General features: G+C 39.5%; 1 long non-coding RNA gene across 1 annotated transcript; it reads right to left on the reverse strand.

Annotated features, from left to right (window-relative positions):
- Window positions 1–31085: 31085 nt before the first annotated feature.
- Window positions 31086–59688, reverse strand: LOC147016040 (uncharacterized). The gene is made up of 3 exons (XR_015049982.1): window positions 53334–59688; window positions 35683–35774; window positions 31086–32688 (listed from the first exon to the last, which is right to left on the reverse strand). It is a non-coding gene; the product is annotated as an uncharacterized LOC147016040 (long non-coding RNA).
- Between the last annotated feature and the right edge of the window lie 5748 nt (window positions 59689–65436).

Consider the following 65436-nt stretch of genomic DNA (forward strand, 5'->3'; position numbering starts at 1 on the left):
TATCTCTTAAAGAGGCTGCACGGATGTTGTTTTCACAACACAGAAGCAAATGACCCAATATCGGCCAGAACGTGGCTGGCAGCTTTAGTGCCAATAACTACATCGTCAGAGGCCGATAATAGAAAAACAACAACCACATCATGTTGTGCAGGACATAAGTGTGCAAGATACGGGCAGCGCATTCTTTCCAACCAATTTCTGGATTTAGTTATATCGACATCCTCTTTTAACTCCATACTGCTATCTAATTATTATATCCGATCGTTCCCCTCAATTCCCGACAGATCGGGGTTGGCCCCGCGCACAGGAGAACAGAATCGGGTGAACACACGCCCTTATTGTCATTATTGTTATTAATTTTGCGCCAAGTCTGCTCTGTGTCTGCTTTTGTAAGTTGCTTGTGTTTTTGTTGCCCCTCACGCTTCTTTCGAACCCTGCTTTACACACATCAACAAAACTATTCACTGTACCACATAACTTTCCTCGCCTGCTTGTAAATAAATTATTATTAGAAATGTTCCCAGCTCGTTTTTGTCTGTTCTTTCATTGATCCAGCATGGTCCGAATCCAATCTTGGCCAGGACTTTATTCCCAACAATCCGTTCCTTTGAGCCGGTACGTCCTTGGCAGTGTCGCTCGGCTGCATCCGGTCTGGTAAAGTGATCCGGTTCCGACAAGGTGTACCGAGGGCGTGTTCCCGGTAATTAAATCACGTGATTAATTAGGTAACCCGGTTAACCCATAGACAGGAGGACCCTAGGTCACGCGGTTGAGTTATTGGCGTTCACAGTCGGTTAGCGACCAACCGCATCACGGAATTATCCGTGTGTGACGGCCTGCAATTCCGGGGAGTCTGGTGGGAAACCGAGATATCTCCACCCCCCCCCCCCCCGGTGGTCTTCTCGCCCGACTCCCGGCCCGCAAAAAGATATATATGTGTGTGTACATATATATATATGTGTATATATATATATATATATATATATATATATATATATATATATATATATATATATATATGTATACATGTCGAAAGATTTGCAGCTCAGGATTCATATTGGAAAAATAAAGAAGTAGCACACTGAGCAAAAAAATAATTCAGATTTAAATTCTTTATTTAAAGCCTGACGTTTCAAGAATAAACTAGTTTTCTAACTTCTTCCGGGGTCCTGCAGGATGGTCAAGAGGTACACAATCACCTCTAAGCTGTCTAGCCTGGGTTTGAAATCAGACACAGCTATAAACTTTCACCCCGGTGATTCACAGGCAGGGTGATTATTCAATGTGTGTGCCTTCCCTTGGATGGATGTTAGACTGGCCATCCCATCGGCCAGCATTAAATAGTAGGCGTTAAACCCACCATGTCCTTTGTGTCGAGTAGGCAATCTTTCCCCAGCGCCAAAAACAAATTCCAAATTCCTGCCCTAACTACTGCTTCGAAGGCAATGGCAAACCACCCAGTAAAAACCCTTGCCAAGAAACTGCTTTGTCAGAACCAACGCTCTGTAACAGAGTATGGCACATCAGAATCAGAATATATTCTTCCATTGGCTCTTTCAACTCGCTGTAGAAAGCTGCAGTGAAGCAATGAGATCGCAAAAGCTATCCAGATGAATGAAAAAAACGACTTAAAAAATATTTTCAACAAAATCAAGGTTCCTGCAAGAGCATGGTAACAGAAGGTGGAAGGCAAGGCATTGACAGTGGCGGCAGTGAGACGACAAATGAATGCAAGAAGAAAATGGACGGATAAGATTATGTAAAATGTGACGTGACATCGAGGAGAGAAGGGAAAGGGAAGGAAGCATAACAACTTGCAAATTTTGGCGAGTTAATACATATAGAAACTGGGTCGGGTCTGAGGCCTGAGCATGATCTGACATGGTGTTATCCTGCCAACTTGAAGGCCCTCCGAGGAAAGATGTTTGCTCCTTATTGGCTTAAACTCATATGGTGAAAGAACAGCTTCATTTTAGAAGTAATGAAAAGTATTAGGGGTTGGAATATAATTATCATGCGCAGGAATGGATTGGGAACAGTTTTCAAGTCGTGTGGAGGAATGAAGAGATTGTAGAAGTGAACTGACAGAGACAGACAGGAATTACACCAGAGACAGACATGTCACTCATACCCAACTCCTAAAGGAAGATGGATCATCGGGCTCAGATTTAAGATTACGTCATATTTGACAAGTGTGACAGACTGCTCTTGTTGTGACATTGCCCGACTGACCCAAAGGAAACTCAATTCAGAGCTGTCTTGTTCCGAGTTCAATCCTTGGTAGAGTTTATAATCCAACTAGACTGCCGTTCTGGTGCGTCGTCAGCAGTCGGCACAACATTGTGACCCCTCGTAATATTGCGCACTGGAGTAGCAGTTTGAAATTGAATGTGGTGGATGTTGTCCAGTTGAGATTAAGCTGGCTGTCACATGCACAGTCACATATAGATAATTTGTTTTAATCTCATGGTACTGTATGTTGCAATTAACTTTTAGGTCAGTACCAACTGTCTGTAGATAAAGTGTCATGTGTGTTTTGTGAAATGCACGTCATGTACATATATTATGTAAAATGTGACATGTAGTCCGCGTTTATCCCAAGATTATGTAGATCTTTGTAAATACGGAAATCTGTCGTGTCGATGTTAAACTGATATGTTGTGGAACCCCGACATTCACGGATTCGACATTCGCGGACCCCGCGTAATCGCGGATTCGACATTTGCAGACCCCGTGTAATCACGCTTTATAAAGTGTGACCTGACTATACATTCATGCCTCACATATTCGGTGGAGGGGGGGGGGGTTGTTTTGTTTTTAATACACTTCATGACGAGTCTCCTTTCTCCACCGCCATGATATTAATTCATCCTGGGAATTCTTCTACAGAAACCTGGTCTCTCTCTTATGCACAGATTAATCCCACCGAGTCTTCAATAATTATCTTACCCATCCAGCTGGTCTTTGTACTCTGAATCCTATGGCGAGGCAGTCACTTCAAAACAACTTGCATTCTGTGAAGACGATGGTCGTTTGGACGGAAGAACTTGTTAGCCGGTGTCTGTGACTTGTGGACACACCACAGCGAACACAACGATACTTACAGAAATTAAACAATGAAACTGCATTGAAACAAACAGCCAACAGGTACAACGCCGAATGTATATATATATGACATATTCACCGTTATATCCGGTCAGTCCGATCTGCACACGATGGTCCTTCGATGTTCATGATCCTGGCGTTCCTGGAATGTCCAATGACGCTTGTTGCTCTTCTGTACAGTTCGGCAGTCACTCCAAACTCCTGAATCCACAGTACGGTGTGCCCTGGATCCTGATCCGAATCTAGTCGTGAGAGGAATCCACCATACAGGCCTCTTCAGTACCATACAGGATAAATACAGTGCTCAACAGCATTCTCAGCTCTACCAGGGACATAAATATTCCCACCAGACACAGTCCTTGTGAGGTACAATTTATCGAAACAACTACTACACCCAACGAAACCTGAAACTATAGTAGTGTCACTTTTAAACCCATGTTACGACGCAACGTGACAACTGGGCTCTCTCCCTTCCTTCTCGCCTTTTTTATCCAATCAGCAAGCGCCACGGAACCATGTCGACATCTCGCGAGCATTGGTAAACATCCTTTGGACATCCTGGTTCCTGCGTTTTCAAACAAATCCTACTAACCCCCCTGAGGAACTTCCGCATACTACTATACTTACGCAATTACTTGGACACCGTTGAAACGATCGAGTTTCCTGCTTATTGACCGACGATCAGTGGAACCTGCACATCACCACATTTTACATGTCAGTAAACCAATTCATCATGACACTGAAAAGGATATAACCATTTGTTGCTCTGCCTCTGTCATGGAATATCTACAGATAGCCCACACATACATGCACCATCTCTTCTCTCTCTCTCTCTTCTCTCTCTTCTCTCTCTTCTCTCTCTTCTCTCTCTTCTCTCTCTTCTCTCTCTTCTCTCTCTTCTCTCTCTTCTCTCTCTTCTCTCTCTTCTCTCTCTCTCTCTCTCTCTCTCTCTCTCTCTCTCTCTCTCTCTCTCTCTCTCTCTCTCTCTCTCTCTCTCTCTCTCTCTCTCTCTCTCTCTCTCTCTCTCTCTCTCTCTCTCTCTCTCTCTCTCTCTATATATATATATATATATATATATATATATATATATATATATATATATATATATACACCACGATAGAGGTTTTAACTGACACATTCTCCTCCTCCATGGCAAATCTGACTATCAGCAACCTCAGATCATTCCACAAAGCCCACAACAAGTGTGTGTCGAACTCTCAGGAGAACCAGAAAGTAATATCTGTCCAATCTCAAGAATGAGCTTTCAAACTTGTCTCCCTCCTCTAAAAACTGGTGGTGCCTTGTTAAGTCCGTCTCTGGAGTTTGCTCCCCTTCCATCCCTTCCCTCGCTTCAAATGGCACCGCAGCCGACTTCACCGTGAGAAGGCCAAATGTCTCAATTCTGTGTTTGCTTCAAAATCTTGTGAACCTCAACACTCCCTCTCTGTAGCCACCCTTCCCAGTCATACCCAGCAATTGTCTCACCACAGGATTCAGAATACCAAGAGCGGGAGGACGGTTAAGATAATTGAAGACGAGGGAGAATGAAGAAGAGAGAGCAGGTTTCTGTGGAAGGATTCCCAGGCTGAATTAATATAAGTGGTGGTGGATATTGGGGACCAGTCATGAAGGATAGAGGAGACCAAAAACAAAATAAATAAATAAATAAATAAATAAATAAATAAACCGAACCCTATTTTCCCCATTGAAGCAATGCCCCGACATTCCTGGCATTTTCCAGGAACGTATTCCCCGCAAATGTTGAGGTCTCACAGTACATGAGAAAGGTGAGAGCTAGCTGTTGGCATGGTTGTCATACAAACTTTCTAAGACCCTTTGCTGCTTTTGAAATGTGACGATATTAAGACCCTTCCTAGGAAATTATTGAAATGTTTGAGAAAAAAAAAAAACATTTTTGTCCACCCAGGTCAAGTAGAATAGTACAAGATAACTACTGATTGACAGGACTTACTCGCACTTTTAGATTAGCATGTTGAATGGAAAGATTGGAAAGCTCCCCGATTACATTTTGTGACACGGAAGGCCAGCAGTCACGGCAATGCCTACAAAATGGCTTTTCAAAGCCAAATGTCGGTGTATAAATCCTGAATACTTGGTGACATTGAGCACCAACAACCAAAAACCAATTTATTGATCTCCCATCTGAAGCAATGTAATGTTTTGGACTTTCAAATCTCATTGACATCACTTGCCACTGTGTGTAACCACAGGATCTATTGCTGGCTCACAGCAAGCGGTTTTGGCATCCTCATGGTTATATTTCCCCTTTTTGAAAGAAATTTTCACAGGCCACTTCCAAGAATCACCATGAAAAAGGGCATTGTGGAATGGTCACATAATTTTCAAACATTTCCATCAACATCAGGGGAGCAATGGAAGAGGAGGCAGAGCTTGAACCTTATTTTTAAAAAAAATGCTTCTATCTCCATGTATAAACTATCAATTCATCTTTCATCTATGTGGAATTGTGGTCCAAATAATTTTAAACAATGCTTTCCCAATGTAAAATAAATTATAATTGATTATAAAACAGGGCTCCTTATATTAGATAAGAAAAGATGACTGCAAATGTATGACAGATCTGCTGCCTTTGCTTATATTCTCTGCCTGTGCTCTTTCGCCAGCCCTTCTCCTTTGTCTGCCTCCTGTGTGCCGGTAATCAATGGTTGGATGGAAAGAGGAATGAATGGGATGGAAGAAAGGGATGGATGGATGGGGTGGAGCAAAGGGATTGCTGGAGGGAAGGGATGGATGGATAGATGGACCAAACTGATATTTGTAAGCCATTATGAGACAGTAGATGGCAATGTAAATGACTTTTCATCACAACTGTTGTCATTTTTGAAAACAAAATTACAAATTGACATTCAGGACAATATTAGGTGATAAAGTAAATGAAGTAGCTACATAAATGTGTGTTCCATTGTCTTAGTTAAATCTGATAAAAGTTTTAAATGTGACCTTCACCTTGGAGCGGTCATGTTGAGCACCGCCAGGAGATGCTCAGAGACACACCCCCTGGTAGAGTACTTTAGAGGTGACTAGACGACCAGTGAACCTGTTGGGTTCCCGTTGTGACAGCGGTTGATGGTGGTGGTGGTGGTCGTATCGCAGCTTAGTTGCCAGGGTAGCTATCATTTCTTGAGGCGCGACTGTGTCACTGATGCAGTGCCCCTCTACCAGTACACACACTGGAACTGGTACTCATTTCGCCGACCTCGGAAGGATGACAGGCTGAGTCAAACCCCCTGGTGTATTAATTCAGCGGCCGACGGGGTTTGAACTCAGAACCCGAGGATCCCAAGCCACCACCTGAACCACTGAGCCAACACCAGGCTCACAACGGTTGATAAAAAAACATCATTTCAAAAAAAAAAAAAGATAGCTCCAGCGAACTATACCGCTGAGGTTGTTTGCATTGATCAAATTCTCCCGAAGACTACTTGACTGAATCTTGACTTGACTTTTTAATAACTTTTTCTTCGCCTAATTTGAACGAAACTTGGTACTGCACACCGCACGAGAATGGTGAGTAAGGTGGGCCGAAAATTTTTGCGCTATCGTGTACCGTTTTGGCTGTATTTCAGGAACATACATACATACATACATACATACATACATGCATACATATATACAAGATGAGAGTTTTATTAATATACCAATAGATTAGGGGAGAGTTCTTTCCAAAAACGAAGCTCATTGCAGGTGCCACAGGGAATGTAATGGCAGACAAAGGAACTCATCATTCATCATTCAGTCCTTACACCTCGTGTTCACACGATGACATTGCAGTATCTTGTTTTCATGAACAACTGGGGAACTTGCTGTGAATCCACTTTCCATCCATCCCTTCCATCCATCCCTTCTTTCCATCCATCCCTTCCTCCCATCTCCGTTTGTCTTCACTCCCCAACCACTACATCTCTCTCCTCCCTCTCTCACTATTCTATCAACTTTCATGAAGTGATAAACAATTGGTGGTTGTGATGAGCTCCCACAGATTTTTTTGTGCTATGGTGTTTGTGTTGTGTTTTGAGCTGGGAGTGTGGGGGTGGGTGGATGGGCACTTTTTTGATAATGTTTTCACCCCTTTTGCTGCGTTCAATTCCATGGTTTGGATTTTTGGATTTGGCTCGGGTTGAGAGATTCTGGGGCTTATCGCAATTTGGTTTTAAAAAGTGTGATGAAACTAAATAAAGGCATGAAACACTGGTGTCTCCGGGCATTTTTAGCACTAGTGCGGGCCCGTAGGGGTGTGCCCATAGGTGCGTGCCAGTATGTGCAGCTTCGTGCCTGCAGTATCAGGTCCCCAACATCAATTGTGACGTCATATCAAACGACGAAGAATTGTGACACCCTCTCTCTCTCTCGCCCCTCCTCTCTAGCCCCCCTCTCTCCCTCGCCTCTCTCGCGACCCCCTCTCTCGCCCCTCTCTCTGTAAATGTATTCACAAATGTCTACCAAGCACAACAATTAATTCCAACCTTGGGAAAAAACAGCTTTCACACCCTTGGGAAACAGCTGTTTCCCTTGGGAAAATTCAAACCTTGGGATTAATGAATAATTTGAACAATTAATTCAAAGCTTGGGAAAAAACAGCTTTCAAACCTTGGGAGACACTTGGGAAACAGCTGAAACGGATGAGGAAGAACGATATCAAACTTTGAAAAGGCACATACCCAGGTCCCCAGTGTCGATTGTGACGTCATACCAAACGAAGAAGAAGAAGAAATGTGACGTCAATCGTGATATCAAAGCACCGTGTCCTGCCATTGGTTGACATATAAATGGCCGTAACTTGGGAACCGCTCGTCCGATTGATATCAAACCTCGAAAAGGCACATCCGCGGGTCCCCGGCAATATTCCTGGCAAGTTTCAATTCGATCGGACTGGTGGTCGTCTGGTTATTAATAATTTGGGGGAAAATGGCATAAGGTGAGAAGGTGGAACGACAACTTCAGCTGCCATATATACACCTTTTCAACACTGAAAAAGCAATAAAATTGCCGTAACTTGGGAACCGCTCGTCCGATCGATATCAAACCTCGAAAAGGCACATCCGGGGGTCCCCGGCGATATTGCTGGCAAGTTTCAATGAGATCGGACTGGCGGTCGTCGAGAAACGGCGACCGCAGACAAACAAACAGACAGACAGACACACAGAGATTGCTGGAATTATAGATAGATTACAGCTAGTGTGCGATGGGCTCGAGGGTCTCTTGGCTGGAGACAGGTTTCATGGTTTGAACTGTGGGGTTTGGCTAGGTGTTAGGCCCGGCTGCTGAAGGGGTGCAGGTTTTCGGTTCGCATGTTCTTTGGCACTCTGCGAATCCCCAGCAGTGTGTGACCCCCTGAAGAGATCCAATTCCAGAGTGGGTAAACAGGGTGGCAGCAGTAGTTCAAGTCACATGCCTCAAGGGAAGCCCGTGTTATAATCCCTTCAAAAATGGTACGTGCTGTTTGAAAGTGAAGGGTGGTTTTGCTATTGTCTGAACGTGCTGTTTTAACGTACCCAATTTTGCGAAATCCTGTACTAATGCTGGCAGATGGGATCATTCTCCCCCCTCCCCCCCCACTCCCCGCTTCCCCCTTCCCCTCAAGTCAAGTCTCCCTCCAAAATGAAAGTCAAACACCTACCCTCCCTTCAGGCAGTGCCGGATTAAGCCTCGGCTGGCCCTAAGGCACATTTTGAAATTTTAGAGAATGGCCTGAAAATTTTAAATTAGATCTCGGGGCTCATGGAAATGGACCCCAGACAAAAGATGAACTGATTCAAGAACAAAATATTTAATACAAAAAAAGACAAATATTTAATGTGAAAAGAAAATAGTTTATTTCATCCCTTTTTCCTAAATTTTTGTGGCCCGAATTTTTGGCTGGTCCTAAGGCACATGCCTCGTCTGCCTAATGGTTAATCCAGCACCGCCTTCAGGTCCCACTACCAAATACAAATCCAGAACACCCCCTTCTCCTCCCCACTTTCCCTCCTTGCGCTCCCATCCACTTCCCTCTTCCCTCCCTCCTCTTTCTTTCCCCCCAACCTCTTAATATTTTCGTCAGGGAAGGAATGGGTTTTATTTGCAGGTCTTCAATGAGATCAGGCTCATAAACCTGGACATGTCTCAGCCATTCAACACAGTCCTGTGTCCTCCTTTGCTTGCCCAGTTCTTTGCCTGCGGCATAGAAGGCCACTCTCATTGCTGGATTTCTGACTTCCTCTATTCGTGCAGTCAATGCATTGCCATCAATTGAACCCTCTCCTCTCCCAGTGTGGAGACTAGTGTTTTCCAAGACAGTGCCTTGGGTCCAGTCTTGTTCATAATTAATCCACCTAACGACTAATATGATGTATTTAAAAACCCATTTAATCAGGGATTAGATAGACAAATAGAAGTTACAAGAAGAGATGTGTACATGTGGACGGTTGAGATTAATCTTCACCTCATCTCTGCTTTTCACAAAAATAAATAAGCATGCACCATTCTGTAAGGATGCCAAGAGTGGTTGGGTGGTTTTTCTTTCTGTACTGCTTCATGACCACACTCCACGTAGTCATTATATTATTACCTCCGCCACCGAAGGTGAATGAGGTTATGTTTTCACCCCTTTCTGTCTGTCTGTTTGTCTGTGTACAGGCTATCTAAAAAAGTTGTGGACGGATTCGGACGAAACTTGGTGGACAGGTTGGATGTGTGACCACGACGAATTGTTTCGATTTTGGTGAAGATCCCAATCTGGACCTGGATACGATAATTATTTAATTTATATAGTGATTCTTCACAATTGAGAGATGGGGCTAAAAACTATATATATATATATATATATATATATATATATATATATATATATATATATATATATATATATATATATATATATATATATATACATCACGACATTTTAAAAATGTATTGGGCCAGATATGTTCTCATGGATCAGGTATTACGTGGTGGAAGTATGCACTCTGTCGAGGGCACTTCTAGTTTCAAGTGTATTGTTGTGACCTGGTACTGGGGTAGAAATACATGCACATCGTATTCCGTTTGAGACATGCAGCGGAATGGTCTTTTTCTGCAACTGTCTTGCCTTCCATTTCCTGCATTTGCATAAAATTCTCATATTTATCCATCCAGCTCAACAACTAATAATATAAAAGATGAAAACCAGAAAGCTGGAACAACGAAAGTAGGAAAAAAAATTCTGAAATAATGACATCATTACAAGCCTCATCATTGTTAACGGATGATGTCATAAAATATTTTGCAGAGGGGAAGAGCAAGAGCCAACATTATATCAATGGGGAACTAAAGGATGCAATCAGAGCAGCTGCTTTTAGCATAGTTAGATAAGCAAATTATCTCGCTTGAATTGGGATGTCAATTACCTTATAAATATGGATAGACCTTCTTCAGGGAAAAATACCGATTCTTCATTTCAACTTCAATGACTCCAACTTTTTGTAGTGGGTGGGAGATGCCACCTGCTGGTCTTGTGGTGAAATCGGAATTTATATTTCAGAAAAGGGAGTTCAAAAGACCTTCATCATCTTACTAGAACGTGTTCATATTCAAAGTTGAGCGTGTCATAAGATGATGGAGGAGGTGATAAGGAGTTATGGTTTTTCTTTTCAGTGTTCTCAATGTGATCCACCCATACTTTGGTACAATTATAGCACCATTTCCAAGGACTCGAGCATCCACAGATGCTTCTAATAAATTAGCAGAAATAAGATTATGCTCATCCGTTGCTGTCTGTATAACTGCTTCATTGTCTCTTCTACAATAATTTTAAGTCTCCTTCCTGATTTACATGCTCCAAAATATTAAATAATAATCTGCAGAACCTTTTATTTTTCAAACCTCCATTACTTGATTCTTCAAAAACGTTGTATTGCATCTCCCACTCGTTAGATAATATATTGTTATGGATTTGGAAGCTTTTTGCACACAGACAGTCAGAGTCCCCACAGTTCAGTTATTTCGATAAGTATGTGTTTATAGCTAGGGTCCCGTCCTTCGGTCTAATGGGTTAATTTCATGTGTGCGCTGCGGGTTTCTTTTATAGTCAGGGTTTTTTTTACATCTTTAAATCTTCCTCCCAAGGAAATCAAACCTTCGCGCATGGACTCCATCATCCACGTGTTTTTGGCTGAAGGCGTGGGCCGAGCCTCCATCGCCTCAGATTGAGGAACTGCTCCATCTGGCGGTCGTCCTCGCTACTGAACCTGGCACCACAACAAATTGGTGATCAGGAGTGCGATACAGCCGCTCCGCCTCCATAGATAAATTTACGGGATTCGGATCAGGGGTGTGCGGTGCAAACCCCCCTCCCCCACTCCCCGTTCCCTCCAAGTTGAGAGCACTTAAATTGTTCTCACACGCACCATGGCGGGCCAAGACGGGCTGGAGCAGGTGGGTTCAGACCTAAGTTTAAAGGAATCCATGGTCCAGGATGACACCCCCATGCAGGAAGACATTTCCATGCAGCCAAACCCAGAGGATGTAATGGATGCGGGACGGCGGCGCATGAGCTCCCCCTACTTCAAAATCCACTCCCAGTCTCTGGCGGACCCGTGCCCGACCGAGGCGAATCGGCTTCGTCAGGGCCACTTGACATGAGCCAGCTGTTGGAAATTTTGATGCAAAAGATGGATGCGAATGCGCAAATAACGGATGCAAACATGCAGGATCTGCAAGACAAAATGGAAGCGAGCGCACAAAACATAAGGGGTGAAATGCAGAGCATGGGGTTAAGCCTGCAGGCGAGTCTGGAGGAGGTGAAATGCGGGCAATGGATTGGAAAATGGCACCTGCACGTGGGGAAACGACCGAGTCAGGGGGAGTGCAATGGTTGTTCAGACCGCAATGGAGATGGGTAAGGTCGAGGGGACGAGTGACATCACGACGGTTAAAGGAGAAACCTGTAAACTCGGGCAGCTAGAGACGAAGAGCCAGGAATTGGGCATCCTAAACGAGTGGGACAAATTGCCCGAACCGGAAATTAAAGAGCACGCACACATAGGATTAATAGGGGACAATGGGGTTGAACTCGTGGAATGTCTCGTGACCCGGTTCAAGCTTCAGGTTAACCTCCCTCAGGAACAGAGGGAGATGGTAAGCTCCCTCGAAGCAGATCGCGACCAGATGCATCCGGTAGAGCCATACGAGGATGAGTGGGTGAATGATGCGAATGCGTCCATGCAGAGTTTGGGGAGGGGAGGGGGGGTAGAGACCCCAGGACCTCTTGAGTTAACACGAATCCCCGATGTGATTGTACCGGAGTGCATGTCGAGGTGTGCGAATGGTGGTGTCATGGCATGCGTGAGTGCGTGCATGGAAATAGACGACGGATGGATTCGGACGGGAGATGGGAATGGCGAGCCTAAAGGGCCACACTGAGTTATTTTGGAAGCCGCGCCAGCTCCGCAGGGACGTTGCGTGCGAGGTCCATTCTGTGTTTCGCGAACGGTCCAAGCACGCACGTTTGCGCGATCGGAAGGCGGTGCCGAAACGTTTCGTGCATGGAACAAAACCGACACATGCACAGTTAAAAGGAAGGTTGCGTGAATTTGGAAAGCACGGGTCCCCATGTGAGCACGTATGCGGGGCATCACGTGCTGCACGCCGCGTGTTCTGTTTGCATAACGCGCGGAGCGAGTTCCCAGGATGACATGCTCGGGCGGGCCTGTACGGCAAGCCACGCAGGTTCCGTGAGCGAGTGACGTCACCAGGGATCCCCCAGCGTGGACTGCGGGTGAGTGGCACATGTTGGCTCACATGGCGGACCCCTCGAAAACGAGCGCCGATTGTGATGTGCAGGGCGACGACAAGGCCTCGATTATCGGCCAACGGAAGGGGACGTGCTAGTCAGAAACCGCCGCCCGGGTGATGCAAAGAAGGCTCGTGGAGCCTTGCTACGAGTACACGATACCCCGGCCAGGATGTGGCAAGCATCCTCGCCCGGGCAAAGGAGCATTAGTTAGTGGGAAGGGTTTAGCGATAGATAGACCGGCCTCATGGGGCAGGAACAGTTCCTCATGGGGCCCGTGGAATGAGTTAGAGGGAATGTTAGGTTAGATTTCGAATTGAAAATGGATTTTGGGAAACATGGACGGACATGGACTTTATAGTGGGAACGTAGCTTAGTAGTAGAGTTAAATGGAATGTACACTAGTGCAAGGGATGATGAGGGGCACGAGCTCGTTCGGGGAATGTAGGTAGAGTGTCAGTGTGATGTAAAAAAAAAAAAGATGAAGAGAAAGAAGTACAATGAATGAGTGTGGGTCAGCGGGTCCGAGTGTGTGACAGGAGTGAATGTGTAATGCATGGTGTGAATGAATGATGAGGGGGGGGAGGAGTGCACCCCACGCAAGAAAACCCGGGGTCAGTGTAATGATAGTTAGTGGGTTCGTTAAATTTACCAAAAGGAGGTCGTTTTGTTGTTGGTGTTGAGTGAAGGCTCGAAACCTTTTTGAAGGGTGCAGAAGTCCATTGACCGGCTGGGAGCGTGGCTGTGGAAAGGTGAGTACTGAGTAGAGGGCCCCCTGGGCACCGGAGTTGTCGGCCAGAGTAGGCCATGTGGGACCAAGGGACCGAGTAGTGTAATGGGCACGGGCGACCCTCGTAAAGGGACCCGGAGCACCAGAAATGCCACGTGGGCATATACGGGGGAGTAGCTGGGAAGGGCATCCCCCACGTTCCTACGGAGAAGGTAGGCTCGGAGACTGCCTCAGCGACCCGGGGGTGCCATAGTTAGAGTTCGGCAGACGGGAATCCCTGCCAAGTGAGCCACGCTGCCCAGCTACAAAATTGTGCAAGGGCACGAGAGAAAATTTGAGGACCAGTCCCAAATTTATAAGGAACACCAACACAGGCGACGGGAATCATGGTTTCTAGAACTGATAGTTTAAAGAGACAGGCATGTTGAAAAGCCCCAGTGATAGTTTAACGTTTAATAAAGGATAGAAGCCTGGTGTTGGCTTAGTGGTTATGGTGGCGGCTTGGGATCCTAGGGTCCTGAGTTCAAGCCCCGTTGACCGCTGAATTAAAATACACCAGGAGGTTGACTCAGCCTGTCATCCTTCCGAGGTCGGCAAAATGAGCACCAGTGAACTGGTAAAGAGGACACTACGTCAGCGGCATAGCCGCGTCCCAACCAATGATGCAACCAGCAGCAACAGGCTGCTGAGATGGAGAAGAGAGAGAGAGAATAAAGGATAGGACAGATCGCGGGTTGAGAGACATAATGTTGTAATTGCATTTCTGGCGAAACCGAATAAAATGGCTCTCATATCTTTCAACACCATATTTATCTTTCATTAGTGATTTGCAGGAAATGGGAAATTTTCAGTTACATTATGTCTCTCAACCCACGAAATATGGTGTTGAAAGACATGAGAGCCATTTTATTCAACCCCGCCAAAAATGCAGTTACAACATTATGTCTCTCAACCCGCGAGATCGGAAATGTGACCCCCTTTGCACCATCCATCCCTTCACTGCCTGTAGGCCGCTGGACCCACCATGGGAGATTGCTGAAATCTGTGGAGGTTATTCTGAGGCTCCATTGGGCCTCGAGACAGATCCACCAGTCTCTTCCTTATTCCCCTCAAGAAGGATCTTAGGGGTTGGGAGTAGGCAGGTAGGATAGGTTAGCCGGACAAACACAGTTAGGGGGTTAGGGACAAGCAATTATAAAGAAAAAAAATTAATAATAATGAAATGAAAGGAAAGAAAAAAAGGGGGGGGAGTCAAAATTTCGTTGTTGCAAACGAAGGGAGTGGGTATGGACAAAGACAGGCAAAGGCGATAGGTTGGGGGGAGACAGGGTAGGTCCGAGCCCGTTTTTGGAGCGGCCGGCACCACCGCACTCCCTCCAGGACCTCACGGACCAGATCAGAGGCCGGCCAGCTTCATATGCCGGCCTGTTTGCTGGTCCGCATTTGCCATGCTTCACTTGCCTGCCTTTGCCTTGACCCCATCCATGCCTGCTTGCCCTTGTTGCATTTCCCCTGTGTCAATCATCTCCACCATGTGCGCCAGGACCATCTTCAAGTGTGTTCGCAAAGACTGCCCTGCAGGCAGCCACACCATGGGGACTGCATTGGTGCAGCCCATGCATCCATCATCCATCTTGTGTTTTGCATCCAGTCCATTCTCCATTCAAATGAGCCAGGGACTGCATTGAGCAGTCCGGCTACCTCCTTGTCTTCTTGCATAAAGGCCAGTTCAAATGGCCTGTGGGACGGTGCATGGCCTGCCGTGTTCGGGTGAGTTGCCTCCAGCAGCCAGGAATGGAACAGGAAGGTTCAGTGACAAACGAGGGACCTTTTGAGCAGGCCCTGAAGACGTCTGACCTTCAGGCTGCTGTGCACTCACCCACACAAACTGTTGACTTTGCCATGCCTTTTTCCCCACAGATAACAGGTCCTGGGCCATGGTTAGTGTAAATAGTAGGTAAAAATGTAAATACTTTTTAAAAACCCACCTGTGTGTCTGTCTAGCGCCGGCAATTTAGTTAAGTTGTACGTGTGAGTGTGATAATTAGTTATGCAGTGCACTAGGTTATTTATTTTTGGGACACGTATAGAAATGTCGCACTCAGGGGTCCGTAGGTAAAATGTACTAGGGGAAAAAACCTACACCTGTATGGCACACGAAAATTTACGACTCGGGACAAGTCTATAGAAAGAGGGGGGGGAGGTAGTGTTACGGATTTGGAAGCCTTTTGCACAAAGACAATCAGAGTCCCCGCAGTTCAGTTATTTCGATAAGTATGTGTTTATAGTTAGGGTCCCGTCCTTCTGTCTAATGGGTTAATTTCATGTGTGTGCTGCGGGTTTCTTTTATAGTCAGGTTTTTTCTTTTTTACATCTTTAAATCTTCCTCCCAAACATATCAAACCTTCGAGCACCGACTCCATCATCCACGTGTTTTTGGCTGAAGGCGTGGGTGGAGCCTCCATCGCCTCACATCGAAGCTCTGCTCTGAAGAAGGGCATGGAGCGTTTCCTCCAGCCAATGGACGGAGAGCAAGAAAAGCCGAGGCGCTCCAGCCAATGAGAGGCCAGAAGGCCAGAAACTACGACAGAGCCTCTTGGGGGGGGGGGGGGCACCGAGATGCCCCGATACACCTCCGACATACCCCCGTCCAATGAGGAGGTGAGTTACCTCAGGACGGACCCCTCCCACCTGATGTGAGAAATGAATAATAGAGTGGCGACCCGACCAGGAGTGTACCATATAGCCGAAGAAGAAGCCTCATTGCCTGGTTTATTCTCGTCTTGCCCGCAAGTGCTCATCTCGTCTGGTCCGTTGTCATGCTGGCTGGAGTCTGTTGCGTCATTCCCCGTCCCTGGAGCTTGGTGTGGCGACGAAGGTGTGGGTTCGAGTCCCCCTCCCCCCCCCCCGAACCAGCTCGTCTCGACCAGACCGCACGAGGTGGGAAGGTGCCCGACCGAACTCTTACCTTCAGCTCGCCTTCTCTCCCGAGCTGAAGGGTCCAATAAAGACCCGACGAGGTCCATTTCGTGTGTGTGTGTGTGTGTGTGTGTGTGTGTGTGTGTGTGTGTGTGTGTGTGTGTGTGTGTGTGTGTGTGTGTGTGTGTGGCACCAGTCTGTTAAGTAGAATTAAGTGCTTTTTGCTCATTGTACATTACATTTTATTCGTGATTAAGTCTGCACTGTCTTATTATTAAAAATAAATATCTGTTAAATGTTCCAGTTTGTTGCCTGTCGTTTCTACCGTTCACCCAGCATGGAGCGTATTGTGAATTAGGGAGGCCTTGTTGCTGTAATTGTTCATTTGGACCGACGGATCTTGGTAATCCCCACTCGGTTTACACCCGGATAGGGCTCGGTAAACAGTCCATTCCGCCCGAGGTCCGTCGAGGGCGTGGTTTTCCCCGGTAGTTAGACGACGTGGGTACTTAGGTATATTGAAATTAGGCAATTAACCCTTCCACACGCCATCAAAAATATTGGCGACCACGGTCCTTTAAGTGACCCGTCGGCTCCGGAGTTATCCGGGGTGATGACCTTTCAATTCCGGTGTTCGGTAGGAGACGGCCCAACTGCTCCCTCTGGTGGTAGTCCTCACTACCGAAGCCGGCACCACGACAATATTATATATTATACAAGAATTAAAAAACAAATTTTTTTAAAATGTAAAAGGAAGTCGGGGGATGGTGAAAATAAATTATCATGTGAATAATGATAATAATTTGAATAATGTTTGTTGCCTGACCATCCCTGCATCCATTTGCAATGAAAGTGTTTGTTGATTGTTTCTATGTTTGAATTTGAGTAGTGATACATCAAACAGGACACACACACACACACACACACACACACACACACACACACACACACACACACACACACACACACACAGTGAGATGCATCGTGTCAATTACAGACACAGCTTTACGCAATAATTTATTGTGACCATCCCTACATCCTTCTGCATTTTACCCACTTGCGAAGTGAAAAGTGAGGCTAAGCAATTGGTTCAGAAGAACGATTGTAGAAGAAACAAATTGCGGCTCATAGGAAATATAGATTGTGTTCGGGAATGCAAAGCAAGAATTTAAAAGACCCTTCCCACGTGCTTTTGCTGAAGACTGCACAGGTGTTCTATGAACTCTCGAGTGTGTTTTTGCTCAAGACCTCCACCACCGAAGGTGAAGGTGGTTATGTTTCTGTGTGTTTGTTTGTCTGTCTGTGTGTAGGATATCTCAAAAAGTTGTGGACGGATGGAGACGAAATTTTGTGGACATATTGGGTGTGTGACAAGGACGAACTGATTAGATTTTGGTGAAGATGCGGATCCGTATCTGGCTACTCGAATTTTTTAAGTGAATCTTTACCATTGAGAGATAGGGCTAAACTAATATATATCATGATATCTCAAAAAGTTGTTGACCGATTCGGATGAAACTTGGTGGACAGATTGAGTGTGCGACAAGAACAAATTGATTAGATTTTAATGAAGATCCGAATCCGGATACAATAATTATTTAATTTGTAATGTAGATTCTTCACCATTGAGAGATAGGGCCAAAAACGATAAACAGCATGATATTTACCCTCACAGAAGGATTCGGAGAGGATATTGCATTTGAGTCGGTTTGTTACTTGGCAAAAAAAAAAAAAAAAAAATTGACAAATATGTTGATCGCTTCCATTTATTTGTCTGTCTGCTCACCTTTAATTGCCTACAGGTCACAATATTAAACCGATCTTCACGAAACTTCACCAAATAGTAGTGTTGGTCGTCCGACAGAATCCTATTTATTTTTGAGGTCAAAAGTGGAAACGAGTAAAAATCATAGGCCAAAGGGAAACATGGTCCAAATTTCTAAAAAAAAAAAAAAAAAAATTGTATACCTTGTCAAAGCTCGTATGAGAGCGAACACACAACGCACAGCAAGGAGGGCATGAGACAAGAGAGGTGGGAGTGAGAAGGACAAAAGAGTGGCGAACAGAGACATGAGGAGATCTGTGGAAGGGAGAGGGATGGGGTGGGGAACATGGGGAATACAAGATGGACATTACAGGGACTTTCAGGAATAGTATTGGCTCTGGGGGTGGGGGGGGGTGTTTGTGTACATGACTCATTTAGAGCGTCACCCTATTCTTTTTGTTCTCTATGCCAAGACCTTCAAAAAAAGTTTGGGTAACACCTCCAGATCAAGTACATTTTCTCTGTAGGGTCCATCTTGGATTCGCAGTTGGCTACCAGCAAACTATAATTGAACCAAAATGCCCATATTGGGTTTAGATGGAATAAATCATTGGTGAACATGCATAAATTATTAATTTTGATTTACTTCAATTACTTATGCATTGCTTAACACATTTTAGCATGATTTTTTCTCTTAAAACTTGGTTCACAGAAGAAAATGACCATATTTTATGTAATTATAGTCAAAAATAGCTTTCAACTTGAAAGTAGATCAAAGTTTGATGGTCTCTGAATGACTTGATATTGTAAGTAGAGCTATAAAATTTGGCCAAAAGTTTCGTTATTAAGTTCTCTGAGCAATTCAATTTTCATATTATCACAATGGTGGTTATGTGTGATGACCACAGAGCTCATTGTAAACCAAAGTCACCCCGAACCCCCAAATGGCCACTTTGACGGCATTTCATCAAATGATATCTCCTCAACTAAATGGCATGGGAAGTTGATTTTTTTGTACTAAATATAGGTTATTGACCCCAAGGAATTCATTGATAAAATTTTTGGAGTTTTTGTAGTTGATCTATTTTGCATAATTCCAAAATTGCTGCCAAAATATTGAAAAAAGCTCATTGTAAACCAAAGTCACCCCTACCCCCAAATGGCCACTTTTACGGTATTTCATCAAATGATGATATCGACTCAACTAAATGGCATGGGAAGTTGATTTTTTGATACAAAAAATAGGTTTTTGACCACAAGAAATTCATTGATAACATTTTTTGGAGTTTTTGGAGTTGATCTACTTATTAATCATTCCAAAATTGCTGCCAAAATATTGAAAATTCGGAATGCAGAATAATATTCAAGATGAAACTCTAACTCAATATCCTTCCCACTCTCTCAAGCCTATCTATTAAAACAAGTCAAAAGCAATATTAATTTAAGAATTTTAATGTTTACACAATGAAATAAGTTCTGGTTTATGCACAACCATTAATACAGTGGTGCACATACATCAATACTATTAGTTACATACACATTGCTGCCAAATAGTTCCTTGTTATTGTTCCAAATAGTTCAATATGTTCCTGACTTGTTGATATATTTTCTTGAATTATCACTCATCGAGCATTCAAGATAACTTGTTCTAAATGCTACATTACATATGTTACATACCGCTAGTACTAATATTATTACACACACTACATAATTTACTACATACATGCATGTACCTGGATAGTTTTCTGGAAAACTACAGTAAACACACTGCATTCTAATACTAGTTACATGTACATTACTACAAACTCGCTTATAAAGTCCAGGTAAAGTTGTTCTAATGTGTTGTTGATATATTTTCTTGAATCATCACTCATCCAACATTCAAGATTTATAACATGTTCTCAGTAATACACTACCTACACTACATACTGCTAGAACTAATATTGCTACATTCACTACATAATACACATAAATCAACTGTACGAATATAATACAAAGCTCAAACAGTCATCTCCACATAAAGTTGCAGAATTCCCGAGAATCACATTAAGCAATTGGATTTTTGCAGGAGGGTGATGTTTTTTTGCACCGACAGAATCTGAAACATCTGACCCAAGCCATCCTGCAAGAGCATGTTGATCTAGCACACTTATCACAAGTACAGAATAGAGACCAATGGGCAGGAAGGATTTTCCACAATGTTGCAGGTATTAGCTGACCCTGCTCATACTCATAGCCACAATGCTCTGGCTTCAGTGCCTCAACAGTTTACCTCACTTAGGTATCCCCAAAAATGACATCATACACTTTCATATCCCTGTTATTTACTTAAAAATGGTCTGAGGGCTTAGGTATGTATTATACACTAATAGAAAATCACATATGGGGAATCATTTGGTCACCTGATATTTGACTTTGAGTGAAGGATTCAAGGTAAAATAGACCCTCAACAGTGTTCCCTTTGTAAAAAAAAAAATGTCCTTATCTTTCTAAAACAAATGGTCTGATGGCTCAGTTACATACGTGTTATGAATAAATGGGAAATAACATATGGAATATTTTGGTTACATGGTGGTTGGCCTCGAACAATGGGGTCAAGGTCAAATGGACCCTAACATCATTGTCATCACAGTATTACCTTTATCGAGGAAAAGCCCATATCATTCAAAACATGGTGTGATGGCTAGAAATAAAATATGGAAATCTTTTGGGACTTGACCTTGCCCTGGTATGTGGTTATGCCCCAAGTTCCCCTACATCTAATTAAGATGAGTGTCTCAATATAGTCTCTGTAGGATTGAAGCATATGCACATCACTGTTTTAGACAATTAATTAAAGCTTCAATGTTAAATCATGTCTACTTTTCCTTATTTTGGCAGTCATTTTGAGGAAAATCTTGGGATTATGCCAATTAGATCAGCTAAAAAAATGCAAAAATGTTACCAATGAATTCCTTGGGGTAAATAACCTATATTTAGTATAAAAAAAATCAACTTTCCATGGCATTTAATTAAGGAGATATCATCATTTGATGAAATACCACAAAAGTGGTCATTTGGGGGAAGGGGTGACTTTGGTTTACAATGAGCTCTGTGGTCATCACACATAGTAGTGGAGCAGCAGGGGCCAGAAAAGAGGCTTATTTAGTGAGATACCCACACCAGCAGTACCACATTTTCTAATGTGGTTATTATTGACCACCTACTATCCCTGTACATGAGAACCAATGATGCCAGTCTGGGAAATGGTGGAATTCTGAGAAATAGGTCAATTAAGGTCGTTGACCCCTGAATTTGGCAACATTTACTAAAATGGCTATGGTTTATATAATTTTCATGTTACAATACCTTGATATACATCAAACTGATCCTAAGACAATAGGCTATAACATGCAATAACAAAAAAAACATGTGACTGATAATTGTAAGTGCAGAACCAACTTTATTACAAATTTTGCCCCCAAAATCCAAATTTTCGCATTTTTCAAATACTTTTAGCATCACTCAGCACATGCATAATATAAAAGTATCAAATATTAAGCATTGAAAAGTTTATCTAGGGTCTGCTGCAATTATTCATATATAATATATTCTATTATCTTAAAGGTAAATCATATTTTCATCACATTTTGTCCAAGATGTCTGAAAATACCTGAAAATGGTATTATTCAATACTCATGGCAAATTACCATTAATTTCATCTGAAATGTCTTTGAAATAATATATTGTTGTAAGGAATTATAATTGTTGATGAGTATATCAATAACACACAGGTATAGATCCAGAATTTTTGTAAGGGGTGGGGGAGGGGGTTACAAATACCTATGTACTAACACCCCCTCCCCCTTCCTCAATATCACTAAATACATATGCACTAAAAAAAGTGCTCCCCCTAAACCCTGAACCAACCCTAAAATAATGCCCCTGACAAAGAATATTGGATTATATAAGATGATCCCATATGCCACAATAATCCTGAGATGACCCCCACATTCCTGAGATGGTCCTCACATGTGGCACTGCTATAAATAGCACTCTCATCAGCCATGTGTTTACAATGTATATGAAATTAGGTCAGTCACACTTGAACAGATGCGATAGACTACACATACTGCAGCATGTTTTATGTGACACCCTCTTCTCTGTTAAAATGTAAGAATGAAAATATTTGTTTCTAGTTTTTTTTTAATTATGAATAGTCTTGTGATGAAGATATATTACCATGTAGCAAAGTTTCTGATGGAAAAACATGTGGTATACTGAATGTTTTGCCTACAGGCTGTTGAGCTGGGGTTAAATGGTACTGTCATGAGAATGTGTCTCAAATGGAAGTCATTACTGCATACATTTTATGTAAGGTACATGGTGTTGTGAAAAATAACCCCCCTAAAAGAATAAAGTCCTACGAATAGGGTTTATCCCTAGGTCTAAAATACTTATGAATTTACATTGAATTATTTTCAATTTAGTGGATTAAATAGACTTATTCTGCCAAACTATTGGTGACCAATATTTTTTACGATTGCAGGCAAATCCACATTTTGTCTTGGTGTACTCAATATTACTTCAACAGCACTGAACAGTCTATTATTACAATATGGATGCAGAATTTGACACTACTCCCATTGCCAAGAAAGCTAAGGGAGAAGATACCATTGACATTGATAAGTGTCTTTTCTGCACAAAATCCTTTTCATCAAAGGAACAGCCAGTCACTCCAGTTCTTAACAAACTACGGTCCTTATTCTCAGCATGCAGACAACGGAATGACTCAGTTAGTCAGAAACTTTTGGCCCATGAATCTGATATAATTTCTGGAACAGTGGTGTTCAGGTATCACAGACAATGCAGATCAACATATGAAAGCCAACATCACATCAGAAGAGCTATTAAAACAGTTGATAACTCTGATGTAGTTTTGGATGACGGTGGTAATTCTAGTGGTGGTAATGGTGATGGTGCAAGTGGTGGGTGTGCCAACCGCTTTACAAGATCCAAGGCATCAGTTGTGAAGTTTGACTGGAAATCTCGCTGTTTCATCTGTAGTGATCCTTGCAGCTCAAAGCACCGATTATCTTGGTCCATGGTAGAGTCATCTGTGAAAGATGACCCTGAGCATCCCAAGATGTACACCCGAGTTCTTCAAGCTGCAAAGGCTAAGCAAGATGAAGACATGATAACCAGACTTCAGGGTGTACCCAATGGTGATCTGGTTGCCATTGAGGCTCGTTATCACAGATAAAAGTCATGCTACATCAACAATGTCAGTGGTCTCTCTATCACTGCAAGTCAGAACAGAAAGCAACAATTTGCTGCACACAGTACATCAGTGAGGAGACTGATCAGTGAGTTTACATCACCCATCATTGAACACAGACAAATATTCTTCCTGAGCACCTTGAGAAAGCGGTTCTTGGAGATCCTTGCTGAAGAGGGAGTGGACCATCCAGGTTCATACACATCCTATACAGTAATCTCAAAAGACAACTTATAAAAGAGTGGCCAGATGTTGCATTCATGCCACAACCAGGCAAGTCAGATCTTGTTTGTTCTTCAAAGACAACAGCAGGAGATGCTTTGCAAAAGGCAGATGAGATGTCAAAAGTTTTGAGGGAAGTAGCTGAGGATGAAGAGACAAGTTTGAAGACAGATTTGACATCATCAATGGTCGATGAAAGCATTGTTCCAGCCTCTTGGTCTGCTAGGATTTGATGAGCAAAACATTTCAAAGGAGATAGAAATGGCAGCCACAAAGTTTGTTGGCTACATGTATGGCAAGACAAACTGCATGTCATTGAATGGCCTGAGGTGTCAGAAGACTGGACAGAGGAACATCCAGGGAAAGAAACTACCACCAACAGAAGACGCTTTCAGTCTGCATCTACTTTGCTCTGCTTATCAGCTGTTAATGTGGAGACAAGCTGCTTACCCTTCTCCAACCTTCCCTGATGCAACAGCATATGGCTTCGAACACAGCCCAGGTGGCACTGGTCTCCAGCCTCAAATGATGAGTCAATCGCCAGCTGCTCCAGAGTTGTTAAATGACCTTGTGTGTGACTGTCAACCCGATACCTGTGCAGTGGAGTGTTCTTGCTTGGAGAGTGACCAACCATGTACAGCAGCATGCAACTGTGAAGCCTTGGTGGATGGAGGGGACAAATCATGTTCAAATCCCTTTACTCTCTCTGCATTTTAGAGTGATAATTCAGACTCAGATGCAGACTAGATATCAACATAATATGTAACAGTAATGTTGACAGTTTCCTGGCATTTATCTTCGTAACTGATAATTTTGTTAGAAAGATTGCATTTGATGCCAGAAGTGGAGAGTTTGTACAAACAGCCATTATTGTCCTCAATATTTCTTTGAAATTTATTTTCAACAAAGTACATTGAAAAATTACCATTTAAAAAATATTTATAGTATATGAGAATTTCTCCCCCCCATTTACATAAATCCTGGATCCATCCTTGTGTGTTGTTGATATACTCATCAACAAATATAATTCCTTGTGACAATATAATATTTGAAACAAATTTTTCTCTTAATAAATATGAAATTAATCAAGTTAATGGTTATATGCCATGAGTACTGAATAATACCATTTTCAGGTATTTCCATGCATCTTGGACAAAATGTGATGAAAATGTGATTTACACTTAAGATAATACAATGTATTATATATGAATAATTGCAGCAGACTCTAGAGAAACTTTTTAATGCTTAATATTTGATACTTTTATATTATGCATCTGATGAGTGATGCTAAAAGTATATGAAAAATATGAAAATTTGGATTTTTGGGGCAAAATTTGTCATAAAATTGGTTCTGTACTTACTATTTTCAGGCACATGTTATTTTTTGTTATTGCATGTAAAACCTATTATCTTAGGATCAGTTTGATGTATATCAAGGTATTGTAACATGAAAATTATAATAAAAAAAAACTATAGCCGTTTTAGGAAATATTGCCAAATTCAGGGGTCGACCTTAATTGACCTATTTCTCAGAATGCCACCATTTCCCAGACTTGCATCATTGGTTTTTATGTACAGGGATAGTAGGTGGTCAATAATAACCAAATTAGAAAATGTGGTACTGCTGGTGTGGGTATCTCCCTCTTTTGGTGGCCCCTGCTGCTCCACTATAGCCCCATTGTGAGAGTATGAAAATTGAATTGCTCAGAGAAGTTAATAATAAAACTTTTGGCCAAATTTTATAGCTCTACTTACAATATTAAGTCATTCAGAGACCATCAAACTTTGAGTTACTTTCAAGATGAAAGCTATTTTTGACTAAAATTACGTAAAATATGGTCATTTTCTACTGTGAACCAAGTTTTAAGAGAATAAATCATGCTAAAATGTGTTAAGCAATGCATAAATAATTGAAGTAAATCAAAATTAATAATTTTTGGATGCCAAATAATTCTTTATTCCATCTAAGCCCAATACGGGCATTTGGTTCAATTATGGTTTGCTGATAGCCAACTGTGAATCCAAGATGGACCCTACAGAGAAAACGTACTTGATCTGCAGGTGTTACCCAAACTTTTTTTGAAGGTCTTGGCATATAGAACAAAAAAAATTAGGGTAACACTCTAAAAGAGTCATGTACACAAGCACCCCCCCCCCAGAGCCAGGAGGAGAAGGAAAGCAGGGAATTTGAAGGAGGTGGGCTTGGCGTCGATTCTTCGTGGTGTCAATTTCCAAAATTGTCAATTTCCATCTGATTCACTTGACATTTAAAGAGGATTTGCATAACAGCTCACTGAATTCAACAACCTATTATTTTTGAAGTCAACATAGGCCAAAAGGTAAACTTAGGTCAAAGGTCAACAACTGAGGTGCAGTTTCTAAAATCCTAAATTTTCATCCGATTGACTTAAATTGAAGAGGTTGCATGCATATCACCTCACTGAATTCAACCTCCAATTATTTTTGTGGTCAACGCAGGCCAAAAGGTGAACATAGGCCAAAGGTCAACAACTTAGGTGTTATTTCTAAAATCCTCAATTTTGACTCAATAAAATCCTCAATCCGATTGACTTGAAATTTGAACAGGATTTGCACATCATGTCAATTAATTCAACCACGAATTATTTTTAAGGTCAAAAGGTCAACATAGGCCTGATTTCTAAAATTTGGGCCATCAGGCCAAAAACTATATGCATGATATCTCAAAAAGTTGTTGACGAGTTATGACAAAATTAGGTGGATGAGTTGGTTAGGTGATAAGAACAAAGCCGATTACATTTTGGTTCAGATCCAGCCCATCAGTGGGATACAAAACGTAAACTGTTCAGCCTGGTAGAGGTATATGCTCTACCGAGTGCTGTTCTACTTTGTTCTGTTTGGCCAAGTGTCACGCTATGAGTGATTTTTCATTTGTTTGTCTGTCTGTCTGTCTGTTTGTCCGCACAGAACTTTTGTTTTTCTCCGCAACTGCTTATTGGATTGAGACGAAATTTTCACCATTGGTGCAACTACTCATGTAAAATGTTTCAATCATAATTATGACGGCATAGATCACATGGTGTGGCAGCCATATTTGAAAAACGGAAAAACTTTGTACCTCTGTATCCCTGAAACCGAACCAAGGAAAAAAAATTGAAACTTGGCACACGGCAATTACTCTGCACGAAGAATGAGTGATTTTTATGACGTCATAGGTGCCCTCATTATAATGTCATAATTGCACATGTAGAATGCCACATCCGATCAGTATGAAAATTTTTGAGGGTCATCAAGGGATTAAATGGTCCACAGAAAAAAAATTTCATGACATCATCTGTCATGTGATTCGGTAGACATAGTTTGTTTTTTTTAACCTTCAAAAACTTCTCTGAAGTGGCTGAACAGATCGAAGTGAAACTTTACATGAATGACCGCCTGTCCATGAGGAACAAAAGGTTCACACATATGATGTCATTGGTCACATAATTTGGCAGCCATATTGGAGTTACCCTAAAACCGATAAAAAATCTTCTCCAGAACAGCTGGACAAATCGAGGGGAAACTTCACACAAGTGTTCCCCAAGCCATGGGTGTACAAGTGGAACATAGCAAGTACTCATGGGGAATGAGTGTGGTATTATGACATCATAGGTGCCTTCGTTATGATGTCATAATTGCATATGTATAACACTACATCTGATCAGTATAAAAAAATTTGAGGGTAATCTAGGGATAAAATGGTCCACAAATTTTTTTTTGATGATGTCACCGGTCACGTGATTCAGCAGCCATATTGTTTTGTTTTTTTTACACCTTCAAAAATCTTCTCTGAAATGGCTGAACAGATCGAGGCAAAACTTTACACATATGACCACTTATCCATGAGGAACAAAAGGGTCACATATGACATCATAGGTCACATGGTTTTGCAGCCATATTGGATTTGCCCTAAAACCTATAAAAATACACCACTCAAAAGAAGTCCTGGTGAGGGTTTGCAAACACCGATTGCTCTTTTTCTTGTTCAAAAATGTATTGGGCCCGATATGTTCTTGTGGATCATCAGGCATTATGTGGCGGAGGTATGCACTCTACCAAGTGCCCTTCTTGTTCAAAATGTTTTTTTAATGACTTGTTTCTGTACTTTTTAAAGGTGTATTTACATGCTGCAGAATTATATTTTGATTGCACTATACATTATCTTGTCATTAAAACTGTCAGTTGAACACAAACCGAGGAGCACAAAAAGTGTGAAAACTGAACAGTAATCAGACTTTAAAATGGTTTTCTGTTCTAGGACTGCACTCGTATTCCCCCGTTAACCACACACATATAGAGTGATTGGCCCTCGGCCAATTATGTCCCTGTGAGCCACCCGCACCTGGTTGATTGACAGGCATTGTCTCACACCACCTTGTTTCTTTCTACAAGGCAAATGTTGATTCAAGAACTCTCTTCAAAATACTTAACATCTATTATATCCATTTATCATCACTTTCCAACTTTGTACTATGTTAACGTGGCCTAACATCCTATTTTTACTTGTACCTGTATAGCTTTTCTTTAAGAAGAATATTCCATGCTGGATATTCATCTTTTCACATGCCTGTCATTTTTTTTCTGGAATTTCTCAACTGCCTTGTGTTTTATCCCATAGCTTTCTCAATCTGTGTCAGACAGAGCTGTTTAAATTGCTGTTCTCAAATTCAATGATTTATTTTAGTTAGCTTAACTTGAAGGATTTTGTTTTGTTACATTATTTCTGAAATTATTAAATACAAACCATTAATAATAATAATAATAATAATAATAATACCATTCCTTTCGCAACGTAAATGCACATAGGGCTGCCAAGGCAGTTTCATTAGCAAGGAGTACAGTCCTGGATGGGTCACCACTCCGACGCAGGTTACCCAAAATGGTTATTACCCCAGTACAATGGTACTCATTTCACCAAACTCAAAAGGATGACAGCTGAGTCAACCCCATCTGGTGTTAATTCAATGGCTGACAGGGGCTCAAACTCAGAACCGTTAGATCCAAAGCCAGCCACCCTAACTGCTAAGCCAACACCAGGCTTGCAACTCATTTTTGACTGATGTAATGTTCCTCTGAGAAGCTACAGAACTACAATCTATCTTAGTGCCTTTCTTTCCCTCAAAATTAACTTTCTCAAATAGAACTGTCCTTGGAACCATCTGTCAACAGAAGCTTATCTCTATCTTATGATCACTTGTTCCTCGATATTCTCCCATGTTCAGCTGTACCGCTATGTTTGAATCATTTTCCAGAATCAGATGTAAATTTGTATTACCTTGTGCATTGTCTGCCAGTGTTAAGCAAAACTCCTTATTTATTAATATCCCCATCTTTTGCTTACACCTCGGAACAATGCTGGAAATTCAGTCTCCTCTAATTAGCAATCCACCTTTCTGTTGTCCTTTTCACTTCTTGTGCTGCTTTTCTCCTTGCCCAAGTGATCTATAACTTTGTACACTAATCGTGTTTACGTTCGGTTCCCATTTCTACTTCCATACTCAATAATTAGATCGTTTGTTCGACATCCTCCCTTTCATCAGAAACAATATTTTTTCTCTCTTATCGAAACAACTGTACCTCATTGAAATATGTCTGTCCTGCCCCTTGTACCGCTGTTAGACCTGCCTCCAATGCTCTGTTCCGTGCCTATATCCTATTCCTCACATTCTTACCTGCCCCTAGTTTTGACATTTAATTTGTGCAAAATAAGTTTAATTCATCCTTTCCTTTACTTTTCTGTACTGTGCATCTGGACAATATCATTTCCTTTCATCCTGCCTTTCATCAACCCCAAACAAGCACTTGAGACTCTGCAATTGGGTGAAACCAAGGATCGTCCAGAAACATGTGCTCCCTCAACAGAACCACCAAAATGCATTCTTCATAAAAATACAATACCAGTTAAATGTAGTTTAAATGTCCATTTCAAAAAAAAAATGCAATGGACAACGCAATACTTATTCAATAAAAAGATAAAGATAGGACTTCAAACGTTCATCCTACACTGTTGATTGAAATGTCCTTTGAGCATGGTTTTCAAAAAGCAAACTGTAGTCCCTTTTTGCTCTTAATTATACCTGAAAACCACTGTGACCATGTATCATACTTTTCCTTCTTTCCTGGTATTTGAACATGGAAGTCGCCTTTCATTCTGGTTGGGTGCACCAAATTGACAATTTTTACCATTTTTCGTTGTTCTTTGACATTTGTTCATGTATACGGAGAAGAAAATAGCATCTTTTGCCACAAATAAGATGACCATGAGTGGCCCAACCAGTGGACATGCATCAACGAAACAGCATTGCAACAAATGCAGTTGCTAAACAACATTATGAGTTAACTATGGAATTGCTCAAGATGCAAACATGATATTGAATAAGTATGCATTGAAGTGGTCGACAATGGGGATCCTTCAAAAACCAGTTGTTTGCAAGGTACCAGAAGATCTGGATGTTTTACCAAGGTGCACAGAAAATCAGGCGAACTCCTTTAAACCCAGGAGCATTTACACCCATGATTTAATCTTTCCTCAACTCCCACTGCAGACATTCTTGCAACCTCATATGGATTAAGTTTAGAACCACCCTGCTGAAACTCTAACCCCAGACCCCAACCCCACCCCCACCTCTTCTGGTAAGGATTGCTTCCCATTCCCTAAAAGTCCTTTCCGCTTACACTTTGTTTAGCCAATTATTCAGTCGTTGAACTGAGAGCACAAACACAGAGTGCTTCACAGGCTGGATAGTGAGATGTGCATGCCTGAGGTTACCTGAGCGTGCCCATGAGTGACTGGGCTTGAGTATGATCAGCATATGCCAGTTCAGATTTGTGATCCTGGGAACCACAGAGCACAACCCGCACATTTCAGTGGGAACCAACTGCACTTTTACAATCTGCCCGAAAAGCCAGCTCAGGCAGATAGATATCTTGAGACACAAACTCGCATGAGCACAAACAAAGAACCGTGCAGGCTGGAGAGTGAGGCACGTGGCTGAGAGTGTCTGCGAATGATGGTGAGACAGCATGAACTGTGTATGCCAGGCCGATTACACCACGTGGATAAAGGCCGAGCTCAAACTGCGTTTAACACAATCAACAATGCATCACCTTCCCACTTTACAGTCACCATATAGGACGGCAAGCTACAATGGGGCCATGGCATCTTGAGCATGGACTGTGGACCAAAGGTATGACGACAGCTTGAAGAGGGGGCTGAGGCACTTGGAAAACCTTCCTGCTCCACTCTACCCACATGTCAAGTTTTACCGAAGGTCATCAGTCATCGAATTGTTAAACTTAACAAAGTAAGATGAGAGAAAAAAAGCAAAAATTATAGTTCTCCAAACAGAAGTTACACTAGCATATCAATAACAGGTTATTACACAACATATAGTGACATAGTTTTGACATGTTGTGCTAACACAAAAATGGCAGGTATTAATGTTAGGTTATTTGTGACATGGTAATGGAATGGTGTACTCATACAATTATGACAGCAGGTTTTACCCATGGTAGTAATCTCAGGTTATAATTAAACAGTAGCCACAAGATATAGTAACATGGTATAACATGCTTTATTGACAAAGCAAAACAGTTGATACCAAAATGATAATTACAGGTTGTAGCAACATGGGTATCGACACGTACAGACACAGTAATGACAGGTTCTATTAGCTTGGGATTAAAATGCTGTACTGGCAGGTTATAGTAAAGTGGTAATCGCAGGTTATGGTGACATGGTAATGACCGGTATCCTGACATGTTTTGGGCAAGAGCCAATAATGCATGCTCCCCCTTCCTGTCCATCCAAAAGCCTTCCTTACAAGTCCACAGGACACATCGTGCTGCTCATAACCCAGGATAGGTTTTCTTGAGTCTGAACCTCCATAAAAAAGAGTGAAATCTCCAAAACAGGCCACTCATTGTTGCCATGCTTTCCAAATCTGTCTGCACGTTTATATAGGCAGATAAGAGCCGTGACTTGCAATGCAATGTGTTCACCATCGAGCTTTCCAAAGCAAAGGGAGTGATAAAGTAATGGCAGCAACAATGATGGAAATTCAAAAGCCACCGCTGCGTTGAATAACAAACGAATGAATGATTGGAAGGAATGCGCAATCCCCACACTCTTGTTTAAATTGAACTAATAGAATGATAGGCAATCTCCCAGGGTCAGGAATATTTGATGTCAACATGAAATCAAGTTCACAATGTGTTGCCTCAAGTGCATTGTCCAAATAAAAGATGTAATGCCAATTGTCTGTCCTTATAATGCATGTTATGTTACTCATATTTACACTCAATCCCCATAATGACTGTTTGCTTAATGAAAAGCTTTGTGCACAAACTCTCGGTCTCGCGAGTCTGCAGTCCAGATATTCCCCCTACTTCAGTCAGGTGAGCTGTGAATTTTCATCCATGAAGCCCCGGAATGTAACAAAGCTTGGCACGCATGCAGGGCCAGCTCAATTAGCACAAACCATACACACCTGCCTAATCACCCTGCGTCATGTGACACGCTGGGCCAGCTCGCCAGCAGGCAGGCATCGGCACGCTCGTGGCATCTCAAAATAAAGCTGGAGACCTTCTCGCAGTGAATTCGATTTGAATTGTCGGATTAATTGCGCGTAACGCCGAGGGATCGTGAACGGCGATATAACTACATGGATCTCAAACGAATCATATTATTTGATAAGAGATGGGCATGCAGTGGTTCATCACCATGGTGCAGAGGTAGCGCACTTACCTGTGAGCTGGCTCAGCGAGGTTCGATTGACGATGTGGCTATAAATTCTCGGATTGGTGTTTCACAGGCAGGGTGTCCCATCAGAAAGTCCCTTGGATGACATTCAATCAGCTGTGCCATCTCCAAGCACAAGTTGCTGGATGTTTAAAATAAAATGAAAATCAACCGGGGTCTTCCACGACAAATAGGCGAGATATTGCCAACACCCTAAATGGAAAGCAAATTCTGCCCAAAATACAAGTAAGACCTTTACCTGGCAGATCCCAAAATGTGAGAATATCTGGAGACATTAAATGTGGATAAATACTGAAAATAATGGAGTTGTACTTCGGCGTTTAGCAACTTGGATTAGATGAATGTACGATGGTGATCAGCCGAGTGTTGGCTTAACGGTTAAGGTGGCTGGCTTAAGATCTTTGGGTCCTGAGTTTAAGTCCCTGTCACCCGTTTAAATAGCACCAGGTGGGTTGACTCAGCCTGTCATCCTGAGGTTGGTAAAACGAGTACCAGCTTCCTGGGGTAATTAACCATTTCTAGTGTCCTGTGTTGGAGTGGCGACCCATCGAAGACTGTACTCCTCAGCCAAATGAAACTACCTCGACAGCCCTATGCACCTCACTGCGTGAAAGGAATGGTTAGTGTTGTTGTTATTAATGATGGTGATCAGAAAACAATCTGCAGTAGAGTGGATATGCGATACACTGAAAGGTGAGGAGGCAACAAGTGTACTGCCTTGAATAAACTTTGAGTCGCTCATTTCATCGGGGTTTCCTTGGATGAAGCATCAAATAAACTTTGTGTTTCAACAAAAAGTAACTTGAGTGTGCTGTGAATGGTATAACTCATGACCTCTGAGCCTTTGTTCTCAACTAAAATGTTTCCTTGCTTTCAGCGGATTTTGTGGTTTGCGCAACTTCGTATGCTCAACACTGTCTTTGAACCATCAATGTTAAAAAATTCCGTTAAAATGGTCGACCATCATTCCCGACCTCCTTTGAATGCCACAACAAAAAACCACCTTCATTATAAGACATGCAGAAACTCTTGAACACCTGTATGAAGACCGGCTTCACGTCAATAATCACTAAGCATCAGTTTAGCTTTAGTTTTGGGAAAGAGGACAGCAATTGTCAAGCGTCGCTAAGCACTCGATCCTAATGTACACTCAAATTGCCCATCACAGCCTCTCTCCATCGCCAAGGTCTAATCAAGCTCTGCACGTGTTGCGTTGGTGCCATTATTTGGACGAGACGCACGTCCTGCACCTGCATCAAACAAATCAATAAAGGCGCGGACGGTCTGATTTATTACGCAACACAAGCGCTGCTGCCTGCAAAATGTTAATTAGAAGACGTTGCTCGACGGATACTCACGTAGCATGTGGCAAATTGCTCTCGATAGCATGTTCGCGCAATCAGGTCGGACACCGGCGGGGCCGTTGTGCCGGCAAAGCTAAAACGCGCTCACCCGTTTATCCTTCAGCAAGCCGGGTGCTTGTTTCAAATGGAAATTGTCCCGCATGGAAAGATGAATCTCCTTGTATTTCTATAATGGGTCACGAGCCCTTTTGTTTGTCACAAATGAGAAGGCAGGCTCCAAATGAGCGGATATCATGGCCATGCGATAATGCGCCCTAAGCACCGGCGCCTCCACCACACGGCCCCGCCAATTTAGCTGTTGTAATGCATTATTCATTTCATTTCTGGCACATGAGCTTTCTTCAAAAAGTGACCTTGTATCTTCGTAGCCGTTGATTTAAATGGAAATACATTAAAAAAAATTGCAACGACCTGTCTTCATAAATATGCATTTGCCGACCCATATTATCACATGGATTGTCTACACTGTCTTCGAGGGAGCAACAGATGGGTGAGCTGTCGGATATCCTCATGGCTGAGCTGTGTTCATGGTCCACACTCTGAACAGCATTTGACAGCAACTTAAAGCTACTGTATAGATCAAAAACTGTAACACGAGTATATAATTCTGCAAACTTTGGACTTGGAGCTTGTGAAATCCTCAATGAAGTTCATAGTCGATGTAGATGGCATTTTGCTACGATCATTGTTGGGATGTATGGTGTATTCAGTGTATGTAAATGAAGTAGGCAATCGGAGGAGGAAAATGTCTGCCTTGCCTGGTGCTCGTTATGAACCACGTATTGTTGACTGGCACCAGGTGACACGCGCAAAGGTCACTGACTGGAGGTGCCAAATTGTCTTCAGCAGCACATGGACATCAGCACCACTCGTCTGTCTTAAACATCTCATCTATCTAGGGTCTTTGTTTTCTTTCCTGCTGATATCTGATCGCACTCGTTTTATTCTGTTGTTAAAAGTTCTTTTTACTCTTGTCTATAACGTTTCCATGTTTTGATATTTGTGGAAAATATGTGGAATGGAATGTTTAATAAAAAATTGTGTTGTTTTTTTCTGCAGTACATGTCTCAGAGTGGCTTGTGCATATGTGGGGTGTTCAAAAGTTTCCAGAAACAGATGCTCACAATGGAACAAGACATGCCAATAAAGTGTAATTATAGGTACTAGTGCATACCCGTAGGTGCGTGCCCATAGGTGCAAACCAAAAAAAAAAAACTTTCAAACCGCGTACCAGAAACAACAACCACACAGGCCGTTCCTTTGCTCTCGCATGACCATATGTGCGTGGCCATACATACAAAAAAAAACTTTCAAATCACGTGCCAGAAACAACAACTACACAGGCCGTTCCTTTGCTCTTGCATGCCCGTACATGCGTGGCTGTACGTGCAAAAAAAAAAAAACTTTCAAACCGCGTGCCAGAAACAACTACATAGGCCGTTCCTTTGCTCTTGCATGCCCGTACGTGCGTTGCCGTACGTGCAAAAAAAAAAAAACTTTCAAACAACCACACAGGCCGTTCCTTCACTCTCGAAAATGACGACTGGATTGGGGCATTGTGTTTATCTATAAATGCGCATACGAAATTGAGAAATTATTAGAATACAGTGAGTCATCACTCTCAAGAACTAGTGCGTGCCCGTACGGAATATGCACATCATTCCACAAATTATCGCTTTCATTGAAGTAACAACTGCTGTGATACTTACACACACAGAGTTAATTAAAATCCAAATTAAAATCAAGTTTACCTCCCTGTCTTTGCTAGCCATGACATTCGCTGCCATTGACCATTGCCACTCCTTCGCCATGGTGAGGTGACAGGGTAGGATTTGTAGAAGACCTGAAAGTACAGTGTCATTAGGTATTCCATGTTAGTAGGGTGAATATACTGGTTCTGGCTCACTTTTCCCCATGTAAATGAATGGGGGATTTTCAGCGATTCATATTTTTTTTCCCAAAAAATAAACCCCCTTTTTATCCCAAGGTATATTTATTTGTCTCCCTTTTAAACTGGGGACACTTTTTTTCAAATAACCCATGCAATAAGATAAAGATTTGTGAAAGGTGATTCTAAAGAAATATCTGAAACATCTAAGCCTCGGGACACTCTTTATCAAATAACCGATGCATATTGTTTAGCTCACTCATTGAACCGATAAAGATTTGTTCATTCTCAAATTCCTTCAATAGTTTAATTTTCTTTGCACAATAATCCCCATCTAAAATATTGAAAAACAAAACATTTGAATCTTTATATTTTTTAAGATACCCCTTTTGTGCCATTACGAAATGATAAACTTCTCTTAATGCTCTTGTTTGACCACCTCCTGAGCCACATATCATTTTGAGATTATAGTAAATTGTTTTTTCATTGTTCAATTGATAACCATCAAAGTTTTCAGTCCATTCAAGGATATTCATTTTTTTCTTTACATCCTCTAACTTACTACTTTTTAAATTGATTCGCTTATTTGTTTTATTTACCTTTGTTTTAGTTATTTTTTTCAATAAGACTTATTTGATATTTTTCACATTCATTATGTTTTCCATTTATATACCAAGACTGAGATTTTCTCCACTCTTTAGTTTGATTAATACTTGGTTTGACCATTTATATATTGCAAAAAAACATGGCGGTAGCCCTTAAAAAACCCTAACCCATCTTCCCATCGTTAAAACACAATCTATTCTATTCACTCTATCATACAATATCCATATGGAACACAATCTATTCCATTATCTAAAATAAATCTCTTATCATCAAAGGCTCCTAATGCCTTTTTATTTACTTCTTCACTATATATATGTTATGTTTATAACTTCTTATTGTATTCATTTTCCTATATTCTTCTTTCTTATTCATCAAACAATTATAATAATTTCTAAAAGTTATTGATTTCTTTATTACATATTTCTTTATTCCCTTTAACCTCTTATCAATCTGATCACCATACTTATAAGCATATGCCTTTGCTCTCAATCCAATAAACTCACTCATTACTTTTCCACCCAACTCATCCTTAAACTTACCAATAACCTTTTCATTCTTTTTGGAAAATAACTCACTCTTCTTGCTGAAATTACTTGTATCATATACTCCAATATTTTTCTTCATATCTTCATAAACATCATCAGTTTTTATATCTAGGATAAAACTATCAGTGTCCATATACAACAATGAAACATTTTCACCATACTCTTTCTTTAAGTCATTATACAAATAATCATACATCAATATCTTTGATAAATCAAGAACTGCTGTTCCAATATAAATTGGTTTATCCATTACAATACTTTCCTTTTTCATATGAATTGCAGAAAAGTTCTCTGAAAAAACCACTTCTCTCTCAAAACTTGATTTATTTATCAATCTCGAAGCTTCTTTCCAAGATGTTGCGAATCTAATGTTTTGCCTGTTTCTAACATTTTCCATAGTCTTTCCAAATACAGCATTATTCATTAATTTATAAAAGTCCCCTTCAAATTTTACTTTTGTATTTGCTCTCATATCTGTATTGAATTGAATATACTTTTTCACCCAAGGACTTTGTTTAAATTTTAAAACTCTATGAATTTTAGCTACTCTCAATCCTTCTCTCAAAAACTGTTTTAAGCTTCTCTGATGCAAAACATATCCCTCTTTATCATAGAATGTTGTTAATAACTTTTCTGTTGATTTGCCTTTAATATTAAAACTTTTATGATAATCACTGAACCATTCTTTCTTTGGGGTTTCTTTCTCACATGCAAAAGGAAGGTCTTTATGCTTATTATGAATATCACTCGGGTACCTCAAATCAACTTCAAAATAATAACCTTCTTCTTCGTCATTCAATTCCTCTTGAGAAGAAATAACAATATTCATCAAAGCCTTTTCATAATCCTTTTCTTCCACCCACTCTAATTTACCATAAGGCAGAGATTGAGACATTGCCCATCCATACAAATTATTAGCATCAAAATACATCAAATAATTACTATCTTTTTCACTATCATAATTTGGAAGATATTTATTATTTGCTTTAGCATATCTTTTTGAACATACTTATGATATTCCACCTCTCTTGGACTTCTCAATCATCAAAAGCATATCAACATCACTGATTAAATCTATATCTTGTTTTGTCATTTTCAACATTGCACTCCAAGCTAAACCAGGAGCTGTGAAATAGTGGGCAGGATCTAATCCATAACAATTTTTATTATGACAGAGTGATCTAAAAGCTTCAAACACATCAGCTAACAATAAAACATCTGTTTTTAGAAATAAATCATGATATTCTCCAAGGTTCTTTATCTTAAATATTTTCCATATTTCTTGTGCGTGTTTATATTCCTTATCACTTATCTCTTCTTCATAAAGGTTATTATAGAAACTTTCTTTTGATGGAAGTTGTGTTTCTTTAAATCTCATAAATGAATCCATATAATCATAAGGATAAATTCCCTTACTTGTAAGAATTTTCTCTTTACTTTGAATTTCATTCCTTGTTTGAATTTCCTCTCTCATAAGAATTCCTTCTTTAATCAGAATTTCATCTTTAATCTGAATTTCCTCTTTAGTTAGAATTTCATTCATTGTTCGAATTTTCTTGATAATTAGAATTTCATCTTCAGTGAGAATTTCTTCATTAATTTCCTCACGAATTAGAATTTCCTCTTTACTTTGAATTCTCTCTTTAATCTGAATTTCCTCTTTAGTGAGAATTTCCTCTTTTGGAAAGAATGAATTAAGATTTGGAAAAGAGTCCGTGGAGCTTAGATTTGATGCGAGGTAGGCTAGTGGTGTTCCCATAAACTTTTAAGAATCTAGAAACCTAATACGAGTTAAAGGTTTTGTGAATATCATTTTTGTAAATGACATATACTTTTGACTTGTGTTTGTTATGGCAGAAATATTCCCTGGTGTTTTTGAAAGTTCATTTATAAATAGATGTGTATCATAGTTGGCGCTGTTGTGAAGAAAGACTGGAATAAAAGAAGATAATTTATAATTAAGATTACAACAGGAATGAGCGGGACCTCTATATTTACCAGTAAGATGACAATGATCCCTAACTTTAGACTCCTTAATTTCCCCCTCAGATATTGTTCTTTCTGAATTCTAATTTTTCTTCTTTGGTTAATTTCATCGGTTCATTTGTTTCTTTAATTAATTTTGTGAGTCTTATACAATCCTTTTCGAATCGTTTTACAAACTCTTGTGAAGCTTTTTTTCCACTATAATGTTCAAGTTTGTTATACTTTTCTCCAACAGATGATTTGATATAATAACAAAAACCACAAGGAATATGTTTTTGATATTTATTTGTATATGATTCTTTTGGATTAGGAGAAGCAGTATTTATCTTTTTAAGGATACATTCAAAATCAGCGTATATCACAAATGGGTGCATGATAGATTTATTATAATCTTCAAAAGAAATCTTTTCACCAGGTTTAGGCATTGTAATTACAGCTGATTTATGATTACTACAATATTTTGAATGTTGTTCTAATCGTTCTTTTGTATGAAATGAATTAAGACATCGCTTACAAGGATATATTTTGTTTGCTGTTCTGAATACCTGAGAAGAGAATCTTGATAAATTATTGATGTATGTGGAATGTGAATTCTTTCCAACACTAAAATATAAAAGATCAATGTGTGTTTCTTCATTTTTATAGTTGTTTGAAATTTTTAATTTTTGAACTTTGTTTGTATCCGTTAATCCATATACATTAATAGAAAGATTATTCTTTTTCTCAAATTTAGGAATATCTGATAGTGGCATTGGGAATTTAAAATCTTTAATGTCCAAGGTATTCTCATATTTCATATATTGTTTTACTCTTTCTGAATTACATTTTGGTGGATGAAAGTGAGCAAGAACAGACCAGAGAAAACATTTATTATCATTGTTCTTAACATTAACAACTGCCTTCTTTAGTTTGATTTCTTTTGGTAATTCAATATAAGAAGAAGCTTTAAGAGGGTTTGATTTTAGAATGTGTATATCTAAAAAGATGATTTTTTAAATATTGAATCCACTTCCTACCACTGTATTATCAACATCCTCCTCTTGTTTTGATAGTTCTTCATAAACCCAACTATTCAAAAAATCTTGAAATGATGTTATAAAATGAAGATCTGTTCTCATATAAGGAGTTTGTTCTTCATCTTGTCTTTTCATATTCATTTTCACTCCCATATAAAACTTTAAAGTTTTCATTTCTTTTAATGTCTTTTTAATAACTTTTTCAACATCAGGTTTCACTATTTCAATTGATTCAGCTATTGATGATGGACCGGGTTCTCCAAATTGAAAAATCCTTATTTTTATATGCCCTTTAAATGCCCCATCAGTGTTTTCAATATAATAGTCTCCCTTTACTTTAAACTCATTTTTCTTGTGTTTTTGTGATTGAAGAATGTTATTCTCTTAAAAATTATTCTTATTATTATATTTCACAGCTCTTATTCTTATTCTCTTACTTCTCTTAAAAACATCCTTTGAACAGATATCACAATGTTTTCTTTCCAACTCAAGAGGAGATATTTTATGAAATAGATTAAATGTGTGTTTGTTGGTTTGGAGGTGTTTTCTATAATGTTTGTTTATATTTGTGATTACAAACATCGCAGTATGTTGTATTCACCATATTTATGTAATAAATCTTTGCTTAAACTAAAATTTTCTTGATGAAAATTTCGTTTATTTTACAGGTGAATCTGTGCTTAAAACCATTTTATCCTCCAACTTTTTCACTTAATAAATACAATGTTTCAAGACACAAAAGACAAGTTTCAATCAATCTCTTCATTTGTTAAAGATACTGAGAAATATGTCAAGGATGTAAAATTGAACAAAGATAAATATAACAACTATTGGATAAAAACAATTATGGTAAATAATATGAGTTCTTCAATTTCCTTCAGTGGAAGGGCTTTTAGTATACCTGGTAGAACATCAATGAAAGTATCTCTAATAAAAGTTTCTCCTCTCCTTCTGGTAATATATTCAAAACTAGAAAAAGCAATGAAACAAGAAAAAGTGTCAAAAAACAAAAACCTTATGGATGAAGCTTTTGAAAGAAAAGAAAAGACCATCTGTAATATGCAAGGAGAAATTTGTATTTTTTTCAACAACCCTAAAGATGTAAATCCTGATGAAATAAAGGATGTTAATATATCAGGTGAAATGACATTTCGTTCAATCGTAGTTAACGATCATTTTAAAATTACCTTTAATATAAAAATGTTGTCGTTGAATCTGGTAATGAAAAAAAGTATATCGATATCGATGGTAATATTATTAATTATGAGTCAATATACAACTGAAAGTATAGATGAATTTCAGTTTAAGTAAAGTTTTACTTTATAAATATGCTAGACTTTCCTGATTCTCCATATGACAAATTTGAAAATTGTCCTGCGTGTGAAAGACGGGGAATAAACACAGTCAAAAGCCTATAAACAATGTATATTTTGTGATTATCTTCTAATTAATGATAATAAAAAATATAAAAAGGAAAATAATTCTTTTAGATTTACACCAAAAATGAATTACTTTACAAGATTGATTAGAGAAATGAATGTAAAGTATGAGGGTGATAACACACCTTTCCTTACAAGGGAAGAAACTGAACGTATTAGAGAAATGTTCAAAGGATTGTTATATATTATTCATGGATGTGATTTTCAGGGAAATATCAACACAAGATATTGTATAAATAAAATAATGGATTATCTTGAAATTAAACCTGAACTTAAGATAAAATATCGAGTTTCTAAAAAAGCCAATAATAAATTAAATAACCTGTTTTCCAAATATATAAATGAATGATTTTTTACCCATTTGGGAAAATAAGATATAATTTAACAACCATAAAAATCTCCCAAATTCATTAAGATGTCTCATAGTTGGTTCAAGTGGATGTGGAAAAACCTGCTTACTTTTAAAGATGCTCCTCAATCCCAACTTTTTAGATTATGATAATTTAAGAATTTTCACAAAGTCGAGTTTTCAACCAGCATATCAACTCCTCTCACAAGGTTTTAATGCTGGTCTTCAAAAAGAAGATATAATCGGTTTATTTAAACGTCAAAAAAACCTAAATGATTATAACATTGAAGATATAATTCAACTATTTTGTGATACACAGAGATGTAAAAAGAAATCAAATCCGATAACTTGTATTCTTAGTGATAATACGGATGATATACCGTCTCCCCAAGATTTGGATAAATCAAAAAAGAACCTCGTTATCTTTGATGATTGTGTTACTGAGAGAAACCAAACGGTAATGGACAGCTACTACACAAGAGGGAGACATTCTTCTTGTAATTGTATTTATCTTAGTCAATCATACTTTCAACTTCCTCGTCGTTCCATCAGAAACAATGCTAATACTTTTATTTTATTCAAGTCAAATTCAATAGATATCAATAATTTTTGGAGAGATAATTGTTCTACATTATGTACTAAAAAGAAATTTGAGGATTACATGAAGCACACGACTGAAAAATATAAATATATTGTTGTGAAACAAGATGAGATATTAAGGGATATATTTTTTGTTTTATAAACAATTACATATATAAATGACAACTATTATTGTAAATCTTGTGGGTAAATCTGCTTCTGGAAAAAACTTTCTTAAATCAAGGTTCTTGTGTAGTACAAATGAGAATATTGTAAATTTACTGAAAAAACACCCCGTGATACGCATTGTATCAACAACAACTAGAGCAATAAGACCTGCAGAAGTAAAAGGTGAAGATTATCACTATATTTCAGTGGAGGAACTTATGCGATTGAGGAATGAACGTCAAATATTTGAGGAGGTTTCTCTTGGTACAACAAAATATTCACATTGTAAGAGTGAGTTAAGGAAACTAAAATCTGGTGGTCTTGGGATATTAGAAACTAATCCAGAAGGAACGAGACAAATTATTAAACATCTGAGCGGAGTGAAGCTTTTATCATTCGGTTTTGATGTTGATGAAGAAACTCAACGCAAACGTATGAAAAGCAGAGATGCAAGTATTAGTGAAGAAGAAATTACAACTCGCATTAATGTTAATAAAGAATTTGATGAAATATTTAAAGAAAAGGATTTATTTGAACACATCCACTTGAATGATGAAGAAAAGGAAAATTTCCCTGTTGATCTTTACAATTCATTAAATGATATTTTACAATAAATAAATGGATGCAACAGAAAGAGCAAGAAGATTTAAGGAACATCAAGAGTTGGTTTCAAAAGTTGTAAAACAACAGGAAGACATAAAGAAGAAACGCAGACAGAAACTAATAGGCGAAGAAGCATTTGAAAGAAAAAAAGAGAAATTTTTTAAACCACTTTTAAAAACTTCCCAAGAAAAAATGAAAGATATTTCCACAGTTCCCACAGTAGAATATACTCCTAAAAAACTTCAAATGTTAAAAGATTTTGATCAAATGACGGAGGAAGAATTAGAGCATTTAGGAGAATTAGAATATGATGATGAAGGTTTATTTCAACAACTGGAAGAGATTAATCGACCCCCTGATTATATTGTGAATGCTCTTCAAAACAATGAACATTCAGCGGATTCAAAAACCAAAGCAGGACTCATTCCAACAGAACAACCAGCAATATTTCATCTTGTTCAAGAAAAGGTATTGATATTTAATGATGAATTAAGGTTCTTGGGTTCTGCTCAACCCCCTGTTAAACTAACTCCGAGATTAATGTTTCTTCTCACAAAAGATGGAAGACAAGGTTCAACTGTGAGGGATGAATCAAAGTATATTGATAAACCATTGGATATGAAAAATAATGATGAAAGAGTATATATTGATCTGCTGAACACTCTAAATTATAGGGTTGGTATTTCTAGTAAAAGTCGGAAAAATGAGGAGAAACACATTATTCAGGCTTTAAGTATCCTTGGTTCAGGTATTAGTTTTCTTCCAAATGACCCATCGCAATTAGTTAATGGACTTATTGTTGTTAGGTAGTAAGAAGGCTGGAAATAGCAATTGTTTTAATGAAGCATCAGCCATTTTACACCAGTTGATGAACATGAAAATAATTAATAAATCTCAATATAAAGACATTTTATCTCATATTAAATCAGATGAGAAGCACAATCCTGAGTTTTAATTTCACAACAAGCGACCACACATCTTCATTCCCATACCCACTACAACTTGACCCAACAAAAGAATATGAGGCATCTTTATTGTCCATCGAAACTTATAATACCTTATTTAATATAACTGATAAAAATGACAAGTTTAGTTATAATCCCGGAAGTGGATACAAAACGATAACAGTCTCACCCGGAGCATATGAGATTTCTCAAATATCTTCCGAAATTGCTCGTCTTATGAAAGAACAGGGTGATGAACCAAAAAATATTGTTCTAGACATTCAAAAACATACTTCAAAATCAACGATTAAAGTTAAAAATAAATACAAGGTTGATTTCACAATTGATAATTCATTTAGAGAGTTATTGGGTTTCTCCTCAAAAAAGATTGAAACTAATGGGACGTTTTACAGTGATAATGTCATTCAAATATCCTCAGGAATAAATTCGGTGTTAATTCACTGTGATTTGATTGATGGTGCTTATAATGATGGAAAAAAAAACAAATACAATATTTTCATTCAGCGTATTCTCAACCCCAATTGGTTATAAATTCGATATGGAACCCAAAAATTTGGTTTATCTCCCTGTGTCAGGAAAAACCATACACAGAGTAAATTTTAGGATAACCAACCAAGATAATCGTATGATTTCTTTTAATGGAGAAGTTATATCCATCAGAATTCACCTACGTGAAGTTTTCCAATAAATAAATACGATGGTTATTGTGAGGAAACACGAGTTGGGAAAATATAAAATAATTACAGGGGATGGGATGTTCCTTTCCCCATACTACAAGGGTGAAGGTATGTATCTTGGTAGAGGATACTATAAACCTAAGAGACAAAGGGGTGTTGGACATCAATTTAGAGGAGATGGGATAATTGATACTCTCATGGGTATTGGTTCAACAATTCTTCAACATAAAGATCTAATTGGTTCAACTGCTTCTGCTGTGGGAAATGTAGCAGGTGCTGTAAAGAGCATAAAAGATGCCCAGAAGGAATCTCATAAATTACAAGCAATAAAAGAAATTAAGAAAGGCAAAACTCAGTTGTCCCACCAAGAACGACAGAAAATAATTTGAATACTTGGATTAGGGTTTCAAAAGTTTAAACATCTTTTTTTCCTAAATAAATACAAGTATGGAAGCAATTGATAGTATCTATGATTTGGATGATACTATTATTATCTCAAACTCTACTTAAAAAGAAGATTACTTCAAGGTAAATGCAATAACTGGAACAGACTGGAATACGAATGGTACAAAAAGTTTTGAAATAAATAATCAACAAACCTATTTGAATCTCTCCGAAAGTTTCTTGTTGTGTAAATTTAAATTCAGTAAAGCTGGGAATAACACAAACGCTACACTTGTAAATGATTTCTTCTGGAAAATGTTTGATAGTGTGCGTTTGTATATTGGAACACAAGAAGTTGAAGCGGTTGATTATGTCTCTGCTGTATCTGAAATGATGAAATTTCCACTCTATACATTCAGTGATAGAATGGGAAAGGGGTCTGTCGAAGGTTTTATTCCTGATATGTCAACGGGAACAAACACAGACCCTGGATATACTCAAAGGAAAGGAGGGTATAATGATGATACAAGGGCAGAAAATAGTTTTACTGTGGCAGTTCCTCTTAAAGGTATATTTGGATTTTGTGATCATGATAAAGTTCTGTATGGTCTTAAAATTAGATTTCAACCACAAAGGAATGATAATGAAAATAGATTGCTTTTTGGTGTTGGTAGTGCTTTTGGTGAACAGAATAAATTTGTAATTGAGGAAATGAGTTGGTATATCAGTGAATATACTCCTAATCTTAAAACAGAAGAGATGTTGAATAGAAGACTTAACTCAATGAAACCACTCAGTGTATCATACCTCAAAAGAAGATGTCAACACGTTAAACTCAACCAAACCACTTACACGTGGAATTTGGGTGTTCTGGAAGGAAAGCCACGATATCTGTGGATCATTTTTAAAAAGCCAGATGGTGATACTGCGACTGATAAGAATAATGCATTGAGTGATAATGCTAAGGTGAAACAACTTCGCGTTTCTCTAGATGGAACATTTTATCCACGAGATAGATTGGAAATTAATTTGGAAAAAAATGATTTTGCTGAAGCATACAAGTCTTACCAAAAGGTGTGTGAAAGTAATGGAAATAAAGAACCTATTTTGGATATGACAGCATTTAAAAGTTGGTATACAATCTATGCGTTTGACCTGAGCACTCAAAAGGAAACTATAAAGTCTAATCGAGTGGATACTTCCCTATACATTGAAAGAGGAGAGAGTGAAGAAGTTGATACATATTGTTTGCTTTTGGAAGAAACAGAATTACAGATTAATACAGATAATGGTGTGATGATTAGTTTCACATAATTTTTTGTTAAATAAATGAGTGGCAAAGTACCAACTGGGGTATATGTTAATCAAATCAATCTTCATAAACTATCATCTTGTGTTCAAAATCAAAAGCCTTGTACGATTAACGTTAATACAATTCAAAGAAAAGGAGCAGTAAGAATTGATGTTTTGCTCACAAGAGAACAGGTTAAAATCTTGAATGACACTGGCTCACTTAAAATTAAAATGACAAAACCAATGTTGAAAAAATATTCAATAAGAGAGACGAGTGGAGGATTTCTCCCATTTCTAATTCCTTTATTTGCTGGTTTAAGTGCGGTTGGAGCATTGACGGGTGGTATTTCAACAGCGGTGAAAACTGCCAACGAAAGGAAGGCTCAACTCCAGGCTCAAAAATAATTGGAAAGACATAACAAAGAGTTGGAGAAACAAATTAGTGGAAGTGGTGTAATTGTAGATTTTGCTGAAAAACTTGAAGGTCTGCCTGATAAAGCGAGATTGTTAGTTGGAGATATGCTTTCTTCTATAGCACAAGCAGGTGTAAAATTAACGAAAAGAGGTAATGGATTATATCTTTCTAATAAATAAATGAGCATGGATGAGTGGTTTAAAGAATTTGGAAAGAATACAACATCAAATTTACAACTTGTCAAATATTGTAAGAAATTAAAAATTCATCATGTGGTTATATGTATGAGAGATGAATTAACAAATGTGCCGAAACATACAAAGAATATTATTATGAACTTAGAAGATACTAATGGGAACGGTTCTCATTGGGTTTGTATTTTTAATAGTCAAGACAAATATTATTTTGATAGTTTTGGTCTTCCACCACCTGTTGAAGTCATAAAATTCTTACAGAATGGTGTTTATCAAACATTTCAAGTCCAAGAATGAAATTCCAAGTGTTGTGGTCAATTATGTCTATATGTGTTATTTCAACTCAACAAAAATAAAAAAATTTATGATATTATTTTTAATCTAATATAAATGACTTGTGTTGGTAAAGATGGTTCTATCTTTGGTGTATCCCAAGAACTGGATATTGATTTATCAAATTATTACACAAAGGCACAGGCTGAACGACATAAATATAATATAACCAAAAATATTGACATGAAAAATGCTTATAAATTTAAAAATTATCCAAGCCCGACGGACGCGAATGACTTGGTGAGATTAAGCGATTTATCACAATATATATCTTTAAATAAAACGGCCGTGTATTCCAAAGATACAGAAGTGTTGATATTATCTCCAGGTTATACAGAATTCACAGTTCGAATTAAAATAATTTTTTATAAAGAAGGGCGTATCGTTTGTATGAGAATAGAACAATGGGGGTATGATATGAATGATTTAGGGTATAATTGTTCATTTAAAATTAACCTCGAAGACCTGGAACAATTACATCAGTCTCGTAAGGAAGAATATTATCCACTTGGTATCGAGAATGAGTTTTGTGGGGCCACGATTAGTAAACAACAAATAAAAGAATTTAATAAGGGTAAATATAATAATGGTTTTGCCCTTGTTTATATCATGAAAACAGAAAAAAACAGGATTACATATAATAAGTAAGGAAATACAAAATGATTTAACTATGGGAAGATGGGGAGGTGTTTCGTGCCATAATATTATTCTAACATATATTTCTAATACATAAATGACAGCAAGAAGGCTTCAAGAAAATTATCATTTCTGTGTCCAAGCATACCTTCAAGAAAAGGGTATTCGGTATTTTAATAAATATGTTCTACAACATAAGAATGAGGTATTTTCAATAAAAGATTGGCATTATGCTGATGTTGATAAACCGACAACTTTAGATTTAATTATAATGTTAAATAATGAAAAAATTATAAAGTTAAGAAAAGGTAAGGCTCTTTTAGAAATTCAAAAGAAATTTTATTGGTTTCCTGTTGTAAAAAAAATTATTTTGGATACAGGAATAACAAGAAATCCTGATGAATATATGTATGATATTCTATGGGGTGTAAGCGATTCAAGGATAATAAGGGATGAGGAAGGAATTGAAGAAGAGAGGGAAGAGGAGGAAAAGGAGAAGGGAGAGAAGGAGGAGAGGGAGAAGAAAGAGAAGGAGGAAAAGGAGAAGAGAGAGGAGGAGAGGGAGAAGAAAGAGAAGGAGGAAAAAGAGAAGAGAGAGAGAAGGAGGAGAGGGAGAAGAGAGAGAAGGAGAGGGAGGAGAGAGAGAAAGAGAGGGAGGAAAGAGCGAGACAAAATAAATATCAAAATATGGAAACCAGTGAGATTTTAAAAAGATTGGTGGTATTACAGAAAATAACTCAACCCACCGAGGAGGAAAACAAAGAATTGACAAGTCTATTTGCAATACTTTCGACAAGACTATTGACATCGACAAGATATTCATTTTAATTCAAGTTTTTCATTTTTTTTTTCTTCAATAAATGGAGGAGAGAGTGAAGGCATTTCTAATGATTCTTTATGTTTTAAAAATTAAGATTCAAATGTGAATGTTGGAAACTAAAAAGGTTTTTGCACTCTGCAGGAATTTTTCTCATAAATAAATGAGTTATTGTCTCAAATGTAAAAAGAAAACTAACACTAAAAATATTTCATATATTAAAAGTAAAAATAACAGGGTTATACAAAAAGGTATATGTTCGGTGTGTGGTTCAAAAAAAAATCAATTTATCTCCAAACACAAACGAGGAGATATACAAAAGTTTTTATGAGGAAGTAAATTTACAACTACTGGAATACCAGGGGAATTACATCTTCCAGGGTATTCTTTCTGTGGTCCAGGCACAAACTTGGATAAAAGATTAGATGAGGCAGACAATCCTAAATCATGGAGTAAACCCATCAATAGAGTTGATGAAGTGTGCATGAGACACGATATTGATTATGGGAATACCACAACGTTGGAAGAAAAGCATGAAGCCGATAGAGAAATGTTGTATAATTTGTCTCTGATACAAAATCCAACCTTGAGAGAAAAAGTTGATCGGTTCATTGTGAAGAAGATGATCAGTGCTAAATTGAAACTTGGACTTGGAAATTCAAAAAACTTATAGGCTCTAATGATGTCATGAAGACTGAAGAGCAATTAGCTGATGAATTACATAAACCAATATTCACAAAGTTTCGTCGAAGGAAAGTTTATTCCAAGGAAGTTGATTATATCTGGTCTGCTGATTTGATTGAACTCAATAATGATAAGGGGTACAAGTATGCTTTAACCGTTATTGATTTGAGGAGTAGATACGCATGGGTTGTCCCTTTAAAAAACAAAACAGGAAATACTCTTATGTTCGCCTTTCAACAGATATTTAATAAAAGTAAGAGAAAACCTAAAAAATTGTGGACTGATGAGGGTAGAGAGTTTTATAACAAGACATTTATGAATTTTCTAAAAAATAACAGTATTACATTATACAGTACCTTTAATGAAGGGAAGGCAGTTGTTGTTGAACGTTTTAATCGTACCTTAAAAGAGAGACTATATAAAAAAATTCACACAACTCGGTTCACAACAATGGTCATCTTTTATTCAGGATATAGTGGATAAGTATAATGACACGATTCCACGTCAACAAATATGAAACCATCAGAAACATTTACAAAATTAAAATATGAAAAAGAGATTAATGTCAGAAAACCTAAGTTCAAAGTTGGTGATATCGTAAGAATATATAGGTGGAAATCTCATTTTGAAAAGGGTTATACTAAACGATGGACGAACGAACTTTTTAACATTGTTGATGTAATAGATATGGTTCCTTGGACTTATAAGATATATGATTTGGAAGGGGAAGAGATTTTAGGTTCATTTTATTCACAGGAATTACAAAAGACAAAACTAAGCAGATAATACCCATGGGAGCAATGGGTTGTCCCTTCACTCCCTCCTACTATACACTGTTGTGGACACTCGAGGGTCAAGTCTGAGGTGTATAACAGTATATAATGTGTGTCAAGGGGGGACGTTCTTAGATCTGTGAACCCCAAACACAGAATCCTCAACTGAATAGTCAAGGCTTAACTTTGTTTGTTGATGTGTGTGTGTGTGTGTGTGTGTGTGTGTGTGTGTGTGTGTGTGTGTGTGTGTGTGTGTGTGTGTGTGTGTGTGTGTGTGTGTGTGTGTGTGTGTGTCCCAACCCTCACATTCAAAATCTCAACCCCAACCCTCACATTCAAAATCTCAACCCCAACCCTCACATTCAAAATCTCAACCCCAACTCAATCCTCGCCCAACACAATGTCTTTTTCAAAATGAGATTTCCACCTATATATATTTTTTTTTTACATTTTTTTTTTTTTCTCTTCTTCCAATTCTGTCTTTTAAGGCTTTCAGGTTTGATGACATAGAAAGGGGGAGTAAGCCTGCACTTTCTTCCCAGAACTTTCTTGATCTTGCTCCCATCAAGGACCATACGACAAAGAACTACATCGATAGGTTTAGATCCCAAAGAGTGATAGCAACTCCAAAAGTCTCCAAAATATAAATAAATAATATAATAATAAAAAATAAATAAATAAATAAATAAATAAATAAATAAAAGTCTCCAAAAAAGTTTCAAATCTCCAACATAAACCCAACTTTCCAAGTCTTCAAGGTATAACCACATTCCCGTTGAGTTTCCAAGATATGTATCACATTATGAGTTATCAAGCCAGAACCCACATTTCAAATATTCAAAATAAAACCAACTTACAAAGTCTCTTAAGGATAACTCATTTCCTGATTTTTTCAAAATTTGTGAGTCTCCAAGGTAGGCCCCATATTTAGAACCATCTTGGCAGAACCCTTTTCCTGAGTCTCCAAGGTAGTTATTTAAACCATCAAGGCAGAACTCATTTACTGATTTTTTCAAAATTTGTGAGTCTCCAAGGTAAAACTTGTATTCTGGCTCATCAAGGTATGACTTGTTCAGTGGGTATTGTCTTGATAACTCACAATGAGTACTATTGCTGTAAAACTCTTTTTCAGAATTTTGCTGGTCTCCAAGGTATAACTCTTTGGTTGGGTCATCAAGGACGAACTCGTTCTGTGGGTCTTGGTCGCTCACAAGGTCTTCAACCAAGCCAACAATTTCACCCCAAGTTGTGGCAAAAGCAGTATTTTCATTTCGTATTTCAGATACAATTTCCTGTGAGAGAAAATAATAATGTATTAATCAAGTGATTTAATTATTAAATGAGTATGCTTCAATCAAAGTTTGAAAATAGGAAAATAAAAATCTTACCTCAACAGATAAGAGGTTTGAATCCAGTTCATCAACTTGAAGGTTTAGTTCCATACAAGTCGGAGAGTTCCAAGGAACCCCAAAGTCATCCCACTCAAGGTCTTGCTCGTTCTGTGGGTCTTGGTCGCTCACAAGGTCTTCAACCAAGCCAACAATTTCGCCCCAAGTTGTGGCAAAATCGGTATTTTCATATTGCATTTCAGATACAATTTCCTGTGAGAGGAAATAATAATGTATTAATTAAGTTATTTAATTATTAAACGAGTCGATGTTTAAAAGGAACTAAAAATAGGAAAATAAAATCTCACCTCAATGGATAAGAGGTTTGAATCCAGTTCATCAACTTGAAGGTTTAGTTCCATACAAGTCAGAGAGTTCCAGGCAAGCACACAGCACACCACGGCCAGCAAAAAAATATGTTTAAAATGGAGCCTGGGATTGAGGTTTTTATAGGGAAAGACTGGTGGGTGTGGTTTCCTTTGGAAATTCCCTGGGCAAGCCCAGGCAAGCCTTCGTTGGGAAATTTTTCAAAACCATAACATGCTGGAATTTTCTTGTGATTTCTTTGTGAGTCAGAGATGAACTGGAAATGATGTAAGAGTAGGTGGGGTTTTGCAAAAGTAGGCGGGGCTTAGGAAAAGTGGGCGTGGCTTAAAGAAAAGTGGGGCGGGGCTTATAAAAATCCACAGAAAAGTGGGCAGGGCTTAGAGGGAAGTGGGCGTGGCTTATGGAATACCTCATGAAAAGTGGGCGGGGCTTAGCAAAAGTGGGCGGGGCTTAAAGAAAAGTGGGGCGGGGCTTAGAGGGAAGTGGGCGTGGCTTATGGAATACCTCATGAAAAGTGGGCGGGGCTTTAAAAATTCCATTTGAAAGTGGGCGGGGCTTATGAAAAGTGGGCATGGCTTAACAAAAAATAACCTGTGGCTCAGGAGGTGGTCAAACAAGAGCATTAAGAGAAGTTTATCATTTTGTAATGGCACAAAAGGGGTATCTTAAAAAATATAAAGATTCAAATGTTTTGTTTTTCAATATTTTAGATGGGGATTATTGTGCAAAGAAAATTAAACTATTGAAGGAATTTGAGAATGAACAAATCTTTATAGGTTCGATGAGTGAGCTAAACAATATGCATCGGTTATTTGAAAAAGAGTGTCCCGAGGCTTAGATGTTTCAGATATTTCTTTAGAATCACCTTTAACAAATCACATTACCACTTTACTACTTGAACAAATCTTTATCTTATTGCATGGGTTATTTGAAAAAAAAATTCCCAGGTTAAAAGGGGAGACAAATAAATATACCTTGGGATAAAAAGGTGGTTTATTTTTCGGAAAAAAAAAATATGAATCGCTGAAAATCCCCCATTCATTTACATGGGGAAAAGTGAGCCAGAACCAGTATATTCACCCTATTCATGTTCGAATTGTTTTAGTTTGAAAACAGTTTAAAGAAAAATAGTTTGCAAAGCATACCACAAAATTGAGATGTATTTCGTTGGCAAGCATGTTGAGTAGAGCTGAATTCCTTTACACTTCCAAAGGCCACATCGTTTTGACAATTGGAAACAAAAAAAAGTTATGCACTTTTTTGATAAATTATTTTCGGAACAATTTTTCTTCAATAAATAACAATAAAAAAATTGTCTCCATGTACATTGTACACACCTTTATCTCGTTCGCACCTCTTCATAAACAACATTGCTGAGGAAACGACGCTTCTTTGTTGTTTCCTCGTCCAGGGCAAGAATGCTTAGGCTGCTGGATCTGCAAACTTTTGATAAATTATTAGTTTTAAAGGCCAATTATTCAATTGGCGCCAACGTATTTTGCCTTTTCGCAAGGAAAAACACAAAGAGAAGAGAAGAGAAAACATCCGTAATGGCGAACGCGGCTGAGGTTCTCTTCCCCATCGGCCACGCCTACGCAGCAACGTGTCCTGTCATTGGTTGGTAAATAAATGGCCATAACTTGGGAAGCACTTGTCCGATTAATATCAAACCTTGAAAAGGCACATCTTCCGGTCCCCAGCAATATACCTGGCAAGTTTCAATTAGATCGGACAAGTGGTTGTCAGGAAGCAGCGGTGACACACACACACACACACACACACACACACACACACACACACACACACACACACACACACACACACACACACACACACACACACACACACACACACACACACACACACACACACACACACACACACACACACACATTGTTGTAATTATAGATAGATAAATAATGATACTTATATTATTTATTTCCAATTACAGTAATACCCTGGTTTACGTGGCCACATTGTATGTCATTTCACAAATACGTCGTCACATTAATATACAATATCATTTCTCAATATTCCTCGTCTCAACTCACACTGACGTTGTTTTATAAACCATAGCTTTTATTCTCGAGCGTTTTCAGAACTTACAAGACTGAAAAAGACACCAGAATACATCACTGAGATATCAAATCAGAAGATCACAAAATCACCGAAAGAACTACAGCAGTACTTTGCTTCCTTCGCACATAAAGAAATGTACTGCACTGTAGATTGGTAAAGAGACATTGTAAAAGTGTTACCTTGGAAGTAAATGAAATTAGATGTTATTCGTCGAACGGATGCTGGTGAATGTGCCCTTGATGTTGTCGGGTTATGAAGTTTGCTTCCGATTTTATAAATATGCCAACGTCATTGAGTAAGAAGGAAGAAAACGTACCACCAACTTCAACCACTTCCCAAAGAGGTTTATTTTGATTTAAATGTCTGGTAATTGGTTGTTTTAGATATTTACGAGATGATCCGTGAACCCGTTGGGTTCCCGTTGTGACAACGGTGGACGAAAAAATATAATTTCAAAAAAAAAAAAAAGATAGCTCCGGCAAACTATACTGTTGAGGTTGTTTGCATTGATGAAATACTCCCGAAGAGTACTTGACTGAATCGGGAATTGATTTTTTAATAATTTTTTTCGTTGCCCGATTTGAACGAAACTTGATATTGCACGTCAATGTGGAAAAACAAAAAACGGAGAAAGGAAAGTCGAAGAAATTATTGTGTGTAATCTTCTAAACACAACCCAGCCACTGTGGTTACACAAGTTAGTGCACTCTCAGCGCCGGTCCCAAGCTCTGATAAATGGGGAGGGTTGCATCAGGAAGGGCATCCAGCGTAAAACCTGTGCCAAATCAATATGCGGATCATAAACCGGATTTCCATTCTGGATCGGTCGAGGTCCGGGTTACCAACGACCGCTACCGGTACTGTTTGCCAGCAGGGTACCGGTGGAAACTGTGTTACTGCTGGGCGAAGGAGGATAAGGAAAGGGGGAAGGCATTTCCAGAGGCAGTGGGAGAGGAGGAAGCGTAGAAGTATGGAGGTGAGAGTTGGAACTCTGAATGTTGGGACGATGACTGGCAAAGGGCGAGAGTTGGCTGATATGATGGAGAGAAGAAAGGTGGACATACTGTGTGTACAAGAGACCAAGTGGATGGGGAGTAAGGCTCGGAGCATTGGAGATGGTTTCAAACTGTTCTACCATGGTGTGTATGGGAGGAGAAATGTTGTTGGGGTAATCCTGAAGGAAGATTATGTCAAGAGGGTATTGGAGGTGAGGAGAGTGTCTGACTGAGTGATGAGTATGAAGTTGGAAATTGAAGGGGTGATGATGAATGTCATCAGTGCATATGCCCCACCTATGGGGTGTAAGATGGAGGAGAAAGAGGATTTCTGGAGTGAGTTCGATGAAGTGGTGGAGAGTGTATCCAAGGAAGAAAGAGTGGTGATTGGAGCGGATTTCAATGTGCATGTTGGGGAAGGGAATAGAGATGATGAGGAGGTGATGGGTCGGTGTGGTGTCAACGAGAGGAATGTGGAAGGGCAGATGGTGGTGGATTTTGCAAAAAGAATGGAAATGGCGGTGGTAAATACGTATTTTAAGAAGGAGGAGGACAGGGTGATGTACAAGAGTGGAGGAAGGTGCACACACGTGGATTATGTCTTAAGCAGGAGATGCAAACTGAAAGAGATTAGAGACTGTAAGGTTGTGGCAGGGGAGAGTGTAGCTAGACAGCATCGGATGGTGGTTTGTGGGATGATTTTGGTGGTGAGGTTGAGGAAGAGAATGAGGCTGAACCAAGGACCAGATGGTGGAAGCTGAAGGAGGAAGACTGTTGCGTGAAATTCAGGGAGGAGGTGAGACAGGTGTTGGGTGGTGTCAAAGAGGTGTGGGACGACTGGGCAACTACTGCAGAAGTGGTGAGGGAGATAGCTAGGAAGGTACTTGGTGTGACATCTGGACAGAGGAAGGAAGACAAGGAGACTTGGTGGTGGAACGAGGAAGTACAGGAAAGTATAAGGAAGAAGAGGTTGGCGAAAAAGAATTGGGATAGCCAGAGAGATGAAGAAAGTAGACAGGAGTACAAGGAGTGGTGGTGCAAGGCGAAGAGAGAGGTGGCGAAGGCTAAGGAAAAGGTACATGGCGAGCTGTATGAGAAGTTGGATACAAGGGAAGGGGAAAAGGATTTGTATCGATTGGCCAGACGGAGGGACCGAGCTTGGAAGGATGTGCTGCAGGTTAGGGTGATAAAGGATGCAGATGGAAATATGCTGACAAGTGAGGAGAGTGTGTTGAGAAGGTGGATGGAGTACTTTGAGGAGCTGATGAATGAAGAAAATGAGAGAGAGAAGGTTGGAAGAGGTGGAGGTAGTGAATCAGGAAGTGCGGTGGATTAGTAACGATGAAGTGAGGACTGCTATGAAGTGGATGAAGAGTGGAAAAGCGGTTGGCCCAGATGACATACCAGTGGAGACATGGAAATGTTTAGGAGAGATGGCAGTGGGGTTGTTAACCAGATTGTTCAATAAAATCTGGGAAAGTGAGAGGATGTCTGAGGAGTGGAGACTAAGTGTACTGGTTCCGATTTTCAAGAATAAGGGTGATGTGCAGAGCTGTGGAAATTACAGAGGTATAAAGATGATAAGCCACAACATGAAGTTATGGGAAAGAGTAGTGGAAGTTAGGTTGAGAGGAGGGGTGACGATTTGTGAGCAGCAATATGGTTTTATGTCAGGAAAGAGCACCACTGATGCGATGTTTGCTTTTAGAATGTTGATGGAGAAGTACAGGGAATGCCGGAAGGAGTTGCCTCGTGTGTTTGTGGATTTAGAGAAAGCTTATGATAGGGTGCCAAGAGAGGAGTTGTGGTATTGTACGAGGAAGTCGGGAGTGGTGGAGAAGTATGCGAGGGTGGTGCAGGATATGTATGAGGACAGTGTGACAGCGGTGAGGTGTGCGGTAGGAATGACGGACTAGTTTAAGGTAGAGGTGGGATTGCATGAAGGATCGGCTTTGAGCCCTTTCCTGTTTGCAATGGTGATGGACAGGTTGATGGACGAGATCAGACAGGAATCTCCATGGACTATGATGTTCGCAGATGACATCGTGATCTGTAGTGAGAGTAGGGAGCAGGCTGAGGCGAGCCTCGAGAGGTGTAGGAATGCACTAGAGAGAAGGGGAATGAAAGTCAGTAGGAGTAAGACGGAGTGCATGTGCGTAAATGAGAGGGAGGGTGGTGGTATGGTACGGTTGCAAGGAGTTGAGGTGGGGAAGGTGGATGGGTTTAAATACTTTGGGATCAACTGTCCAAAGTAACGGAGAGTGTGATCGAGAAGTGAAGAAGAGAGTGCAGGCAGGATGGAGTGGGTGGATGGAGAAGAGTTTCAGGAGTGATTTGTGATAGAAGGGTATCTGCAAGAGTGAAAAGGAAAGTATATAAGACGGTAGTGAGACCAGCTATGTTGTATGGTTTGGAGGCGGTGGCGCTGACAAAAAGACAGGAAGTGGAGCTGGAGGTGGCAGAGTTAGAAATGCTGCGATTCTCGTTGGGAGTGACGAGGATAGACAGGATTAGAAATTAGTATATTAGAGGGACAGCGCAGGTGGGACGGTTTGGAGACAAAGTGAGAGAGGCGAGATTGAGATGGTTTGGATATGTGCACAGGAGGGATGCGAGATATATCGGGAGAAGGATGTTGAAGATGGGGCCGCCAGGTAGGAGGAGAAGAGGAAGGCCAAAGAGAAGGTTTATGGATGTGGTGTGGGCGGTCAGGCGGGTGGTTTGTGTGACAATGGAAGATGTGGAGGACAGAGCGAAATGGAGATGGATGATCCGCTGTGGCGACCCCTAATGGGAGCAGCCAAAAGAAGAAGAAGAATCTTCTAAACACAATTTTATTTATTAATGAACACAGAAGTATTAGATCAAAATGGTGATGTTTATTTTATGCTTAAAAATAAATCCATCTTTGACTATACTAAATGTTTGAGATTTTTTAATAAATCATTTCAAGAAAAAAAGAAAGATAGCTCCAGCAAACTATACCGCTGAGGTTGTTGGCATTAATCAAATACTCCCGAAGAGTACATGACTGAATTGGTAATTGATTTTTAAATAATTTTTTCCTTGTCCGATTTGAACGAAACTTGATACTGCACACCACAGAAGAATGTTAGTGTAAGGCGGCCCTAAATTTTTGCACTATCATGTACTGTTTTGTCTGTATTTCAGGAACATACCCGGAATACATTACATATACAAACATATATACAAGATGAGAGTTTTAGGAATATATAGATATGTATGTGTACTTGAATAGAACTGTCATTCATCAAAAAAGGGAAATATGGGTAACTTGAAATTTCCACAAGAATTTATCACTCAATTAAATTTAAAACATATATTCCACATGAATACTCCATCATAACTGTGACGTTTCAGGTCGATTGATGAAGCGGTTCAAGATAAAGAGTTTTCTTAAAGATTTTTTGCTCAATCCAATATGGCTGTTCAACCATGTGACCTATGAATTATTTGTGAACACCCTGGTATCCCCAAAGCTCAGGGAACGTGGGAGTGAAATTTCCCCTCAATCTGTCAAGCCGTTCTGGAGCAGAATTTTAAAGTTTAATTCTTCAAAAAAAAAATCATAGCCGCCAAACCATGAGACCTATGATGTCATAGGTGGAGAACGTTTTGTTCCTCATGGACAGGCAATCATACGTGTAAAGTTTCACCTTGACCTGTTCAGCCCTTTCAGAGAAGATTTTTCAAGGTTTTTATGTTTAAATAAAAAAATGGCTGCCAAACCACATGATCGATGATGTCATCAATCTTTTTTCCCAAACAATTTAGCCCTAGATTACCCCTCAAAAAAATTCATACTGATCGGATATAGCATTCGACGGATGGAATTATGACGTCATAACAAAGTCACCGATGACATCATCAAAAAATTACTCTCGTTTCCCATGGGGAGTAGTTCACATGTGCTAAGTTTCAATTTTTCCCATGGAGTGGATTCGGAGCTACAGAGGTCCAAAGTTTTTCCATTTTTCCAACATGGTTGCCACACCACATGACCTATGATGTCATAATTATCATTAAAACACGAGTTGTCGCACATATGGTGAAAATTTAGTGTTAATTGGATAAGCAGTTGCAGAGAAAACATAGAAAATTTGCATGGATGGACATACATACGGACGGACAGACAGACAACCTGAAAACATAATGCCTCCAGCGACTTTATCAGTGGAGAGATAAAAAGTGAATGCAAACCCTGAAATGGCGATGTTAGGACCTAACGTCACTTTCGGCCTTAAAATCGCTACCTGTAGCGTGAGACCGCTTTGGCAGTACCAAACTTGTCCCCTGGCCAGAAGAGAGACAGAAACGTTCTTTTTCTGGGTTCCATCCCTCACAGGTAGGACTCCACCCCCACCCCCAATTCCCTTAATTCCTATGAGAAATATTGCATTGATTTTCATTTCGATATTCATCACACTTTTCAGGAATGCGTCCCTGACGTAAACCGGAGTCTAACAGTATTAATGTATTGAAAAAAGTCTTGGCTGATTGTGCACATCTCGATCATAAAATGTTTTGAACACCCGTCAAGCATAGTATATTATATACGAGCAAATACAACCCATCACTTCGCTGATGAGGGTATGGAGGGAAGGGGGGGTAGGGAAGGGGGGGTAAGAAAGAGAGAGAGAGAGAGAGAGAGAGAGAGAGAGAGAGAGAGAGAGAGAGAGAGAGAGAGAGAGAGAGAGAGAGAGAGAGAGAGAGAGAGAGAGAGAGAGAGAGAGAGAGAGAGAGAGAGAGAGAGAGAGAGAGAGAGAGAGAGAGAGAGAGAGAGAGAGAGAGAGAGAGAGAGAGAGAGAGAGAGAGAGAGAGAGAGAGAGAGAGAGACAGACAGACAGAGGTGTGGGAGGAGAGTGCTGCATTTTATTCAGGGGGAGCGAGGAGGGTACAGAGAGAGTGAGTGGGGTGGAGGAGGAAAAAAAAAGAGAGAGAAATGTGAAGGGTGGAGGTAGGGTTAGCAAAGAGAGTGAAATGTCAATGACTGAACACACACAAAACAAATAACATCATGTCAGAACAGCTGTACACACAACGACACAACTGAGTTTGTAAAGTAATCTGCAGGCACATCTGCAAAAACTTTGATATCCCAGTTCCAGAGAATTTGAGGAAACATGAACCAAAAGCAATCACTGAAAACGTGGAAGTACCACGCATGTATGACCTTATGATCCCATCAAGTGTGAACATTGAAAACAAAGCGTTGCGACCAGATATCACTCTTAGGTACAAAAAGGAGAAGAAGGCATTGCCAATTGAGGTGTTAATACCAGTGATTTTGGACTAAACAATGCAGAAATCAGAAAAATGACCAAATAGCAAAACCTTAAGAATGAAGTGAAAAGATCCAGGAAGCTGAAGAATACCAAAGTTGAAACAGTGATGACAAAGAACCTCAGAGATATTAAAAAACATCCCTGGGAATATCACTACAAACAAACTACAGTTGGAAGACATCCTGGGCTCAGTAACGATCCTGAAGAGAACCCTCGGCACAAAACTTTGAAAACAGAAAACTTCACAGCTTTTCCATGAATCGTGACACCTTACCGAAATGAAGGTGGATACTTTGAGCCCACCCTGGATGGACTCCATACCACATTCTGAAACCTGCAAATGTAAATACCAATCAATGACGCGCACACACACACACACACACACACACACACACACACACACACACACACACACACACGGAGGTGGATACTTTGAGACCTGGTTGGACTCTGTTTCACCTCCTGAAACCCACATATACAAAAGAAGCATCAGAGCTTGGTCCGTGGATCATGACCCCTTACCAAAATGAAGGTGGATACTTTGAGCCCACCTTGGGAGGACTCCATTCCACCTTCTGAAACCCCATATGTGGACACACACACACACACACACACACACACACACACACACACACACACACACACACACACACAGCCTTTTATTAGTATAGATGAATAGGAAGTCCATTATTACAGGAGAATTGAAGTAATGACACTTGAGCAGATTTTTAAAAAAGCTTCGAAGAAGTAAACATCGTATTATCCAAAAGATGCCTGAACCTAAGTGACTAAACTGAAGAACAGAACAAGACATGAGATAGAAACAGTTCCACAAACGGAGGTGCAAGAGGAACCAAAGAGTGTAGTGGGAGGAAAGCCTGGATTTTGGAAGAACAGTAAAACCAGGAGGGGGTTCCTGGGAGAACACATGCATCCTGGAAGAGGTGGCGAGGGTCACATGGCTGAGAGCAGAGGGAGCGAGACTGGGGGAAAGACTATAAACAACAGAGAGGTCACTAATCTGTCTGCAATGTGAAAGGAAAATGCCTTGCACTTCGGCCTCACCGTTGGGAGCTTTAGATTCCATCCACTCCACGGATAGATTCGAGTTGGAGTGCTACAGCATAAGGGAGAGCAGTACTCTATTGAGCTATGGATAAAGGTCTTGCAGTCTGTGAGTAGCCTTGATTTTCAAAGTAATGACTTTAAACAAAGGAGGATGGCAGGACTGTGGCTATTCTTTGGAGGTAAATTTTGCTACATGTTGGTTCCAGAAGAGGTCATGGCTGATGGTAAAGTTTAGAAGTTCAATATATAAATATATATCAACCAAAGAAGCACACTGACCCGATGGCATGATGCTGACATCATGCACATGAATTATGCCAACACATCTCCAAACTAAGAGGCATCTGTATGGGACGCAAGCCTTTGCAGACTAAGATTAAAGCCAATGGTCGTGAATCGATAAAAGCAGGACCATCAATCTCGATTTCGCCCTTGTTGTGGGATCATCAGGACATCATCCTGTTGAATGTATATTTGTGACGATATTGAGCTCATTAGTAAACTGAATCAAACATATTTTGTGCCCTGCTTTCTCCTCAAATTTAAGAGATCGATTAAGTTTATTAATGAGCCTAATATGGCCTCTGGGTTTGGAGGAGATATGTTGGCATAATTTATGTACATGATGTCAGCATCATGTCATTGGGTCAATGCGCTTCTTTCGACGAATTTAATGTTCCTGGCTTCAAGCCCCCTGACTGGTGATCAGCAGGGCGGAGAAAATGTGCTCCCGTGGCAAATGACACTTGGTGCTTGCAGGTCGTGCAGCAAGTGCTGTGATGGGACTCAATTTGTGCCCTGCTGCCTCATCAGGTTAGGGGGTTCAATTCAATATATATATATATATATATATATATATATATATATATTTATATTTTTATATATTTATATTTATATTTATTTATCACCTCCCACATTCCTCCAGCCAAAGCTACTGCATAAAGCAACCCAAGAAGGCCAACACAAGGTAAGCCCTTTGCTGTTTCAAACCTTTCCCAGAGTTCCTCCACAGCTATGAAGACATTCACAAATCGTACACACATGAGAATCCCAATGCTACACACCCCCCTCAGCTGTTGGACCGGTTTCATCGATTATTGAGGAATCTTCAGTGACAGCACAGACAGCAATACATACAATGAGGCTCCCAAACATGTACCACTTGCAAATGTCAAAAACAGTCAATACTTAAATAATAAAGACCCACTAACATCTCTCACCTGTGACTGGAGGGAAGAGCCAATCAGCTCTAACCTAATCAAGTAAACCCAGGTGGCTAGATTTAAATAAATAATTAACACCTCCTACACTCCTCGAGCTTCGGCTGGAGTGTATGCCAAGAACCAGGTATGCCAAGAACCAGGTACACTAATAATCAGGTACGCCAAGAACCAGGTACGCCAAGAGCCAGGTACCAAGCAGAACCACAGGAATAGTCCAACTGTCACCAACCGCTGTTGCTGCTGTCTTCAACCATCAGGAGCTGTCAGGGCTGTCACCAACCCTCAGCAGGATCTCTCACCAACTCTAATCAGAATCTCTGACCAACGGTCATCAGGATCTCCCACCGACTGCTAACATGGCAGTCCTGCCATCCTTTTATAGGCAACAAGTGTGGGCGGAGCCTCAAGCACGACTTCAGCCAAATCCAGCTTGCCTATTGGCGCATCGCCACACAAGACCTCCAACCGTCCATCTCGCAGTCATTCTCTCCTGACCATCGAACGAGATGCAACTCCCAATTAACACAGGCCTGGCTTGCGACGCCATGTTCGGGGCGCTGGACAAACACCAGAAAGCAGCCACTTGCCGGAACAAATGAGCGAAGACATGAAGCGCCCATAGGACATCAACAGGCAATTATCACCTCTGTTATCAGACCGACACGAACAAGAGCCAGTTAGCATCCATAGAACTGCTGAACGGGGTGTCAATCACCAATGGAAAAAGTGGGTGTCAAACGTCGATGAAAGAAGGTAGGTCCCTGAGGTAAATGATCTGAGACAACAGCCATGTTTGATCATCAGATTGAACTGTTCAGGAAAAGCTTGTGATGTGATTAATGACGAAAATGTCCTGAAAGTCCAATGTGAAAATGATAACCAAAACAAAATGTGTAAAGAAATCCTGTATTTCCAAGCCAATGTGTCTTGATGGAAAGGGAACAGACGACAACCCCTTGGGATAACGGCTATCTTATCGTGAGCACGAACGGTGAATATCGCTCATGCAGAAATGAAAACTTACACAAAATCACACATCATGAATGTATCATAAAGAGTAAAAGGTTATCCCATAAGAAAGAAAGGGAACCTGTTCGCTACCCTTCTCCAATGCATCAGAGTTAGAATCCCACCAGACAAGGCGATGGGTCTATTCTGAACATACATTTATGGAAATAACTGTCTGAGGACCTGGATGTTGTGTGCATTAATCGGATCCAATTCTGAAATCCACAACAAATCGGCGTCCAACAAATCTGAAATCCACAGCAATATAATATATATGTGTGTGTGTGTGTGTGTGTGTGTGTGTGTGTGTGTGTGTGTGTGTGTGTGTGTGTGTGTGTGTGTGTGTGTGTGTGTGTGTGTGTGTACATATATACGTACATATATACGTGTATATATATATATATATATATATATATATATATATATATATATATATATATATATATGTATGTATCTATATTAATATTTCGGCACGCCCCTTTCTTTGTTCCACCATCAGATTTTTGTTACTGCATTAAATGAAACAAGATTTGGCACATAAACTAATGATATTATTGTCTTCCTAAAGAGGCCCCTCAAAATTCGTTTTGATGCATTTTCACAAACTCCAACCGATTCCATTCAATTTCGGTACGATTATGGCTTTTGGTCGAACTTAGGTCATTGGCTATAAAAAATTTTTCCATAACACTTCCGATATTCGAAAAAAATCGATAAATCGATATCCCTTATGGGATTTTCCATTCAAATCCACTCAAGTTTAAGGCCTACGGGGGACGCAAATTTCCAATTTACCCCGGGCGCTGTTTACCTCCGCTACGCCAAGCTGTTAGGGTTAGGGTTTGTGTTGGTGTAAGGGTTAGGGTTAGCTACCCTAACCCGAACCGCTAACCCCGAACAGCTATTCAGGAAATTTGCAAGAAAGCCTGGGCAACGCCGGGCTTTACTACTAGTACATATATATATATATATATATATATATATATATATATATATATATATATATATATATATATATATATATATATATATATATATATATATATATATATATATACATATATATACATATATATATATATATACATATATATACATATATATACATATATATATATATATATATATATATATATATATATATACACACACACATACATATAATATAGACAAATCAAATATATGTATATAAATTATACATATATATATGTGTGTAATATTTACATATATATATATATATATATATATATATATATATATATATATATATATATATATATACACAATATAGATAAATCAAATATATGTATATAAAATATATATATATATATATATATATATATATATATATATATATATACGTGTATATATATATATATATATATATATATATATATATATATATATATATATATATATATATATATGTATCTTCTTCTTCTTCTTTCGGCTGCTCCCGTTAGGGGTCGCCACAGCGGATCATCCGTATGATCCGCATTGTGATTTGGCACTTGTTTTACGCCGGATGCCCTTCCTGACGCAACCCTGGTAGCCTCTTACGACACAGGGATATGGTACACCTATTTTAACCGGGGTATACACCAGCCCAGTACACTGGTACTCATTTCGCCGACCTCGGAAGGATGACAGGCTGAGTCAACCCCCTGGTGTATTAATTCAGTGGCCCAACAGGGCTTGAACTCAGGACCTTTTGGATCCCAAGCCACTGCCCTTACCACTGCGCCAACACCAGGCTACACA

This window comes from Eptatretus burgeri, chromosome 12, assembly GCF_056783735.1.
Source record: "Eptatretus burgeri isolate ZD-2024b chromosome 12, Ebu_testis_v1, whole genome shotgun sequence".
NCBI lineage: Eukaryota > Metazoa > Chordata > Myxini > Myxiniformes > Myxinidae > Eptatretus > Eptatretus burgeri.